The 70,958-nt window shown below is 41.4% G+C and overlaps 2 protein-coding genes across 2 annotated transcripts; both read left to right on the top strand.

Annotated features, from left to right (window-relative positions):
- The first annotated feature begins 14,445 nt into the window (after window positions 1–14,445).
- LOC310880919 (nuclear pore complex protein Nup153-like) lies at window positions 14,446–45,230 on the top strand. Its single transcript, XM_083797459.1, has 18 exons — window positions 14,446–14,674; window positions 17,148–17,358; window positions 19,484–19,732; window positions 20,936–21,075; window positions 21,158–21,283; window positions 23,452–23,562; window positions 23,700–23,738; window positions 23,839–23,892; window positions 26,696–26,854; window positions 27,958–28,010; window positions 30,694–30,820; window positions 32,445–32,891; window positions 34,133–34,225; window positions 34,464–34,551; window positions 36,530–38,737; window positions 43,251–43,446; window positions 43,973–44,018; window positions 44,837–45,230. Exons 1-15 carry the CDS (start codon window positions 14,453–14,455, stop codon window positions 36,958–36,960), a joined length of 2,550 nt encoding a protein of 849 aa, XP_083653585.1. The 5' UTR covers window positions 14,446–14,452; the 3' UTR covers window positions 36,961–38,737; window positions 43,251–43,446; window positions 43,973–44,018; window positions 44,837–45,230.
- A 13,899-nt stretch (window positions 45,231–59,129) lies between these two features.
- On the top strand, window positions 59,130–67,398 carry LOC310880922 (nuclear pore complex protein Nup153-like). Its single transcript, XM_083797461.1, has 6 exons — window positions 59,130–59,373; window positions 59,511–59,549; window positions 59,650–59,703; window positions 62,507–62,665; window positions 63,768–63,820; window positions 66,504–67,398. The coding sequence occupies exons 1-6, from the start codon at window positions 59,248–59,250 to the stop codon at window positions 66,643–66,645; spliced, it is 573 nt and encodes a 190-aa protein (XP_083653587.1). The 5' UTR covers window positions 59,130–59,247; the 3' UTR covers window positions 66,646–67,398.
- The last annotated feature ends 3,560 nt before the right edge of the window (window positions 67,399–70,958 follow it).

Raw genomic sequence — 70,958 nt, forward strand, 5'->3', positions numbered from 1 at the left:
TAGTTACATGTAGTGAGGTGCTGCGCTAACAGGAAGACTTTTTTTTCTTGCTTCCTAGACTTTGGATTGTTGAAAACACGCTCTTCTACGTCTGCACAACCTACAACAAGCACAGTGGTTTATACTAGGCCTGCAATAACAACTTTTTCTGCAGGTAAAGAGACTTCTAAACAAGCATCGCACTGGCAATCTGATACATGTGACCCTTTTCTGCAAAACAAAGACATAAAGGACAAATGTGTAACTTGTCAAGCTACTAAAGCGTCAACAGTTGAGAGTATGAAACAGACAGTAAGTTCAAGTCAATGCGACACCTCAAAGCCAGCAGCGCCCCCAGCAGGGATGCTGGGCTTTGGAGACAAATTCAAAACAGTACCTGGAACGTGGGATTGTGATACATGTCTTGTCCAAAACAAACCGGAAGCTACAAAATGTATAGCATGTGAGACACCAAAACCTGGAACGGGAGTAATGCCTGCTCTGACATGACCAGTGGTCACAGACAGCTCGGTGACAGTGACATCCTCCTCGAGCAGCACTGACACAACAGCCACTCTGGGCTTTGGAGGCAAATTTAAGAAGGCGAAAGGCTCTTGGGACTGTGGAATATGCCTTGTACCAAATAAGACGGAAGATAACAAATGTGTAGCCTGTCAGTCTGAGAAACCAGGTATGGTCCTTTTTTTCCTGTTGTTTCCATCCTAGCCTCTGTGAATCTTGTACAGAATAAAAGTACGTTGCATATATGGAATATTTTAAGCAACACGATTCCCAGGTACGGTTGATGGATTAGCGGCTGTCTGCAGGATTGGTTTACAGGCACTTCAGAGGTCTCAGCCCAGGTTCCAGCCTGTCGCATAAATTGAACTGATTGTGAAATGTATTAGTACGGAGCTGGATCAATGCAGATACCCCCGGCTTTGCAGCTGGTGAGGGAAGATGGCTGAAGTGGGTGACTTAATTTAAAAACAACATAGTGATTTTTCACTGGCGAAAATAACAACTCCATAGAAAGAGTTAAAAATTAGTGTTTTTCGCTTTCAAAAAATAAGTAAAAAAAATTACAGAATGTGTCCAAAATGCCTCTACTCACCGTTTGTATGTAATTGAGGGGAGATGTGAAGCCAGATTTCAAGACAGTGTAGTCTTAACTAGTCTTAAGCTAAAGCAGAGAGATGCCTATGAAGGTCAGTGGTAGGCTTCAAGAAAGCGAGTGACCCGCTGGGTAACTTCTTCAGGGCAGTACTGGGTTGTTTCCCATTGTGTGTGACCGTAATTGATTTTGAGCGTGGTTGTATTGTTTTTAAAATACGATTCTAATTTTAACTTTGACTCTAAATGTCATTTAACATGCCATTACATCGAAAAACACCTGTGCGAATATATCGTGGAAGAAACAAATTAAGATGGACTAGACCGGGCTTTTGTAATCATCCTGTGCGGTAAGACTGAAATTTCATGAGGTAAGATAATGGATTTCAGACAGAGTTGATTCTCTTGGACTTCCAACCTCTGAGCGGTCAGTCGGCATCTTTGTCTGAGGCTCTTGCCATTGCAAGGAGGAATTTTGGAAATGAGGGGTTTACTGTGACCATGGTGCAGTGAATTGCACGGTTACGTTGCACTTGTCAAGAGGAAGAGCGATGCAAGTAATACTAGGATAAAAGTTTTCTGCGTGTGCTGTGGAAGGGAAGAGCCATTCTTGTCTTTCCGGTTTTGAATTTGAAGCGTTATCTTCTGCTTCTCTCTTAAAAGGCACCTTTTTTTTAAAAGGCACCTGTCAGGCCTCTTTATGGAGGTTACACTGTCGTCAACAGCAGCAGAAGCTTGTGTGCTGAACAGAGTTGTGTGTTGTTTGGAAGCTTTGAGTTCCACTCTGGTTTTTTTGTTTGTTTCTTTGTTTCTTTGTGGGTTTTTTGGTGGCTTTTATTTTCTTCAGGGGCGGGGGGGGGGGGAGTTGCGGAGTAGTTTTGAACATTTCTGTGGGATTTGACAAATCAAATTTAAAAGTTAATGTTCATTTTATAGTTCATGTTCAAACAGGATGGTTAACTGTCTTGTTTGTCTCACAGAGGGTCCAACACCTGTGACCAGTAGCAGTGCATCTGCATTTTCTGCTCCTTCTGGAGAATTTCTGGATTTAGACAAATTTAAGAAGCCTGAAGGAAGCTGGGATTGGGAGACCTGCTTGGTTCAAAACAAAGCAGAGGCCACGAAGTGTGTAGCCTGTGAAAGTGCAAAGCCAAGCACCAAAGCAGAGCTCAAAGGTAATACTTAATGATTAAAACGAGGATGCATATTCTGTGATTTATTTTTTGGTTTGCTCTGATTTTTTTTATTTTCTTACCTGTTAAGCACAATTATTTTTTCCTTTGAGGTGTGGCAAAATTATTCGTTTTTCCTGTAGGAATATTGCCTAGATAACATCTGTTTCCACACTTTTCCCCAAGAATAAGTTTATCCTTTTTAGAGAAAAGCTTTCATTAATGACGTGCTTGTTCTTTACATGCCCTACACGTTGTTCATTTGGAGTTCAGACTAAAAACATGATCTTTCAAAGAAGTTCGTATACTTTTTAAAGCCAGGTGGTGGGCAGAAAACACAATTGTGAAAAGTTTTATGTAGAGAGGAAGCATGGGGTTTTCTTGTTTGTTTTACTGTTTGGTTGGTTGTTTGTTAAACAGTTTTGACTGGAAAGATCAGGACTAGAATGTAGTTCAAACCTTCACGTACTGCAGATACACCGTGGGTTACGGACTTGACATTCACTTATTTCTGCAGGTTTTGGTACTGCGACTGCGTCCACAAAATGCTGCCTTGCCATCATTTACATTCGGTGTTCACTCAGAGTGTTCAGGTGCAGAGTCTGCAGCTGCCTCACAGTTTATTTTGGGAAGGACAGAAGAGAAGCAGGATTCTGTCACTACTGCTGCTCCGTTAGTGTTTGGAAAGAAAGCTGACACTGAAGAGTCAAAGACACAGCCTAGCTTTTCAGTTGGGAAGTCCGAGCGTACAAAAGAAGAGAGCACAGCAAAACCTATGTTCAACTTCAGTTTCGTTAAACCATCAGAGAAGGAACCTGAGCAAGCAAAGCCAGCTTTTTCATTTGGGGTCCAAACCAGTACTTCAGGTAAACAGAATATCTTTTGTCTTCACTTGTGCGCTTATGTCCATCAAGTAAGACCTCTGAAACCATACTAGAAAAAATCTGCGGGATTTGATATGTTCATGTACTAGAGCTTTAGAAAAAGTTTAATTCCTATATGCAGCATGTCTTCTGTCCTGGTTATTGATACGTACGCAATTAGTAGCAATCCCTTTTTTGATCTCAACACTAGGTTTAGACAAAAAATTGCGACACCTTAAGGAACCTGTCCTGCATCTCATACAAGCACAGAAGTTGCAGTGTCTCAATGCTAGCAGTACAGTTGGTGGTAAAATCTTTAGTAGGGTGAAATAGAGGCCTCACACTTTTCAGAGAAAAAAAGAGATGAGAGAGAGTATCTTATTCCCACGTACTTGCAACTATGCTGCAGAGTGTACTGCTGTTACTCTAGTGCTACAAAGGTCCAAAAATCACTGAACAGTTATTAGCCAGTTTTGTATTCCTTTAATTTGTTGAAAGACTGCAGTAGAGGATTGAAGTTTTTATTGAGGATCACTGTGTGGAAAAATTCTGATTGTTAAATGTCATTTGTATGACTTAAGAACCACGTTTTGGAGTACAGAATTCAGTATTAATTCCAGAAGGGGTAAGGGGAAGGACATTAGCTAGTAATCCCGAACAAAAGCAGTGTATAGAGCTATACTGATTTTAATCGCAGTATTCTTACAGTTGGTCTGTTACTGAACAGATATGTTTTGGGGAGATATGGTGGCCAGGGAGGCGTGTGTGTTTGTGTGCTTCCTCTTCTAGTTAAGGTTCTGGGGTTTGGTTTAGTCAGGAAAATTCGATGAGGCACCTTGTGTAAAAGGAAATGTTAACCAGCATTTTTCAACACGGTGTAGTCCCTTAAAAGTGTCATAGATGAAAAGAGGCCATAAACGCTGGGGGAAAAAGTTAGTGGGAAACTGAGAGCAGGATCACATTCAGTAGTGAGAGAGCAGCAGCCTAGGGAAAGCTGATGAATGACTGTAACAGATAGTTCTATTTTAAGTGTAAAACAACACTCAGTACTTTATAATGGTGGTCTTACCAGAGGGTTCTTCTCCATGGCTCCTAAAAGCACGTCTTGAAGGCATTCGAGTGCAGTGAACTTAAGCTGTAAGAGTTGGGCTGGTAAGCTTGGCCTGATTTGAAGCTGTAGGCACGGGGCTATAATTTCTGAACAGGCTACAAAAGAAACTGTACCACTGTGCTTTTCAGTGCTCCGTTTAGCAAAGCCATCAAATTGTTGCAGGCAATTGATGTTGTTCTTCTAAGAGCACCTGAAAGATATTTTTGTTTGAAGAGTTCAGAGGTACCGGTTAATACTGGTTCAGATAATTACAGCCAGCTCTTGGTGTTTGTGACCAATAAAGTTTGTGGCTCCAAAAGGAGTGGGTTAGTGCTAACTGATTAACTGCTGTATATGCAGAAATATGGAATCTGATTACTTACGCAGAGAGCACTTAAAATGTATTGTTTTGCTGGCTCTCAGTGAGTTGCATCTTAATGCTACCAAGGAATAAGCTTTTTGCTTCTGGCCCAAGTTTTTTAATTTGGTGAAAGCCTTTTCTGTGCACGTGCACATGCCAGAGAGGTTGCTTAAGTAATAGAAGCTATAGTAGCTGCTATCTTCTGTTTTTTGTAGAAGACAGAAACTGAATTCGTTAGCTTTGTAACTGTTATGCATACCAGAATTGGTTTTCTCCCTTTTGAAAATAGTAGAGGGTATGCCTATGACAGATTTGGTGAGCAAGGTGATCAGATGAGGGCACTGCAAGACTGCCAGAACGCACCAGGTCTGGGGGGAAAAGGAATCCGGCTGAGCATAGGAATTTCTAAAAGGTAACCAAGGAGTTGTGCATTGATACAGTTATTCTAAATAATCAGATTCTTGTAGCTCTGCCTTTGGAAAGTCTGTGGCCCTTGCTGTAGTGGCTGTACACAGGATGCAGTCTACAAAACCAGAAATGCAGAAGTCCTATGTTTTGACTCCCTGGATTCATCAACCTGCTTCAGGATGGCTGGGGGAATCCAACTGTTAAGTCTAGCCAGACAGCGCAACTTGGGCTTAGCTGCCATTGTAACCAGCCTTGTTTCTCAACAGTAGCAAAGCTGAATGCATTGGTAAATATTTTCAGGTTTGGGCCTGCATAAGGTAGAAGGGACAACAAGTGGTTTTATATGCTAGGGAGTTCTTGTTCTTAGAGCTTTCCCTCTAGTTTGAGAGAAGCACATAACTAGTTTTATAGTGGGTTGACAGGAAAGAAGTGGGGGGGAAAAATGGGAACGCAGGGAGATAGCCAAAGGCGTTATTACTAGAACAGGTTTAGAATGCTATTCTTTGCTTTTCATGAGCTTAGGGCAATGGGGAGTTTAAAGCTTAGCACTTCCTGAGAGGGTTTCTTACTCTACCGGCTCAGTTCTATCACTTATTTAAGGCAATTCAGGTCTCTGAACGGTTAAAGAATTGATACCAAATTTGATGAACTCTGATCCAGGATACTGACAAAACAGGACTTCATATAAACAATTTCAGTATGTTCATGAGGTTAGCTTGTGTGTTCTGTTAAATAGTAAAAAATGACACTTCTGTTTCTGTTTACCTAGCATAATTCTGCAAATGTTGCCTCCTTCTGCTTTAGAATGGAAATGCTCTTCTCCAAGAGAGCACTGTCCAAACTTCTTTGCCAAAATTTTTTGATTAAATTAATATTGTTTTATTTTGAAAACAAGAATAAGCCACAAACATGTTTTCTTGCTTCGGCTATCCAGAAGAACGTCAACAGTATTTTCAGATTTTCCTTCCCTACACAACTGTATGTAGGAAGAGTGCAGTTGGAAGCAGAAGACCTAAGATGATGTATCTTCTGTTTGTTTACTACAGTAACAAGACAATGGATTACCTCTTTATTAGAACTTGTGTAGCTTTGCAGTATTGAAACAAATGTAGGTATTAAAATACACATCAGTAATACGTTTCTGAATGGCTGAGTACCGTGCTCTCTTAGCATTGAAATACCCAGCCATTGGATTAGTTTGTCCCTCATGTTTGCTTAGTTTGGAAGCTATTTCAGAATGCCTTCAGCTTGTATTCTTCCCCAAAAGCATAGAACTCACTTCTCTGCATCCCCAATTCAAGTCAGAGAAACTGGGCACTGCAGACACAGGAGGTCTGCCTGTACAGAATCAGTGAAGACAAGTCTAAACAGCGGATTTTTTTGAATATGCAGCTGGGTTATCTGAATGTTCTTTATGCAGTGTACCTCAGTTTTAGTACAGATAGCACTTGTCTTGGTTCTTGTCATTAGTCTGAAGCTGCCCCTGAGAAAATCTTGAAAGGGAAAGTAGTGAAAGCTAATCAGCTGGCCCTTTCTTCTTAAGAACCAGTGTATTTTGTAATTCTCCCACTAATAATAAGGCGTCACGCTGGAGAATCGCGATTGTGTTGTTAAGCAAGACTGACTTCACCTGAGCGGTATAGTTGGCAGCTGTTGAATGTTTAATGGACTTTAAACAAACAAAAAAACTGAGCAGGTGGAGGTAGACATGGCAAACTGACAGGCAGTGTCAGATGCTTCTTTGAAATGGATAATCTGACTCCATTCACTTCTTTCTGGAAATAAGATCTAGTAATTAACCAAACAAAAGATAGAAGGGTTAAGACTGCATCTTTAAAGCAGCTGTGCTTGATAAATGTCTCTGGTCTTAAATCAATCTTTAGCAAAGCACAGAGACTTAGCAGCAGCTTGCTTATGCCAACGCTAAAAATACTTGATGTGTACAGGTAACCATGTCAAGGCTCTGGAGTTAATCCATGAGAACAATTCCTTCTGGTATTGGCAAAGGTGAGGATGCTTGCTTCTATAGAAATGAGGTTTTGAGCTGTGACTTAAGCTGTCACTTAGGTGACTGTTTAGGAAAGCTTCCTTTTAAGTTTTGAAGTATGTAAGCTGACAAATTGTTTAAGTTCAGAACTGGGTTTACAGTTTCTGTTCTCTGACTGTATGCAACTTCTCATGTTTCAGACTGAAAGCAGAATTGCAGCGGTACCAGTCATACAACTATAATGCTTATTGCCAAGATTACCAGAACTACCACTCGCAGAGGAGTTACGATGCTTACGCTGACTACAACTACAGCTCCTATGCTCCCTATGACAGCATGCAAGCTGTTGGAGACTGCTCTTTAGGAGATTCTTTAATGGCTCCAGCTGTTTTTGAGGTAAAGATAGTGCACGCTTGCTGTAAAGAAAATATTTCACAGATAATATGTTGTACAGATTTGTGTGAATCAGCAAAAAGAATCCGAAGTTGAAAACATGCTTTCTGCTTAGTGTGAAGTTAAAAGAGCAGATTCCATTCAGAGGTGTTTGTATTTAAGTGCTTAAATAGTAAATCCATAGAATTAGTGATTTATACACCATTATTTGTTCACGCATACCAAAGAATGGTTTTGACAGCATAATTGCGTACGCTTCTTCTGTTCCTGTTCTTCTGATTTGCTTTGCTTAAAGCAAATTAAACAGTTGTTGTAAGTGGTCTTATTGTGGTCAATGTATTAGTTGTGACCTCCGGAGGTCCCTTCCAACCTGTACTGTAATATTGTCTTTCTTCTAAAAATAAGTAGATAAAATGCCATCTATCCTTGTAGTTGTAGGAAGAAGGAATGGGTTGAGACTGCAGCACTTTGAATCTGTGATGCTTTCTGAAATGAGTTATGATTAAACTTAGCCTTTTCTGTCTTTCAGGAATCTTCAGTTATGACTGCAATCGGTGATGACCTAATTACTGACGGTAATAAGGGTTCTGTCATTGTCACTTGAGTTTAGCCATACTTGTGCCTTTTAACAATACAAGCCAACCTCTACTGGATGAAGAACATCTTGAAAATTCAGCTGAGGTCAAACCTCTGTGGGGTTGATCTGCAATCAGCTGGGGTTTTAAAGCTGATACAGCATACACTGACCGCATCAAGTAAAACGGGACACTGTCAATGCTTCGCAGCAGGTTTCTTGTACCTGTGCCTTCATTCCCATTTGAAAATGGTCTAATACAGAATTTTGTTCTTTGTATTGGTTCCGCTAAACAGATTTTATATTAGAAACTCAGTAATATGCAAAAGCTTTGTTCTCCACCCTGAGGTAAAAGCTTATGTTGCAGATTCCAAAAGGAGGATTCAGCTTGCACTTACAAATACGGTACAAAACATATTTGTGTCCTGGAAGGTTTGCAAAGTTCCTCACGTGGAGGCATTTTGTGTTAGTGTTTAGAAACTATCCTATGTAACGTGTATTGCCGTAGAAGTGAATTAAATGACTCTTGGGAGGGTTTCATGGCTGATTATCCGTAAACGTTATCTTTACTATCTTAAACATTGTCTTTATCTTGAAAGACAGTTCTAGTCCCAGCCTTCTAATATAAAAATTCCCAAAAGTTGGAGCTGTGAGGCTCAAAATTTTAGAGGACTAAATACCTCACTAAAATTAGTAGATCTAATAGCTTATTACACTTAGCTTAAAATACATTTTATTAGCCATTTCACGTGAAGTTTTTTTGTGCGCATGCCTCAGATTTGATACTTGGACTTACCAGGCTTTTATTTTCAGATCCACAGCTCTACTTGGATGTTGATGAAATGAACAGACAATTCACGGAGACAAGCGAAGAACTCTACGATTCACTCATGAATTGTCACTGGCAACCTCTGGATACGGTCACTTCTGAAATCCCCTCTGCTATTTAAGCGTCTTCTAGGGCATGACCATTATGACCAAAGTGCTAAAACTACATTTCTTCTACATTATTCTAGCTCATAAGTTTTAAAGCACAATGATAGGTTGGGTTTTTTTTGCTATGCTTTTGACAGTTTCTGTAATCTTTTTGTTCATCACTCCCTTCTTGGAGCATCATGAAGTCATGTAAATATTCGAGAAATGTAAAGAGGTAAATGGGGTCTAAAGATAGACTTGCCTGTGTAAATAAAAAATTTGTTTCTGCAAACCTGCCAGCAAGGGATTTTACTTGTACCTGTGTGCAGCATGTTCTCTTCCGGCTTATGGAATTTAACAAGGTAGTAAGGGTATTTCATCTGTCTTTATTTTTATATGGGCATTAGGACACAAGCAAAATCTAGCTTCCCCTTGTTTTCCTGGTTCCTTAGGTAAGCGACAAGCCAAGCCTTTCATGTGCTTGCTTAGACTGGAAGTATGTATGGGAGACACTCACAGGCCTTGCTATGGAAACACCTGTGCCCACTTTTTCCTGCAGGCTGCTGGCTCTAACTGTACTACTGATACATGCTAGGTCAGCTAAAATTGGCTTATAAATAGGGTATGTTAAGCATATGGAAGTGTAGACTTCAACTGCCATAGCTACAAACATCCCGTGGAATGAGGATGATGTCTGCTGGCACTCTCTGCATCAGCATTCAGTTTTCCCTTGCCCTTCTTACTGTTAGACTTCTCAGCTGACGCTTTACAGCGAAGAAATTGCTACAACATAATCCGTGTTCTTAAACCTAAAAAAAAAAAATCTTGGAGAAAACAACTTGCTGGTTTTCCCTCCTTGCTGGCAAGGAGAAAAATAGTCCACCAGGAACAACAAAAAAATCCTAGTAACAGCTCCTTAAGTTATACCCTCTGCTACCCTCTCTGATTGCTCTGGTCTTCCTTCATTCGTGGTAATGAAGTTTTTAAAGCTCTGGGAGAAGGATGACAGCACTCAAGTCAAAGGAGATGAGAGCAATGAGGAAAGCTTTGCTTTAAGCTAGAGCAGTCTTGCGAGTTGCTGCCTTTATGCTGTTCTTATCTTGAAGGGTACAGAGTCTTTTCCAGTCATAGGGACTCCATAACCCTATGAGTATGGAGAAATAGTTGCTAATTAACAGTGTGTATAATAAGTAAGTGAGGCTGGAAACAAAAGAATATTCCTCCAAGAAAAAAAAGGAAGCAGAAATTACTGTACTTAATAGCTGGGGAAGCTGTTAAAGCTAGTTGACACAGTTCTGGTACTGCCGTGTGTGTTTTGGGGGCAACATAAACCATAATTGCTGTGATGGCAGGTAAGAATCCAATTCTTTTTTATGGCTTAGTGTAGTCAGTGAAAGCAGTGGTCCTAAGCTGCATGCTGTTCTTAAATGTAATGCAAATTCTCTTTTGTGACTCCTCAGTACTTCCAGGTTACTTGTAGCTGATCACCAGCAACTGCTTCTGTTAGCTATTAGCTGTTGGGTTTTTGCTAGGAATACTTTCAGTCCTGAATTGAAATGATGACATCCTGAAACAGAAGAGGCTCTTGGAGTATTGTAGGAAGCACATTCTTCCTGGTTCTAGTGCAGGTGTACACGTAGGAGGAGACAGAAGGCAAAGAACCTCACATAGGTGGAGGGGGTGAGGTGGCATCACAGTTAGAGCTGTTGCAGTTAACTCTTCCCAAAGCATGAAAGCAACGTGGCTGGGAACGAGGATTTGTTGGGTTGCTTCTTTGTGTGAGCCAGGGAGTCTTTTGAGGGGCAGATTAATAAGAATATGACACAAGGTAGAGGTGGAATAGATGAAGCAAAGAATTTGGGTGGGAAAAGGGTTGCTTGTACGTGTCTATGGAATTGTTTCAGGGGACTGAGCTGGGGCAAATTCAAGATAATAGATGCAGCCTCCTTGAATTTGGATGGCAGTGCTGAAGCTTCAAAACCTTACAAGGTTTGATGCCACTTCAATTGTAGTGCATAGCTGTGGTACTTGAGCTCAGAAGTGCAAACTGCACAGGATTTTTTTATCTATTTTCTTCAACGTGAGCAGCAAAACATCTTCCAGGAATGTGCCTGGGTGCTACGCTGCTTTGACACGGCTTGCTTTGCATCACCAAACACAGTAGTTAGGTTGCATCGAGTACTTTGTGGAAACATTCATTGTGTTGTCACCCAGAAATGGGATGCTACAGATATGTGTTGGCCCGGCAGTATCAGTGCTGGTTTTTGGCCTTTGAGAGGTTGGTCCATAACATGTGACCTGTGTAACGAGAGGCCCACATAGATTGGTGACTTCATTAAGTCTGATGCTGTGGTGGTGTGTGACCCAAGGCCCTGAACGTCAGAAAATCAGGCTGTGGCCACCTATTTTATGCAGACTTTGCCTATTAACAAGGTCTCTACACTGTACGTTAGAGACGTGCGCCTCCTTTTCCGGACTAGATAGCGAAAATACCAGTTTTGTAGTTCAGTGAATGAGATTGGTTGGGCTGTTTGTTCTCCAGAGCTGAAAAATGTTGGGAGTGTATTCTCTTGGAGTCCACAGAAATGAAAATGATGAGAGGAAGAGAACGTTGGTTGCAGCCCGCGTGCTGCTGTTATAAAGTAGTTCTCTGATGTCTTTTTCCCTCTGCTGAGACTTATCAGCCTATCGTCCTTTCCTGTTAGGAGCGCATACCTGGCTTGGGATGGTGTGCGCAGGGCAGATTCTTTACCGTAAGAGCACAGTGAATGCCAGACTTCTTCCTGTACTGCCGTGTTAACCGTGAGTCACAAATTCAGGAAGCAGTGATTGCATCGGAACTGCTAGAATGCTTTGCGGAGTCTTTTTACTGGGTAAACTTCACAGCTGCAGTTACAACTTCCAGCCTGTGTTAGCTGAACACATCGTACTGGTGCCCGCCATCAGTTTGACAAAGATGGGATTGCAGTAGGAACTTGCTTTTTTCCTTCTTTTTAATTAAACAAGTCTTTGAAGCAACTTTTCCAACACCGCCATACTTCACTTCTTCCAGTTATTTTCTGTTTTACTTAGCTGAAATGTTTTTTTTCTTCCAAGCTTGAGGAAGTTTTCTACAAGAATGTCCCGTAATGATTTCATAAACTCTTTTCATTGTACCTAGCTGCAACAGAGAGTGCTTTTATTCAAAAACCTGCTGGTTTTCTCTTCCAAGAAGCAGTGGGGTTTTTCCTATCTCTTCACTGATGGGAAAGGCTGTAGGACAGTAGCTTGAGGGGCTGCTAATGCTGTCATCAGTGAGCCGGGAAGAGGCAGGAGTCCGAAACGGGTAAAAAGTACTTAAAAGGATACCAAAAGAGTAAACGGTACTTAAGCCGTGGATGTTTCTTTTTGCAGGGATGCTCTGGACCAACCGCTTCTTTCTAGCGCTACCTCAAAGTAACTTGCAGATAGAACTCACAGGGAAGATTGATCAAATGGTGATGATCGCTGTCATTCTGCTGGACACGCAGATACTTGCCTTTCGTTTTGGCTCATTTTTAATACCAATTAACTTCAGTGCCTCGCGTTAATAGACACCGTTTGACTGCATCGGCAAATGTTTCTGAGTCGTGAGTGTCATTAAAGGCCTGTCACCCTATGGAAATCCTTCTAAATAAGAAAAATGGCATTCAAATAAATAAATAAAGCAGCGTTTGAACTTATGAGCAAACCTAGCGTAGCTGCCTTTGACGCTGATCTGGAGGAGAAAAATCACGTTATCACACTACTATGGTTGCCTTAATAGGTTTGGTGTACATGAGGGAGGGAAGTATTATGTGATGTTTGCCTAGCTATTACATGGCCGATGCAGGAGGGGTTTTAGTCAGTTCCCTGAGCACGTATTGTTGCAGAAGTCGGTGATTTCACTGCCCAATGTCTGTTATTAAGGGCACGATTCATGTCCCGTTATCGTTTTTATTCTTTATTTATGTGTTTATTTTCTGGGGCGGCGATCTGTCACGATGCCCATCGTTCCCCTGCCGTGGGGTAGAATTTAGCGTGACGACTGCCTCCCGGACCAACGGGGCCACGAATCCGGCCTAAAACACTGCTTGTGCGTTGGTTGTCGGCGTGGGGGCTGTTGGTTGTCGGTGCGGGGGTATCGGTTGTCGGTGCGGGGCTTTTCTGACGAGCACTGTGGGCTCGGGGCGCCGTCCCACGCCCGGCGCGGTGCTGCGGCACACCAGCGGTCGGCGCCACGGCGCGGGGAGGCTCTGGAGGTGACTCCTAGCCCCGTGCTTACGGTGGCCGGGCCGGGGTTCATTATGGCGGCCGGGTCCTGAGGGCGGGAGCGGGAGGGCGGCGGGACCGGGACGGGACCGGGGCGGGGCGAGGAACGGGAGCGGCAGCGGGAGGGGGGGGCGCGCGTTCCCGTGAGGGGAGGGGGCGCGCGAGGGAGGGAGGGGGAGGGTGTGAGAAACACTCCGTAGCCAATAACTTGGGCTCAGGCGAGGAGCTCGGCGAAGCAGGAATTTATTCGCGATCGCAGTGGCGGGCGTCCCGTCCGTGCGAGGACTACCGCACACCAAATTTCCCTGGTGTATTGCCAAGCACTTCCCCGTGCAAGGGCTTACCATACACCACATTTCCCGAGACTCTTCCTTTCTCTCCCTTATCTCACGCTTCGTCCGTCTCCGGCCGCGCCCCTCGCGGAGCTGCGGAACCGCGGATCAGGACTCCACACTCGCTCCGTACAAAAGTACGTCTCAATCACACGGCACACAGAGTCTCACCCGACCCCCAAGGCAATACTTCCTATTTCTTACCTTGGTCTGTGCACAGAGTTACCGGATCAATTCTCAAAGCCGGAGTGCCTGCCTTCTTCCCTTCCCCACTCCTTCACGGATCCTGCCTCTTTCATCAGTCTCGGGCCCTCTGTCAGCTCTCCGCAGAACCGCCGCCGTCGATGCACAGGACCGCTGAAATCAGCGGGGCATGCCTTCCTGCTGCTGCGGCGGTGGGGCTCCCCAGTAGGCGACTGGCTCCCGGACGAGCCCCCAAATTGTGAGAAACACTCCGTAGCCAATAACTTGGGCTCAGGCGAGGAGCTCAGCGAAGCAGGAATTTATTCGCGATCGCAGTGGCGGGCGTCCCACGAGCAGGAGCGCCCCTGCTGGTTCCAAAACCCAGTTTATATACTTTTTGATGACGGGACCCTCCCCTGTTTCCCCACTGAGGGGGTGATCCAGGCTCACAATCTGTCTGATGCTTCCCAGACAATGCATGGCCTTCAGTTGCCGGCCTGTTAAATTTCGAATTTCTTTCGACTTTTTTACTGGTTGAAGCGGTAATGGTTCTTCACTTACCTGACTTGACTCAACACCGTGATTTTCCCCGAATTGTTCTACGGAGTCTGGTTGTCTGCATTTTACAAGGTCGCCTGCTAAGCGTTCTTATCGCTGCAAGCACACCTCGATACCCCATTCCTTACCTTTAAACAACGTAACTCTGCAAAAACAACATTTTTATTCCCACGAGGGGCAGGGCAGGCCCCGCGGCGCGTGGCGGCGGGGGGCGGGGGGGCCCCGTGACGGCACCGAACGCGGGGGGGGGGCGGTATGGCCTCGGGCGGCGCGACCGGTAGCGGCGCGACCGGCAGCGGCATGGCCGGCGGTGGCAGGGCCGGTGGCGGCGGGGCGCCGGGCGGCAGCCCAGGAGCCCGATCAGGAGGAGGAGGAGCAGGAGGAGGAGGAGGAGGAGGAGGAGCGGCCGGCGGCAAGGTGAAGAGGCGGCGCCACCGTTTGGGCGCCGCGAAGCCCCCCTGTGCCAGGAGCAAGCGGGTGAGGAGCGGCCCCCCCACAGCGGGCCCTTCCCCCTCAGCCCGCCAGTTACCCCCTTACTTACCCCCTTACCTTACCCGCCCCTTTATCCCCTTAGTTACCCCCTACCCACCTCCTTACCCCCTTAGTTACCCCCTCGACCGCTTAGTTACCCCCTTAGTTACCCCCTCAACGGCTTAGTTACCCCCTTAGTTACCCCCTCAGCCCCTTCCTAACCCCCTCAGTTACCCCCTCAGCCCCTTCCTAACCCCCTCAGTTACCCCCTCAGCCCCTTACTTACCCCCTTACCCCTCTACCCAGCCCATTACCCCCCTCCTCCCCCTCCCCTTCACCCCCAGCCCGCTGCCCTCAGGACCCCCAGTGCCACCCCCAGGGCTTTCCCCGCTCCCTGCACCCCTCCTCAGCCCATCATCAATTCTCTGAACGTTACCTGCCAGGCTTTGCTTCTCGTTTGTGCTGTAGGGTACAGCAGGTTGATGGTGAAAGCGGTCCGTCAATTCGGGGTGTGAAAATCCCCGTGCTGGAGGGGGGACGCGCCGAGATCCCTCCCAGCAGCTCTTTGCTAAGAAATGTCAGGACGCCCAGGGAGATGCTCTGGAGATGCCCTCTGCACATGTTTGTTCAGCCAAAACCTCTCCGCTATTAAATGAGCAACGTAGCTGAGGGGACTGATTATCATATGCAAAACCAAGGGAGCGCTACGCATGGATAGCTGCTCAATTAGGTTTTTATCACTTGCAGAAATGCCAAGTCCCTTATACCACATATTGACAATCAATCTTGTCCATCTAAAGCTGGCCTGGAAGGGCAATGCAAACATTCCCCACGCTTACAGAGCAACCGTTGAAACCTCTGGCTTGAACAGTGCATTAATGTTGAAAGTGCCATAGCTTGCGTGTGCCGACACTGTGTAGCTAACTGATAAACCTTACACGTGGATTGAAAATAATCAGTGGAGATGGTTTTCTAACTTTTCCATTGTCTGTTATCTCTGCGTGTTTTCCAGTAGGTTTATTTAAAGAGTGTGCCAGAGCAAACACGTGCGTGGGGATATCTGGGGGATTCTGCACAGAGAATGGCTGCTGCACATCCAGCGCAGATCAAATTAACAGTAACTTATCGGGGAAGAGTTTTAATGATTTGATAAATAGACAAACTGATAGGTGTTACATGTGTGCATTTATTATAGCAGTTAGCTTTGTAACCAGACGAATCGTGCAAATGTTCATAACGTAAAAGGACGAGCTTTGAGCAGATAGCTTGCTTAGAGCATTTGTCAATTAATTTCAGTTTATTTTCAATATCATGTCCACTCTGCAGAAGGTTCTGTGGCTTAATGTTAATTGTCTCTCAGTGATGCAGTTGGGGAGGCACGAAAGCGACCGATGCGATTTTGTGAGGTTATACCTCTGGTTCTGATCCCTACCCCGCTGTTTTTCTCATCCTTCCCCCTACAACTTTAGTCGATAAGTCGATTCTTAGAAATACTTAAATAGATGTGTTTTGTGTGCTTGTGATCGTAATTACAGCCCACCAAACCCTCTGTCTCTTACCATTAAGCTCTGAAGGTGCCTGGGCACTGTAGGCAGTATAGTTAGCAGCTTCAAAGTTCCTGGGAACTAGTCCTGGATCTAATTTACCTTTTTTTTTTTCCCCCTGCCTGCAGGAGGGATGATTAGCAGGATGCCTAGCTCATGATTGTCAGCTTTCTGGATATTAATTTTTATTATTAATTTTTATTATTAATTATATTCATTTATATTAATTTATCTTTTATTTAACCGTAGTTCCTGGGGCTTTCGGTCAGGTGGGAATTCTCCGATCGTACCCGATGTATGCCGCAGAGTCAGTCTTCTACAAAATACAGCAACAGCTTTAGAAGGCTCTTGCAAGAGGAGGTGCTGGTGCTATAGCTATAGCTGTGTTTCTTCCAGGACATCTTCTGGGTTAGCCTGACTGTTGAGAGCAGAACTGGTTTTTGTGCGTATAGTCACTGCAATTCAGCATTACTAAAATTGAAAATATTTAGATTCACTGATTTTAATGGGTAGTATGGTCCTGACTGTCGCAGTAGATAATTGCTGAACTTCTGGTTTAGTTGGTTTTCACGGGAGGGTGCGAAGAGGAAGAGTCCTGGAACAAGTCTGTAGGTCAGGAGCTGTTCAGGCGTAGAGTTTCCTGATAGCCTTGCAGATTGACGACCTGCTGGTGAATTTTGGCAGAGGTTTCAAAACTTTGAACCTTGCCAAGGTCACTTGGAAGTGCAGAAAGTGATAGGTAGTTGTAAATCAATCTTAGGTGAATTTTAGGTTTACCAGAAGTGTAGCGATCCTATGCCAGGGATCAACCTCGTCGTCGTCTTCTGAATATTTGCTGTATAATATCTGTCTTCAAGGTCCGTGGAAGGTGGTATCGCAGCATATGCTGTTGACTGCGTTTCTGTAATTAAACAAGTGTTTTTTCTTTCAAGCAGGGAATAATTAGCAGAATGACAGAAACGGTGAAAAATATTGTACCGGCCTGGCTGCAGAAGTATTTCAATAAGCGTGAGGAGGAGTGTGTAGACAGAAATGAATCTGCAAACCAGGAGGAGACTCCGGTAAACTATCACCACGATTATTCAGATGAAGATACCATAATCGATGAGAGATTCACGCCTGAACCAGCAGGAATTAGTAGACGAGGTATGTGAAAAATCATTTGGAATTCTGGCCATCTGTATTTATTCACAGATTTCTAGTTTTGAATCTGAATTTCAAAAGGAAATTGGAATGAGGGTTTTGACAGAATGAAAAAAACCCAAAAAAAGTCAAAACAACTGTTTGTGAAACCGTCTTAGCTTTAAACTGTATACACAGTTACGAAGCATACATCTTATGCTCTTGGAAGGCATCAGTTAACTTTAGGTACTCTATTAGCCAGGTGCTAAATGCTGAAAATAAGTCATTTGCAAGTGTGCTGGGTTGCATTTTCCATCTTTTAAAAGATATGGAATGAAAATCTGTCTAATTGCCTAAGGCAATTAAAAAAATTAATTTGTTTTGCAGTCTTCGAAACAAAAGACTAGATGCTAGAATGGCAGAGGAAAATTCCGTCTCGTGTCCTGAGTTTGTTTGTTTTGTTTTGTTTTTTTTTTTGTTTTGGGCTTTGATCAATTTAGTAAAGTTCCTCGTTAACTTGATGGTGAACTGGGGAACTTGTGCACGGATGTGGTTTATGAGATTATTATCCTTAAAATATTCAATAACTTTAAGGTCTACGCGGGGGGAGGGGGTGTCTTTGAAAAGGTATTTGGACCGTTGGCAATGAGGTTTGCAACTCCTTTACCTCATGAAAGATTAATTTGTCTTATATCCAGTGCCTCTCACTGTTCCTGTAGTCCTGTTGTATAAATTTGCATCTATTCTTATTTGAGTTTCTCTTAAATTAGCTGTTTTGGGGAAGTCAGCTTTTAATAAGTGAAGAAGTTTTGTCTGAGCGTGCGTAGGTAACCATAGATAATGTGGAAAGTCAGTTGCTTCTGTTGTTGGCAGAATCAAAAAATAAGGAGGAAATATCTTTGCCTCCAATCTCATCTAATTGTAAACAAGGAGATTGATGGCTTTCTGTGTAGCTGTAGCTTGGGAATGAGTTTGGAGAAAAGAATAGAGAAGGTCTTCGTGACTGAGGAACACATGTTGGCTTTCCTATGTAACTGCGTGAAAGGAGCTTTCAGTAAGAACAGCTGCACTGCAAGCTTGCTAACTCCAGGAGATCAGGAGCAGGTGGACACCCTGGAACCTTTTGCAGCTTATGTTGCTGTCCGTGGGTGTTGCTTACTATGCTTAAGAATAAGATTATTTTTTTTAATTATTACTACATTTTGAAACCAATGTGTTTCTTCAGTTCTGAGGTATCAGTGTGCTGGAGCCTATATTGGGTGGCCTTCCGCCTGAATACCTTTCTGTATCTCAAACGGTGCTGTCCTAAAAATCTGCTCATGGTTTGGAGAGCTAATTAGTGGTACTGCAGTGGTTATGAAGATTGAACTAACTAGTTTAAGCTTCAGTTCAAGTATCAAGAGGATAGTGGCTCAAAGTCATTTGAATTGCCCAGATTCCTGGGAGAGACAGTAGGCTTTCATCAGGCAAAATACCCATGAATAGTTCCATTCATTTAGCAAGATAGACTTCAAGGCCACCTATTCCAGGCCACTGGCATTGTTTGCAGACCCTTTGCTTCAAGAGGGAAAAATGCTCATCTGGTTACTTGGGTCAACATCCTTGTCCCTTGGGTCAAAATCCCAATAGTTAATGGGTAGGAGATGATGTTTTGCCTCTAACGTGAGCTGATATGGAAGAACTTGGGAAAAAAGTACTGCAAACGTTCATTTTCATGTTGTGTATTCAGATTAATGTAACCTTTGTTCCAATATTATGGAAGCTGCAGTGTTATCTGTAATTTACCGTGTAATCTCAAATTTTGTAAAGCTTATTGCAAGCTGTACATGGGAGAAGGAGTATATATGTTTGATTTAGTGAACGGCCAAGTCAGCGTTAGAGCATTTGAGCACGGGGTCAGAATGTGGTGTTGTAAAACCTCATAGTTAACTACTTCTGGATGCAACATTAATACTGTGTATCGCAAGCAGTGTTGTTGTTGTAGCCAGACAGTTAGATGCAACCGTATCTGGGTGAGGAAGAAGTTAAATTTGGCTTCTCTCTTTTTGCGCTTAGAACTTGGCAATAGCATGGCTGTCGATAGGAAACAGGTTTTGGCTTCTGTGAGCTTGTCTATAGCAAAGCTAATTATCTCCCTGTTCTTGTCTAGAACCATCCACAAGTAGATCAGCACTGAACTTCCCAGTTGTGTTAACAAGGCCCTCTCTTCATCGGAGCCGTCTGAATTATACCATGCTGGATTCTCCTGTCCCACCTTGTCAGCCCTCGACATCTTCTATATTTGGCATTGGCAGTCCTAGGCTGTCCTTCATAAAAGAAATAGAAGATTCTACCTCTCAACAAGACGATGATAACATCTCAACAACCAGTGATTCCTCCTCTAGAGCATCTGATGAAGGTGATTTTTGTGTTCTCTGTTTAATTGACTTTTTTTTTAATGTGAAGTACCTTGCGTTCTTTAATATTCCACATCACCTTAGTAAATAAAATAGGTGAATGTCAACTTTGGATGCGAGAATTAAATTGAATTTTTAGTGTTTTAGAAGTATATAATCCTATCACCTTTTTAATAGAAGCGTGCTTTGGAATACGTTTATGATACCCTGATATTAGAAAGAGTCAATGCTGAAATATACACGTTCAGCTAGGTTATATGTAAATTTTGAACTGGGACGGTAGGAAATCAGGCTGACTTGCCGTAGCTTGACAACTAGGCTGATTGTCTAGAAGGAAGAGTGACTCAGAATATCTAACAGACAGCTGGTTAAATGTGAATAAGTGCAGGTGACAAATAGGAACACGAGATGTTTTCCTGTGTTTCAGCAAGAGAAGATAAAGAAACTACTCTGACATAAGCTATAGGCTGTTTTTTGACCTTTCTTGGTAGAAGGCTTCAGCTGTCAATACTTTCATGTCTTTTGCCAAATTCATTGAGGAAAGCACACCATTTTAAAATAAAAAATAAGCATCGTGTCGATGTAGGTTGGTACGTAGGTCTTCTCGCTGAAAGGGCGAACAGCAGGTTTGCAGCTTTTTCTAGTCCCCCATATAGACAGGGACTGACGTGTGCTCAGCAGGTTTTGCAGAGAACTTTTGTACAGCTGAGAGTAGAGTTGCTGGGCTTTAGCAATATAACCTGAGTGCACTAGAACTTTCTGGTGTGTCTTCGTAAAACATACATGGGCAGAAGATCGTTAACTCTTAGAGCAGCCTTTGGGGAATCTTCCAGGTTTAAAACCTGTGCGATTATGATCTGTGCTGGCCTCCAGCCTTTTACCAACACAGAAAAAAGCTTTGTCCGTACAAATGCACTGATGTTTATGCGGTCCTCTTTTATCTTAGCCTGAAGGAAAAAAATACCTGCATTGGAAGCACAGTATTAACTTGGTAAGATTGGTGAAAACTACTTGCAGCTCTGTGAACAGTTTTCAAGTTTGTAGGTGATACTTGGTTTTCAGTCTGTACGTGAAGTTGATCTATTTAAAGAAGCTGAAGTCATGCTTATTTTTCTGTATTGAAGAACTTGAATTAGTGTGATCTTTATTGTTAAAGTTCTGTACGTACGAGAGGCATTTACATCTAGCATACGTCATTTTGGCAGATGTTGCAGTTTTAAAAAATACTTCATCGTCACTGCTCTGGCCCACAGAAGCTGAAAGAACTCATTCCCTCTCGCAGCATTCTGCAGCTAGCTCTAAGAAACCTGCATTCAGTTTATTTGTTTTTGGAGGACTGTGTCCTGTAAGTACTGCACAGTATTTCTTTTAATCAGTTTGAATGTGTACCTGTTTTTCTATCCACTTCTCATACTGTGTTTCCGTAGGTACGTGGAAGCACGTCTGTTTTTAAGCAAAACCAGCTTGGGTTTTCTCCATTTTACCCCGGAAAGACGGCCTATGCCGGTGGTGCAGCTGTAAGATCAAGGCAGCCAAAGACGGAACCTTATCAGGTATGAGAAAAGTAGTGTAGTGGGAAATAGTGATGGAAATAATAAAAGGAGCACTGCCGAAGGGGAAAAGTTTTGCCAAACAGTTGCTCTTCTGCCCTCTTGGTCTACAAAAATAGACGAGATTGATTTCTGTTTAAATTCTTTAATGACAGTTTTTACCACAGGTAATACTTGTCAGAAAGAACAAGAATGACAGTTTGGGCTAGTTGTTGGTAGTTGGGGTTTCCTCTGTTGTTAGGTCTTTCAAAAAATTCCATTTAAGTGCCATTGTCTGCCTCTGACTACATTACGTTAAAATAACTTGATGCAATTTTTTGCACCAATGACAGCATAACTTTGAAAACTTGTGTTTATGGTAGCAAAAGCTACAGTAGTCAAACCTGGCTAATATTTATCTGTGGATCTTCTTTTCCAAGCATGCCTACATTCATGCTATGGATATGTTGTATAAACCTGCAGTCTTTGAAAATATCTAAAATCAACTTTGCTGATCCTTTGTTCTTCTGTTACACAGAGGCATGCAGGACTAAATGCAGTCCCAAGATAAGCAGTAACATGCTTTCTGTTTTGAACGATTCATATAGTTCTTGGAGAGAGTTATTTGCCCCCAAGAGTTCTTGGAAATAGCAAATAAAAACTGCTGACAACTCTGATTAGCTAGAGCTGAATCGAAAAGGAAAGTCAAATCAGGTTTGGTAGGAATGTATTTAAATGAAAGTGACTTTTATCGATAAATCAAAAGGAATTTGAAGAAAATGAAAACGCGGGTTTGCTGGCTCTGTTCTGACAGTCCATTTGTGCAACGGAAAAAGGGCAGTACAAGTACCTCACTTACGGGAAACCTTGAAACCTTGTGGTGCAAAGCTGGGAACCCTCTTTGGTCGGCTATTTTTGTTTTTTACAATATTACTGCATTATGGTAAAAAGAGGAACCAAAATACTAGGCTTTTAAAGGAGAGAGTAGCTTGCTTCTTGCTGCTTGCTGTGAATGACAGCAAGGTACTAGAGAGTCCAGCGAAGGGCCACCAAGAAGATCAAGGGACTGGGAGCACCTCTCCTCTGAGGAGAGGCAGGGACTGCTGGGCCTGTTTAGTATGGAGGAGATGAGGTTCAGGGGGGATCTTATTGGTGTATATAAATACCTGAATGGATGGTGCAAAGAGCATAGAGAGCCATTGTGTTTTCAGCGGTGCCCAGTGCCAGGTCAAGAGGCAACAGGCACAAACTGAAACGTGAGGCTCTGTCTGAGCATCAGGAAATGCTTTTGCACTGTGCGGCTGATGGAGCCCTGGCACGGGTTGCCCGGAGAGGCTGTGGAGTCTCCCTCTTTGGAGGTCTTCAAGAGCTGACTTGACATGGTCCTGGGCAACCTGCTCGGGGTGGCCCTGCTTGAGCAGGGGGGTAGACCAGGCGATCTCTAGAGGTCACTTCCAACCTTAACCATTCTGTGGTTCTGTGAGTCTCACTTGTGTTTTTACATGCTGCGTGGTCTGCTTCCTGTCTTCACATCGTGTGATAAGCACAGTGTGGTTATATGAGGGGTTTAACCTGGGAAGAAAAAAAGTCACACCAAAGGAAGTTTTTGACTGATATTTGAAGTTGGGTGGTGCAAATAAACAGTTTACTTTTTCAGTGTAATGTTTAGATCTGTTACAGTTTAAATCAGATCTTTATCTTTTAAGACAAAGATTTGCAGCCAACTTTAATCTTGGGGGAAGGGAGGAAGCAAGAGAGAAGTAAAACTAGTTCCTGGTTATGATTGTATACACTGATTTTAAGATGGTACACTTAGACCATCGTGAAACTCTGAGGTCTGTGTTGTTACTGAAAATGCTTTCTGTACCACAAGCCTTTTCTTGAGTTCTGTTTCCCTGATTACTGCTTCGGAGGCCTTAGCAGTCCTGGCATCATCCATCTTGACCTTTTACAAGTACGGAGTTCTTTTATTGCTCGTGCAACAAGCACGTGCAAGATGCACTGAGGCCCAAGGTAAACTTCATTAAACTCCGAATGTATTCTCTTCTTTATGGCTTGAACTCCCAGTGACTGCATGTTTCTCTGTCATCAGAATATATTGATTGTATCATCAGTGTAGCCTTGGGACATAAAATACATGCCTCCTTAGCTGAGAATTGACCATTGTAACACTTAAAATGCTAATTTTTCAGGCACAAAAGAGAGCGAAAGCTAGACAAGAAACTGTGTGGTCCCACGCTACCTTGAGTACCTCAGCGTGGTGCATCTTGGAGGCAGTGGAGAAGCTGTCAACCGCTTTGTTGGTAAATAGCACTTCTTTTAATCTGTTTTTGCTTCATGTGTTTATAAAACTTAGTAAATGTGCCATCAAAGGATAAAGATAAAACTATTCTTCCTTACGCTGTGGCCGGTTTAATTTATTGCGCTATTTTTTCAACAGGATGCTAAAAGAATGACATCTCTTTTGCCGCTGTGTTGTGTAAGTTGACCATGAACCCCCACATTTTTGTTGCAGGGAACCCTCTCTCTCAGGAAAAAAAAATTGCCCTCTAATAGTTATGCTTTGTTTTTTCCCTTAGCCTCCGGACATAGATAAACCGGATATTACTGACTTCCAGTCCAAACGAAGAAAGGTAAGAACCAATAATGTCTTAAGCTGAGGTAGATAACTTTTTCAATGCTTTATCACTATTAGAAAAATTTTCTCAAACCTCAGTGACAACATAGACATCAAATCAAGTTAATAGTGGCATGTATCCACAGTAGATGATGGGCTGTGAAGATTACTCAGGTTAAGAATTATGTTATCTTTGTAAGTTGAGAGCAACAACTCTAGAACACACCAAGTCGTTTTATCTTGTCCCCCAACTTGGGGTGAAGCTGCATATTAAAATTCCTGTTGAGGCAAGTTTGCTCTTGAAGAAATGATCACAAATAGAAAAATACTGATTGAGTGGTCATATAGACTTTGTACAGACTTCCGTGTTCATTCGGGCACAGAAAACTAGTTTTTGTGCTTTTTATCACCATTCAAAGTAAAGAGGAGGAAAATTGTTAATTTCCGACGCTATAAATCTTACGCTCCTAAATTCCTATTTGGAGGTAGCACAGAACTGGTGAGAATGCTGTGGTAAAGCATGATTTCCTTTCATTTTGTTTAAAAAATGAAAACTAGTCATCTTTTTTTGATGACTTTAGTTAGGGGTATCATTAAATTGCAAAACTGTACCAGGCACAATAGCTCTTGGTGTATTAAATGCCTAACTGGGGGAATTAATATTTTTCATTTTTACCTTTAAAACCAGCGATGAACCATCGTTGGAGTCTGATAAATTTTCCATAAAATTAAATGGGCATCTCTTTCTGCGAAAACATCTGTGTTTCCAGTATCAGTCTGAGTGTACAAATGACCACTTGTTAAGTGTATGGGCTTCTTAGGCTGGAAATCAAAGTGGACAGTAATACTGGTTGCTTATTGCTTTTAACTCTTTCAATCTCTGTATTGTTTAGCCAGCACAATCTCCATTTGGTAAAGTTCTAAAATGAATGTAGCAGCAACTGCTTAGTTTTTAGGGGGGTAGAGGTTTTTTTTTTTCTTTTTCTTTTCTGACGCTATAAATCTTAACGCTCCTAAATTCCTATTTGGAGGTAGCACAGAACTGGTGATAATGCTGTGGTAAAGCATGATTTCCTTTCATTTTCTTTAAAAAATGAAAACTAGTCATCTTTTTTTGATGACTTTAGTTAGGGGTATTCTTGGGCTTATTAAATTGCAAAACCCTTAAATGACCACTTGAAGATCAGGTGACTGAAGGAAATAACAAGATGTGCAAACTTTTCATCTTCTGTTCTAATGAGAAAAGGGACAGTGTCTCAAGAAGTTTCTGTGCCAATTCCTTGATTGGATGGATGTATAATTAAGTTTACAATCACTTCAGAGTTTACAAACATCTCAGATTTCCTGGACCATCTTTTCACCATCTGCCAAATTACAAGGGCATGGAGAAGTGAAGTATATCATAAATATTATCCAAATAACTAAAACCAAATCTGGTGTGAATTCTCAGTTATATTATAGCAATACACCTGTGATAAGGCATTAAGAAAGATCTGCCAGATTTGCAACAGAGAGCCTGAAATTGTCAGCCACTAAATGAATGTTGCACGCAGCTGTCAGTGGGTGAAAGGAGATAGATTGTCTATTCATAATACTAGAATTCATAATGGTGGCGGGAGAAGGGTAGCCCGTGATGAGAAGCAATTATTTGCTGAGGAGACGATCGTGTGTTTTCCTGCTAAAGTGAACATGCGGTTGACGGAACACTTGTGCACTCGGGCTAAACTTCTGCAGTGGGTAGCAGTGATGTGGTATTTTTCTTATTTCAAGGAACTGTACCAGGCAGAATAGCTCTTGGTGTATTGAATGCCTAACTGGGGGAATTAATATTTTTCTTTTTTACCTTTAAAACCAGCAATGAACCATCGTTCACTCGAAGTAGATTTGTGAACTTACATAAAACATGTCTTATTCAAGGTTTCAAACTGAATGTAATATTTTTTAGAAAGATGTATTTTTATATACTTTAGAGAGAGTGTGAATCCTATTACTAAGAGCTGGGAGATACTGTGAAATTAAAGCTGCAGCGTAAACAAAAATTTCCTGTTGGTATTGATTTGAACAATAGCATGCTTCCTAAGACTGTATTTTCTGATCCTTAAGACCGCAGGCGGAGCCATCGGTAAATCTTGTAGCCTTTAGGGTTTGTTTTCTGTCTGACAGTTCAGTTAAGTCAGTTTTGCAGAACACGCAGTGGTCTGTGTTAAAAATTAACTCTGGTCTGTGAAAATGCTTTGAAAAGGGAAGTCAAACCCACTACTTGAAGTGCATCTAATGCACATGTAAAGCATTGGATCATATTTTAATGAATGAGATTATTGTAAGACTGACAAGTTGGTTTTTTTGAGTGTGTTCTATTGTTTGTGTAACTTTGAAGAGGGAAAATGTAGGGAATGTGAAGCCCAGAAGCCTGTATAATTAGTTGCTTAACACTTCGAATGTTAAATTAATGAATTAAGCTACTGAAAAAAAAAAATCACAGTGTGGGCAGAGGAAAAGATAGGAGCATATTCTAGGAACATGGGTTATTTTAATTATGGTAGCATGAATTATTTTGTCTATGAAGCTAACTGCCAAATTTTGAAATGGAATTCAGTCAGACTTTGGCTACTTATATATAGCTTTATGGATTTCGTTACTGGTTTTCTGGTGATTTCCCTCTACAAGTTGAACGGTCTTCAGAATTTTCAAATCGTATTCACTGAGTGCCAAGACCGATGGGGGGAGGTTTATAGTTCTGTAATTTGTTTTCATCAATAAATATTGGAATTAATTTGGGTGGACGTAAGGATAAATTGATTGCTGTTTCCCTTTCAAAGCTGGAATCCCAGAATGCATTCCAGCCTCCACCTGTTAAGAGACTTGTGACACCAATGGTAAACCGTCAACCGATGCGTTATACGCGGTATTCTGAACCATCACCGACTTCAACTACTCAGTCCAGCAAAATTTGCCAGAGAGTAGACACAAAGTACCAAGTGAGTACATTTTTGAGTCCTTATGTGCCTGTTTTTTTTTTCCAGTCTTGGAATGTTTCTCAAACCAATTGTTATCCTATCTTTGCAAAAAGTACTGATAGTATGTTTGAGGCGAGCTTTAAGGCAGTGGGAACCATTGTGAAATAGATTGAGCTTTTATGGATTTAATTCTGTTTTTGAAACACTCAGTGTCTTGTGGTTGTTTTCACGATGTCATGATGTGCTATTGAGTCATCCTGTTGTCAGTGAAAGAATATTAAAAGACAGAAATGTTTTCCTTTTATATTCTCATGTACACAAAGCTGTCACTGATGAAACATGCTTGTGTTCTGTGTAAACTATTCCAGGTGAGCTATGTGCTCCAAGTGAGAGTTCTGACAATGTGCTGAGTTATCGGTTTTGATTGCTTTGGAGTAGATGGAGTCTAATAAATTTTCCATAAAATTAAATGGCCATCTCTTTCTGCGAAAACATCTGTGTTTCCAGTATCAGTCTGAGTGTACAAATGACCACGTGTTAAGTGTATGGGCTTTTTAGGCTGGAAATCAAAGTGGACAGTAATACTGGTTGCTTATTGCTTTTAACTCTTTCAATCTCTGTGTTGTTTAGCCAGCACAATCTCCATTTGGTAAAGTTCTAAAATGAATGTAGCAGCAACTGCTTAGTTTTTAGGGGGGTAGAGTTTTTTTTTTTTCTTGTTTGTTGATAAATGATAGAAAACAGAAAAGTATGTCCCTTTTACGGGGTTGGCAAACACAAGTTTTGATGAAAACTCTCCCCCCCACACACACAATTTTTGTCATTTTGTTTAAAATAATTACTTTCTTTGTTAGAGGATTTGACAAATTTGATTTAGTGTTCTATCAGTTTGTCCTCAATGCTGAGTGAAGCAGTGATGCTTACTTTAGCCCCAAAATTTAACTGAACTGTACCCACAATGCTGAATTAGGGAACAACGTTAAGTAGGTGAGGTGTATTCAGGGCTATAAAATTAAAAATAAATAAATAAAATAAAAACCACAAAAAAACACATGAAGTGGTTGTTGGTACTTTGTGTATTCTGTACATATTCAGCTAAGTCTTGAACTAAACTTAACTTGCAGGGGATGAGAGAGAAGACTTTGCCTGCAGAACAGCGAGCAGAACCATCTGAAAGGTATGACATCTATTAATTTAAAACTTACTTGAAGAAAGAAAGAAATCTCCTTTTTCAGTACGGTCTGCACCTGAAAGGTGGTGACAGTTCTCAGTAAAAGGAATGGGAAATCCAATGAAAATTTTGTATTTTGAGGCAGCTGCAAAGTCTGGATTGTGTTTGAAGATCAATATAACTTTGAGAAAATTGTTGTTTTTATGAAAGGAAGGAAGATGAGCAAGAATAAAAGTACTGATACACCGCTTTTTATCCCAAGTTTATCTTCTGAGAAGGATACGAAGATGGGAAACGAAGCACGTTATAATGCTGTATCCACAGAAAGGATCTTTGCTATTGGAGGCCTTATTTTTTCCTTCTACAGGAAATATGGCTCATTTTGTAGTTTAACTAAATCTGTAGCGTTACAAATTTTGCTTTGACAGATATTTCATGGTTTATAACTCAGTTTACTTATAACAAAATAATTTGTCCCTCTTAATGTTCCCTAGGGGAAAAGCTATTAGTTTTAGCTATTTAATTGCTTGCAGTTTGAAAGCTCTGTCCTAATGGGATGATTCTTTCTGAAGCATTCTTTAGAAGGTGAAGTAGGCGAAGTGAGTTACAGTTCAGGAGGATGTTTATTGATGTGTTTTTTTCTTTATTTTTTAAGCAAAAACATGGAGGAAGATTTATGATTTATTATTCTTTTTTTTAATACTCCTTTCATGATGAAGTTAATTGTCTGCTTTGAGTTCACATGAAGACCATGTGTTCTTTAGAATCATTTGAGGCCAAATGCTAACTCATCTCTAAAATAAAAAAAATCCAGCAGAATTAATTGAATTTCTTCTTGAGGAGACTGCTTTGTGTTATACTGCTTTCTTGGTTTAGGTCAAATGAGTTATCCTCCAGATAATATTGATGGCTTTTCCTTCTGGGCAAATGGTGTTTTGGGTAATAATGCTTGAGTTAAGGGACTTTGCACTCGGTTTTTAGGGAGTCGCTCTTTTCAAAGAACAGTAGCAGGGAATTTTGTTGACTCTATGCTCATCTGCCAAGCAATTCTTAGGTGACCATGGGCATTCTTTGGCTTGCAGAAAGAACTCAACACTTTGTTTTGGCATCTAAAAGTTGGACTTCACAACAACCACCTTTTTAGGGGTGGAAGCGACTGGCTTTAAGGTTCTGGTACAGGTGCAATCAGGTGCTGGGTTTTAATTATGTTTTTTTCAAACTGTTCTAAATTGTCTTTGTTAGAACTCCTTTCTACTTCTCCATTTAGGAAGGAGATACAGAAAACTCACACTGCTTTTGATTTCGTTCACAAAGTTTATTGCAGTGCCCTACCTTTTGTTTGTAGAGTAGGTAGTGGTGGTAGTGTTTTTTGTGATGCTGGTCTCTGTTGGGTGCCATGTTCTGGAGCAGGAGCACCACACTGATCTGCTGGCAAGAGTCCCTTTGGACAGTTGAGTTGGAATACTCAGTAAATCTCTGGCCCACCAATGCTATATATCTATGCGTGTGTGTGTATATATATATATATTTTATATCCTGAGTCCAATTGTAGATTAGACTTGCTTGAAGGCTGACAACTGTCTTTGCCCCCTTGAAGCTCACAGGTGTTAACAGAAAGAGGAATATGGGCTGTTATGGGCAAGCGATAGTTGTCTGAATGAAGATCTATTTTGATGTAAGACTTTTTTCAGAATTCTAATGGATTGACAGTTTGGATTAGAGAAAAGTCTGAGCATCTGCCTTAGGGATCTGTCTTCCTCTATGCAGTTACAGTGCTAAGCAGGCTGTTGTCAAGTATTTGACAAGTTTAGACCAGTTCTCCTCCTCAGTATTGTGGGAGTTTGACCTGGTGTCTTCCAGTGCGATCTAATGCACTTTTGTACTGACTGACTGATTGGCTGCAAGATAAGCTTTGAGGTCACGGTTTTTCCAGGCATACTTCATTTTCTTGCCATAGTACTTTTGTTAGAGTTATTCCCTATTCCACTTCTGGTTTGGGTTATTTTTTCCCCATTTGCTCTTGGATTAGGATATCTTTCTGGTTTTGAGCTAGGCTTTTTTAAGTACCAGAAAAACGCCTTTGTATGCCTTACAAAAGGGATCTGTATTCATGTCTGAAAAGACTTCTGGAATGTTGGCATACCCAAACACCTCTGCTGTTCCTGCTGATGGCCACATGAAAGCCAGAGCTGCTTCTGAAGCTTAGGCCATATTACCTTGCCACACAAGTCTAAGGCGTCCCTATTCTATCAGAGCTGTTGGCAGTGTTTCCCATGTGTATGTGTGCATATGTGCACTCTTTCTGTATTTTTGTGAGCTGTTCTTTTATATCCCTGCAAAAGATACACGTGCATCGCAGAATCAGAGAACCAGTCCTATTTAAAGGAAGCACTGGAAAATAACAATCTAAATCAGCTCTTCTATTTCAGGTCTTCTGGCTTAGTCATTGTTCCCATGTGAACGGTGCACTTATGTATGTCCTTTTCATTGCTGCTGTTAATAAAGTTTTTCCTATTTAGAACATCAAGTATTTACCAGCGTTTAGCAACTTGTGAGACAGCTTTAGTTTTTTTCTGATCAGCAGGTTTCAATTCTAGGACTAATAACAGCTCTAATATCTTGAAAAAAAATTTGGCTGGTGATTTTTTTTTCTCTTGTTTCCCCCAACTTCTGTACTGTCGTGTGCTAGCAATGTGACCAGCTACAAATTCAGTACTGCTGCGTCCAATGGTCTGTCTTCAGGAGTGAGTAGCGGAGGCGGCAAAATGAGAAGGGAAAGAGGAATACACTATTTATCAAGAGCTGTACAAGAACAGGTAAGTGACTCTTAAATTAATTGCTGTCACTGAGCTTACTGAAGTAACTAGCTAAGTGTGTCAGTTTTATTGCATCATAGTAAATTATAACAATACCGCTTTATTTTTGCATTGTTTTTGTTTTCTTGTGGGTTTCAGAGCAGGCTCCAATTGATTTCCTGTCTTTGAATACCTGAACTTTGCTTATGTAATTTTGAAATTTTTAATTCTCTTACCTTGGAGATTCTTCAAACTATAACATTTCTCGTTAGCAATTGAATGAATGAGTCCTAAGAAGAGAAATAATGTTTTGGTGAAGGTTTGTATAGTTTTTCTACAGGAATGATACTTGAAACGAGTGCCAAGTATAAAAAGAAAAAAAAAAGCTTAATTTTTGGTTTCATATTTAAGTCATACAGAAAGATACAGGCCAAGAGTTTGAAAGAGTAGTAGAAGACAGCATTCTGCATGTCTGCTAACGATGACTCAGTTTTTGATACTCACCAAACTCATTGTGAGAGAGTTTTTTTCTCATTTTAATAGGAAAAATCTATTCCATAAAACTATGACCATGAATATTCAGATTAATTTTTCTTTTATTGGATGTTATATAAGCTGCCTGTAAGTTAATTTAAGTATTTACGTTAATATTAAGTATTTAATTAATATTAAGTTAATATTAAGTATTTAAGTTAATTTAAGTTTCAAATCATTAAATGGGACTTCAGGATGATGCAATATAAAGAAATCGTAAACACTGTTGTTTATTCCTGTAACACAAATAAAATAATGGTCCAAATATCAAAAGTTCCATAAACTTTTCAAATCAAAACTGTGAAACAGATGTAAGCTACAGGATGCACTGAATATCAGTAGTACCAACTTACATCCCTGCCTAGTCATTTCTAAGTAGATCATGATAGTACTGTACAAATTTTGGTCAGATTTCCTATGCCATTTAAAACATAACTCATCCAATCTTAGTAATCAAATAAAGTAAGTGGCAGGGATGAAAATTGAAGTTGTTAAGAGGCTGTTTTCTGATTTTTATATTTGCATCCTGATACATGGTATAGACTGTATTTACCAGAACACAATCTTCAGTGCTGCTAGTCTGACTTTCTTTGGTGCTTTTTGTGTTTAGTTTGGTTGTTGAACCTACCTGCTTCTTTAAACATTACCTTTTTCCACGTTCACTGCTGTAGTGACTTTAGAAACTTTGGCAGCTATCCTGCCTAATTTTGCAAGAGGAACACTTTCTCACTTGTCTTGAGAGTGTACTCTTAATTGAAGCCATGCGAGGGTAGTTAGAAAGGATGATGCTTCTCTAGAGCTTTGATGACTAAAGTACAGAGAAGAAAGAAAAAAAATGTGATCTGTGCATCTCTGTTCCGCACAGGTTTTGAGTTAACTTTCAGTGTTCTTGCTGTACAGTTGTTGAATAGAGTATAATGTGGAAGCAGGCCTGCCATAAATTAAAATGACGTGGTAGACAGAGGTGGGGAGATCGGGATTTCTTCTGGAAACTTGCTTTCTCTTAATTTGTATGGATTTTTGTTCTATTTAATTTTGTTAATAAATTGGGTGGGATGGGGTGAGAAAGTAGTATGTCTTGTATAAGAAAAATTAAAATTTGCAACTTTAGGAAGTGGAGGAACCAGTGCTACCGAAAATACCCCTACCCATCAGTGCTGCATCGCTGCCTCAGTTCAATTCCAGTTTCGTTGGTAGTAGCGCTGTCTCAGCGTCACCGAGCGCTGTTTCAACAGCAGCAATGAGCACGGCAACTCCAGCAGCTGCGACGGGCATGGCAAATCCATCAGAGGTGGAGGGCATGACAGATCCATCGGAGGTGGAGGACTTGACAGATCTATCAGAGGAGGAGGTGGAGGACATGATATATACAACGGCGACGTCAGGCATAACGTGTTCAACAGTGCCCTCAGGCTTGACATATCCAATAATGGCGGCGGGCATGCCATACCTGCTGATGACAAAGGACATATCAAGGTCAACAGCGGCAACGACAAGCGTGGCAAATTCAACGGAGGCGGCAGGCATGGCAGATGCAGCAGCGACGGCGGCGGGCAAGGTAAATCTTTATGCTATAAATAATGTTTACAATGAGTATACTGCTTTATTGCGAGTTGACTTTTTCTGTGGTGCTCATGAAACTAACAAATATTAGTTTCTACGCAGCTGAATGAATTGGGGTTGTATGCCAGTTTGGGGAAAAAGGCATAAATGTTTTGATTCTGCTTCTCTCAGTCTTAGAGCCTGCCAACTCCCATTTAACGTGATTGTATAACTGCTTCAAATGCTGTGGAAGTCTGCGGGGGAAGGGGGGTGTGGACTTTATGCCACGTTATTTATAGTGGTTTTGGCAGGGGTAGAGTTAATTTTCTTCGTAGTAGATGATGCTGTGTTGCAGATTTGTGAGCAAAACAGTGTTGGTAAGGCACTGGTGTTTTAGCTGTTGCTGAGCAGTGCTTACACAGTGACAAGTCCTTTTCTGTTTCTCACGCTGCCCTGCCAGCGAGGAGGTCGGGGATGCACAAGAGGCTGGGAGGGCACTCAGCCAGGACAGCGGGGCCCAGAGGACCGAAGGGATATTCCACACCATTTAGCATCGTGCTCAGCAATAAATGCTGGGGGAAAGAAGGGGAAGGAGTGGGGAGTATGTACAGGGTTATGGCATTTGTCTTTCCAGGTAGCCATTACATGCGATGAGTCATTAATGCTACCTCAAATTTAACAACTTTACTTCTTTACTTCCGGTTCTTTTCCCTGTTCCACTTGGAGGGAGTGAGCGAGTGGCTGTGTGGTGCTTAGTTGCCTGCAATGGTTAAACCACAACTTTATTTAAGTTATTAAATTAGAGGTAACGTGGTCATATGAGCCTCACATAGAATGAGCCTAGGGTGCAATAATTGGCATATTATTGCAATAAAATAAACATTAATCTGTTCCAGAGTACTTGAAATATTTTTTGTACGGTTTGAAGTAGACAGCTGCTTTAACATGTTGAGGTGTTTGCTGAAGTTCTTGGAGTATCATTGGGCTGAGTTTGCCGTTCTTCAGCTTCCTGGCTTGCTTTTCCGTGCATTTAGACCTAAGTAGCATCTCCAGCTTTTCCTCTCAGTTTCTGGAATTTGGTTTTGAAGATATTGTCCTATACCCACTTGGAAACTTCCCTATGTTTTATTATTACTTTTATCTGCAAAATAACTCAAACATCAGGTTTTTCGACGTCACTGCGGGACTTCTGTTGGGTAGTGAATTCAGGTAGTTGTTGCTCTTAAATATAAACCTTTAATTCTTTTGAAAATACAGATACAACCAACAAGTACTGTTAGCAGTCCTGAGTTTGCGTTTTCATCTCCAGTTGTGAAATCTACTGAGGCAGAAGTGCTACCTACGTCTTCTGTAAGTAAAATAATAAAGGAGCTTGACTTTTTTTCTTAGGCATTTAGTAGGCTGTTGCAGAACACTAAAGCAGAATCTGCCTTGATGGAGAAAAGTATGTAGGCTTCTGGCTTATAATTTGTCATTCAGCATGCGTGCTACAAATGTGAAGAGCAGCTTTCAGATTTGGTTTTGTGTGTGCATTCGATTGGAGTTCCTGTGGCTTGAGAATCTGAAAAACCTCTCTTGTTCATAGCAGATTGGGTTTACATTTAGTGTTCCCGTTGTAAAATCGGCAGAACTTTCTGGACCCAGTGGTACTCCAGTGACGCCCTTTCTTACCCTAGGTAACTGAAACTTTAGCACTTCAGATCTGAAGTGCTGATTTTCCTTTTTTTCTTTATTAAATCTTCAATCTGTCCTGTCTGCGCATGCTAGCAATTCCAGGCAGTGTTGGACTTCTGCAGTATTTTTCCAGTGACAGATCTGCTTTTATAATTTTTGTTTTGTTTTGTTGCTTTTTGTTTTGCTTGTAATCATAAAGCATTGCAAAGTAAGTAGAATTTGTGAAGATTCTTATGTGAGAAGCATGAAAGCTGGAAATTCTTGTTTCTAACAAAAGTGAGTATAATCTGCTCTAACTAGGTCACATTGTGAAAGCTGTTTTTGTTTTCTTTTGTTTCAAAAGACACCACCACCTCAACCAACATCAACACACAGAAAGAGGAGGTCAAAGATTTTGCTGGTGGTCCCTTCACCACTGCCCACGTATTAAAGGAAGGAAGCGTCTTAGACGTTCTAAAAAATCCTGGTGAGATAATGAACTCCTTTTAAAAAGATGCTGCAAAAAATACGCTAGCATTTTTTATTAAAAAAAAACCAACACACGACTTATGGTTAATAGAGTATCTGCTATAAATATGAATGTAGGAGAGCATTACATTAAGCGCTGCGTTTGTTAGGGTGCATCTGCCCCCTTCTATTCTAAGTGGTGTTTATTGCTGGAAGTAAAACTGCAAGATGAAAAGCAGATGGGTTGCATCTCCTTTACGTGTTAGGATGTAATTGTAAATGAGGTACTAAGAGAATTAGCCAGATAATCGGTGTTTCATTTTAAGTAAATACAATTTGTGGAATTGAAAAGGAAATGTTTGTAAAGCTCAACACTCCTGTCCCACCTTCAGCCCAGGTGAAGAAAGAATAGGAAAGAGCTTCAGTTCCAAATACATGGCGAAAGCTGCGAATCTTTGGGCCTTAGCTTACAATGGCTCCTGTGGATTAAAATTTAAACTGCAAACAGAAGTGGAGTGTTTTACGTTAAAAACCCTTTTCTGAATTTTGTTTTTAAGCAATTGCAATTGTTTTCAACAGTTTCATAAAGTGTGTCTGTGGAAAAGATATCTTTTAAGAAAAAGGGCTTTATTGAATTTGATCTTTTCCCAAAAGTCTTCTTCTAACTTACATACTTGTTAAGAAGGCAGCACATTTCTCTGTTGGAAAGAGCTAAGTGAGAGAAAATACATTGTGCATTTTGTTTAAGGAAAGACCTCTGAGTGAAGTGACATTCACTTTCTTTATCGGTTTAAAAGAAGCAGAATCTAAATCCACATTGTTCAAAGACTTCATTTTTGATTAAAAAAAACCAACAAACAAACCACAAAACAACTATGTTCAAGGTAGATTTACAAGCAACTTGAGCTGCTGTTTAAGATGCATTTCCTTTAGTCTTTCTGTATTAGTAGCTTGTCTTTTCTGTTAAAATTGCCACCTTTTAAATAAGGAGTTGTCCTAATTATAGAAAATTAGACAGTTGTTCAATTGTCTTGAGTTTTTATTATTTAATTAATATTCAGCATCTGTGGGAAAATACCGTATGGATTGCTGCTCCGAGTACAAACTTCTGTACAGTTACTGGAGTAGATTTGAGTCATCTGCTACGGAAGGAGGAGCTTTAGAAATCTGATTCGATTGGGCATCGCGTCTTAATCAAATTGTATTATTTCCATTCCACGTTGGACTGTCAGATTTCAGTCAGCTACTGTCTGTTTGTACTTGTATCGACCAGTGAAAATGTTGATTTAAAGCTTGCTTGGAAACAAAGAGTTAAATGAAGCTTTAACGAAATGTTCTGTTGTGACCCAGTGCAGCAGATGAAATTTCATCCGTTTAGATAAGATTTCTGGGGACTTCCTGTTGCGCTCGGTCTGAATGTCTAGTTGTAACCATTGGCACCTGGGTTGAAATTTTTGCCCTCTAGTAAAGTCACTTAGTTACATGTAGTGAGGTGCTGCGCTAACAGGAAGACTTTTTTTTCTTGCTTCCTAGACTTTGGATTGTTGAAAACACGCTCTTCTACGTCTGCGCAACCTACAACAAGCACAGTGGTTTATACTAGGCCTGCAATAACAACTTTTTCTGCAGGTAAAGAGACTTCTAAACAAGCATCGTACTGGCAATCTGATACATGTGACCCTTTTCTGCAAAACAAAGACATGAAGGACAAATGTGTAACTTGTCAAGCTACTAAAGCGTCAACAGTTGAGAGTATGAAACAGACAGTAAGTTCAAGTCAATGCGACACCTCAAAGCCAGCAGCGCCCCCAGCAGGGATGCTGGGCTTTGGAGACAAATTCAAAACAGTACCTGGAACGTGGGATTGTGATACATGTCTTGTCCAAAACAAACCGGAAGCTACAAAATGTATAGCATGTGAGACACCAAAACCTGGAACGGGAGTAATGCCTGCTCTGACATGACCAGTGGTCACAGACAGCTCGGTGACAGTGACATCCTCCTCGAGCAGCACTGACACAACAGCCACTCTGGGCTTTGAAGACAAATTTAAGAAGGCGAAAGGCTCTTGGGACTGTGGAATATGCCTTGTACCAAATAAGACGGAAGATAACAAATGTGTAGCCTGTCAGTCTGAGAAACCAGGTATGGTCCTTTTTTTCCTGTTGTTTCCATCCTAGCCTCTGTGAATCTTGTACAGAATAAAAGTACGTTGCATATATGGAATATTTTAAGCAACACGATTCCCAGGTACGGTTGATGGGTTAGCGGCTGTCTGCAGGATTGGTTTACAGGCACTTCAGAGGTCTCAGCCCAGGTTCCAGCCTGTTGCATAAATTGAACTGATTGTGAAATGTATTAGTACGGAGCTGGATCAATGCAGATACCCCCGGCTTTGCAACTGGTGAGGGAAGATGGCTGAAGTGGGTGACTTAATTTAAAAACAACATAGTGATTTTTCACTGGCGAAAATGAGAACTCCATAGAAAGAGTTAAAAATTAGTGTTTTTCTCTTTCAAAAAATAAGTAAAAAAAATTACAGAATGTGTCCAAAATGCCTCTACTCACCGTTTGTATGTAATTGAGGGGAGATGTGAAGCCAGATTTCAAGACAGTGTAGTCTTAACTAGTCTTAAGCTAAAGCAGAGAGATGCCTATGAAGGTCAGTGGTAGGCTTCAAGAAAGCGAGTGACCCGCTGGGTAACTTCTTCAGGGCAGTACTGGGTTGTTTCCCATTGTGTGTGACCGTAATTGATTTTGAGCGTGGTTGTATTGTTTTTAAAATACGATTCTAATTCTAACTTTGACTCTAAATGTCATTTAACATGCCATTACATCGAAAAACACCTGTGCAAATATATCGTGGAAGAAACAAATTAAGATGGACTAGACCGGGCTTTTGTAATCATCCTGTGCGGTAAGACTGAAATTTCATGAGGTAAGATAATGGATTTCAGACAGAGTTGATTCTCTTGGACTTCCAACCTCTGAGCGGTCAGTCGGCATCTTTGTCTGAGGCTCTTGCCATTGCAAGGAGGAATTTTGGAAATGAGGGGTTTACTGTGACCATGGTGCAGTGAATTGCACGGTTACGTTGCACTTGTCAAGAGGAAGAGCGATGCAAGTAATACTAGGATAAAAGTTTTCTGCGTGTGCTGTGGAAGGGAAGAGCCATTCTTGTCTTTCCGGTTTTGAATTTGAAGCGTTATCTTCTGCTTCTCTCTTAAAAGGCACCTTTTTTTTAAAAGGCACCTGTCAGGCCTCTTTATGGAGGTTACACTGTGGTCAACAGCAGCAGAAGCTTGTGTGCTGAACAGAGTTGTGTGTTGTTTGGAAGCTTTGAGTTCCACTCTGGTTTTTTTGTTTGTTTGTTTGTTTCTTTGTGGGTTTTTGGTGGCTTTTATTTTTTTCAGGGGCGGGGGGGGGGGGAGTTGCGGAGTAGTTTTGAACATTTCTGTGGGATTTGACAAATCAAATTTAAAAGTTAATGTTCATTTTATAGTTCATGTTCAAACAGGATGGTTAACTGTCTTGTTTGTCTCACAGAGGGTCCAACACCTGTGACCAGTAGCAGTGCATCTGCATTTTCTGCTCCTTCTGGAGAATTTCTGGATTTAGACAAATTCAAGAAGCCTGAAGGAAGCTGGGATTGGGAGACCTGCTTGGTTCAAAACAAAGCAGAGGCCACGAAGTGTGTAGCCTGTGAAAGTGCAAAGCCAAGCACCAAAGCAGAGCTCAAAGGTAATCCTTAATGATTAAAACGAGGATGCATATTCTGTGATTTATTTTTTGGTTTGCTCTGATTTTTTTTATTTTCTTACCTGTTAAGCACAATTATTTTTTCCTTTGAGGTGTGGCAAAATTATTCGTTTTTCCTGTAGGAATATTGCCTAGATAACATCTGTTTCCACACTTTTCCCCAAGAATAAGTTTATCCTTTTTAGAGAAAAGCTTTCATTAATGACGTGCTTGTTCTTTACATGCCCTACACGTTGTTCATTTGGAGTTCAGACTAAAAACATGATCTTTCAAAGAAGTTCGTATACTTTTTAAAGCCAGGTGGTGGGCAGAAAACACAATTGTGAAAAGTTTTATGTAGAGAGGAAGCATGGGGTTTTCTTGTTTGTTTTACTGTTGGTGGGTTGTTTTTTAAACAGTTTTGACTGGAAAGATCAGGACTAGAATGTAGTTCAAACCTTCATGTACTTCAGGTAAACAGAATATCTTTTGTCTTCACTTGTGCGCTTATGTCCATCAAGTAAGACCTCTGAAACCATACTAGAAAAAATCTGCGGGATTTGATATGTTCATGTACTAGAGCTTTAGAAAAAGTTTAATTCCTATATGCAGCATGTCTTCTGTCCTGGTTATTGATACGTACGCAATTAGTAGCAATCCCTTTTTTGATCTCAACACTAGGTTTAGACAAAAAATTGCGACACCTTAAGGAACCTGTCCTGCATCTCATACAAGCACAGAAGTTGCAGTGTCTCAATGCTAGCAGTACAGTTGGTGGTAAAATCTTTAGTAGGGTGAAATAGAGGCCTCACACTTTTCAGAGAAAAAAAGAGATGAGAGAGAGTATCTTATTCCCACGTACTTGCAACTATGCTGCAGAGTGTACTGCTGTTACTCTAGTGCTACAAAGGTCCAAAAATCACTGAACAGTTATTAGCCAGTTTTGTATTCCTTTAATTTGTTGAAAGACTGCAGTAGAGGATTGAAGTTTTTATTGAGGATCACTGTGTGGAAAAATTCTGATTGTTAAATGTCATTTGTATGACTTAAGAACCGCGTTTTGGAGTACAGAATTCAGTATTAATTCCAGAAGGGGTAAGGGGAAGGACATTAGCTAGTAATCCCAAACAAAAGCAGTGTATAGAGCTATACTGATTTTAATCGCAGTATTCTTACAGTTGGTCTGTTACTGAACAGATATGTTTTGGGGAGATATGGTGGCCAGGGAGGCGTGTGTGTTTGTGTGCTTCCTCTTCTAGTTAAGGTTCTGGGGTTTGGTTTTGTCAGGAAAATTCGATGAGGCACCTTGTGTAAAAGGAAATGTTAACCAGCATTTTTCAACACGGTGTAGTCCCTTAAAAGTGTCATAGATGAAAAGAGGCCATAACCGCTGGGGGAAAAAGTTAGTGGGAAACTGAGAGCAGGATCACATTCAGTAGTGAGAGAGCAGCAGCCTAGGGAAAGCTGATGAATGACTGTAACAGATAGTTCTATTTTAAGTGTAAAACAACACTCAGTACTTTATAATGGTGGTCTTACCAGAGGGTTCTTCTCCATGGCTCCTAAAAGCACGTCTTGAAGGCATTCAAGTGCAGTGAACTTAAGCTGTAAGAGTTGGGCTGGTAAGCTTGGCCTGATTTGAAGCTGTAGGCACGGGGCTATAATTTCTGAACAGGCTACAAAAGAAACTGTACCACTGTGCTTTTCAGTGCTCCGTTTAGCAAAGCCATCAAATTGTTGCAGGCAATTGATGTTGTTCTTCTAAGAGCACCTGAAAGATATTTTTGTTTGAAGAGTTCAGAGGTACCGGTTAATACTGGTTCAGATAATTACAGCCAGCTCTTGGTGTTTGTGACCAATAAAGTTTGTGGCTCCAAAAGGAGTGGGTTAGTGCTAACTGATTAACTGCTGTATATGCAGAAATATGGAATCTGATTACTTACGCAGAGAGCACTTAAAATGTATTGTTTTGCTGGCTCTCAGTGAGTTGCATCTTAATGCTACCAAGGAATAAGCTTTTTGCTCCTGGCCCAAGTTTTTTAATTTGGTGAAAGCCTTTTCTGTGCACGTGCACATGCCAGAGAGGTTGCTTAAGTAATAGAAGCTATAGTAGCTGCTATCTTCTGTTTTTTGTAGAAGACAGAAACTGAATTCGTTAGCTTTGTAACTGTTATGCATACCAGAATTGGTTTTCTCCCTTTTGAAAATAGTAGAGGGTATGCCTATGTCAGATTTGGTGAGCAAGGTGATCAGATGAGGGCACTGCAAGACTGCCAGAACGCACCAGGTCTGGGGGGAAAAGGAATCCGGCTGAGCATAGGAATTTCTAAAAGGTAGCCAAGGAGTTGTGCATTGATACAGTTATTCTAAATAATCAGATTCTTGTAGCTCTGCCTTTGGAAAGTCTGTGGCCCTTGCTGTAGTGGCTGCACACAGGATGCAGTCTACAAAACCAGAAATGCAGAAGTCCTATGTTTTGACTCCCTGGATTCATCAACCTGCTTCAGGATGGCTGGGGGAATCCAACTGTTAAGTCTAGCCAGACAGCGCAACTTGGGCTTAGCTGCCATTGTAACCAGCCTTGTTTCTCAACAGTAGCAAAGCTGAATGCATTGGTAAATATTTTCAGGTTTGGGCCTGCATAAGGTAGAAGGGACAACAAGTGGTTTTATATGCTAGGGAGTTCTTGTTCTTAGAGCTTTCCCTCTAGTTTGAGAGAAGCACATAACTAGTTTTACAGTGGGTTGACAGGAAAGAAGTGGGGGGGAAAAATGGGAACGCAGGGAGAAAGCCAAAGGCGTTATTACTAGAACAGGTTTAGAATGCTATTCTTTGCTTTTCATGAGCTTAGGGCAATGGGGAGTTTAAAGCTTAGCACTTCCTGAGAGGGTTTCTTACTCTACCGGCTCAGTTCTATCACTTATTTAAGGCAATTCAGGTCTCTGAACGGTTAAAGAATTGATACCAAATTTGATGAACTTTGATCCAGGATACTGACAAAACAGGACTTCATATAAACAATTTCAGTATGTTCATGAGGTTAGCTTGTGCGTTCTGTTAAATAGTAAAAAATGACACTTCTGTTTCTGTTTACCTAGCATAATTCTGCAAATGTTGCCTCCTTCTGCTTTAGAATGGAAATGCTCTTCTCCAAGAGAGCACTGTCCAAACTTCTTTGCCAAAATTTTTTGATTAAATTAATATTGTTTTATTTTGAAAACAAGAATAAGCCACAAACATGTTTTCTTGCTTCGGCTATCCAGAAGAACGTCAACAGTATTTTCAGATTTTCCTTCCCTACACAACTGTATGTAGGAAGAGTGCAGTTGGAAGCAGAAGACGTAAGATGATGTATCTTCTGTTTGTTTACTACAGTAACAAGACAATGGATTACCTCTTTATTAGAACTTGTGTAGCTTTGCAGTATTGAAACAAATGTAGGTATTAAAATACACATCAGTAATACGTTTCTGAATGGCTGAGTACCGTGCTCTCTTAGCATTGAAATACCCAGCCATTGGATTAGTTTGTCCCTCATGTTTGCTTAGTTTGGAAGCTATTTCAGAATGCCTTCAGCTTGTATTCTTCCCCAAAAGCATAGAACTCACTTCTCTGCATCCCCAATTCAAGTCAGAGAAACTGGGCACTGCAACCACAGGAGGTCTGCCTGTACAGAATCAGTGAAGACAAGTCTAAACAGCGGATTTTTTTGAATATGCAGCTGGGTTATCTGAATGTTCTTTATGCAGTGTACCTCAGTTTTAGTACAGATAGCACTTGTCTTGGTTCTTGTCATTAGTCTGAAGCTGCCCCTGAGAAAATCTTGAAAGGGAAAGTAGTGAAAGCTAATCAGCTGGCCCTTTCTTCTTAAGAACCAGTGTATTTTGTAATTCTCCCACTAATAATAAGGCGTCACGCTGGAGAATCGCGATTGTGTTGTTAAGCAAGACTGACTTCACCTGAGCGGTATAGTTGGCAGCTGTTGAATGTTTAATGGACTTTAAACAAACAAAAAAACTGAGCAGGTGGAGGTAGACATGGCAAACTGACAGGCAGCGTCAGATGCTTCTTTGAAATGGATAATCTGACTCCATTCACTTCTTTCTGGAAATAAGATCTAGTAATTAACCAAACAAAAGATAGAAGGGTTAAGACTGCATCTTTAAAGCAGCTGTGCTTGATAAATGTCTCTGGTCTTAAATCAATCTTTAGCAAAGCACAGAGACTTAGCAGCAGCTTGCTTATGCCAACGCTAAAAATACTTGATGTGTACAGGTAACCATGTCAAGGCTCTGGAGTTAATCCATGAGAACAATTCCTTCTGGTATTGGCAAAGGTGAGGATGCTTGCTTCTATAGAAATGAGGTTTTGAGCTGTGACTTAAGCTGTCACTTAGGTGACTGTTTAGGAAAGCTTCCTTTTAAGTTTTGAAGTATGTAAGCTGACAAATTGTTTAAGTTCAGAACTGGGTTTACAGTTTCTGTTCTCTGACTGTATGCAACTTCTCATGTTTCAGACTGAAAGCAGAATTGCAGCGGTACCAGTCATACAACTATAATGCTTATTGCCAAGATTACCAGAACTACCACTCGCAGAGGAGTTACGATGCTTACGCTGACTACAACTACAGCTCCTATGCTCCCTATGACAGCATGCAAGCTGTTGGAGACTGCTCTTTAGGAGATTCTTTAATGGCTCCAGCTGTTTTTGAGGTAAAGATAGTGCACGCTTGCTGTAAAGAAAATATTTCACAGATAATATGTTGTACAGATTTGTGTGAATCAGCAAAAAGAATCCGAAGTTGAAAACATGCTTTCTGCTTAGTGTGAAGTTAAAAGAGCAGATTCCATTCAGAGGTGTTTGTATTTAAGTGCTTAAATAGTAAATCCATAGAATTAGTGATTTATACACCATTATTTGTTCACGCATACCAAAGAATGGTTTTGACAGCATAATTGCGTACGCTTCTTCTGTTCCTGTTCTTCTGATTTGCTTTGCTTAAAGCAAATTAAACAGTTGTTGTAAGTGGTCTTATCGTGGTCAATGTATTAGTTGTGACCTCCGGAGGTCCCTTCCAACCTGTACTGTAATATTGGCTTTCTTCTAAAAATAAGTAGATAAAATGCCATCTATCCTTGTAGTTGTAGGAAGAAGGAATGGGTTGAGACTGCAGCACTTTGAATCTGTGATGCTTTCTGAAATGAGTTATGATTAAACTTAGCCTTTTCTGTCTTTCAGGAATCTTCAGTTATGACTGCAATCGGTGATGACCTAATTACTGACGGTAATAAGGGTTCTGTCATTGTCACTTGAGTTTAGCCATACTTGTGCCTTTTAACAATACAAGCCAACCTCTACTGGATGAAGAACATCTTGAAAATTCAGCTGAGGTCAAACCTCTGTGGGGTTGATCTGCAATCAGCTGGGGTTTTAAAGCTGATACAGCATACACTGACCGCATCAAGTAAAACGGGACACTGTCAATGCTTCGCAGCAGGTTTCTTGTACCTGTGCCTTCATTCCCATTTGAAAATGGTCTAAGACAGAATTTTGTTCTTTGTATTGGTTCCGCTAAACAGATTTTATATTAGAAACTCAGTAATATGCAAAAGCTTTGTTCTCCACCCTGAGGTAAAAGCTTATGTTGCAGATTCCAAAAGGAGGATTCAGCTTGCACTTACAAATACGGTACAAAACATATTTGTGTCCTGGAAGGTTTGCAAAGTTCCTCACGTGGAGGCATTTTGTGTTAGTGTTTAGAAACTATCCTATGTAACGTGTATTGCCGTAGAAGTGAATTAAATGACTCTTGGGAGGGTTTCATGGCTGATTATCCGTAAACGTTATCTTTACTATCTTAAACATTGTCTTTGTCTTTATCTTGAAAGACAGTTCTAGTCCCAGCCTTCTAATATACAAATTCCCAAAAGTTGGAGCTGTGAGGCTCAAAATTTTAGAGGACTAAATACCTCACTAAAATTAGTAGATCTAATAGCTTATTACACTTAGCTTAAAATACATTTTGTTAGCCATTTCACGTGAAGTTTTTTTGTGCGCATGCCTCAGATTTGATACTTGGACTTACCAGGCTTTTATTTTCAGATCCACAGCTCTACTTGGATGTTGATGAAATGAACAGACAATTCACGGAGACAAGCGAAGAACTCTACGATTCACTCATGAATTGTCACTGGCAACCTCTGGATACGGTCACTTCTGAAATCCCCTCTGCTATTTAAGCGTCTTCTAGAGCATGACCGTTAGGACCAAAGTGCTAAAACTACATTTCTTCTACATTATTCTAGCTCATAAGTTTTAAAGCACAATGATAGGTTGGGTTTTTTTTGCTATGCTTTTGACAGTTTCTGTAATCTTTTTGTTCATCACTCCCTTCTTGGAGCATCATGAAGTCATGTAAATATTCGAGAAATGTAAAGAGGTAAATGGGGTCTAAAGATAGACTTGCCTGTGTAAATAAAAAATTTGTTTCTGCAAACCTGCCAGCAAGGGATTTTACTTGTACCTGTGTGCAGCATGTTCTCTTCCGGCTTATGGAATTTAACAAGGTAGTAAGGGTATTTCATCTGTCTTTATTTTTATATGGGCATTAGGACACAAGCAAAATCTAGCTTCCCCTTGTTTTCCTGGTTCCTTAGGTAAGCGACAAGCCAAGCCTTTCATGTGCTTGCTTAGACTGGAAGTATGTATGGGAGACACTCACAGGCCTTGCTATGGAAACACCTGTGCCCACTTTTTCCTGCAGGCTGCTGGCTCTAACTGTACTACTGATACATGCTAGGTCAGCTAAAATTGGCTTATAAATAGGGTATGTTAAGCATATGGAAGTGTAGACTTCAACTGCCATAGCTACAAACATCCCGTGGAATGAGGATGATGTCTGCTGGCACTCTCTGCATCAGCATTCAGTTTTCCCTTGCCCTTCTTACTGTTAGACTTCTCAGCTGACGCTTTACAGCGAAGAAATTGCTACAACATAATCCGTGTTCTTAAACCTAAAAAAAAAAAATCTTGGAGAAAACAACTTGCTGGTTTTCCCTCCTTGCTGGCAAGGAGAAAAATAGTCCACCAGGAACAACAAAAAAATCCTAGTAACAGCTCCTTAAGTTATACCCTCTGCTACCCTCTCTGATTGCTCTGGTCTTCCTTCATTCGTGGTAATGAAGTTTTTAAAGCTCTGGTAGAAGGATGACAGCACTCAAGTCAAAGGAGATGAGAGCAATGAGGAAAGCTTTGCTTTAAGCTAGAGCAGTCTTGCGAGTTGCTGCCTTTATGCTGTTCTTATCTTGAAGGGTACAGAGTCTTTTCCAGTCATAGGGACTCCATAACCCTATGAGTATGGAGAAATAGTTGCTAATTAACAGTGTGTATAATAAGTAAGTGAGGCTGGAAACAAAAGAATATTCCTCCAAGAAAAAAAAGGAAGCAGAAATTACTGTACTTAATAGCTGGGGAAGCTGTTAAAGCTAGTTGACACAGTTCTGGTACTGCCGTGTGTGTTTTGGGGGCAACATAAACCATAATTGCTGTGATGGCAGGTAAGAATCCAATTCTTTTTTATGGCTTAGTGTAGTCAGTGAAAGCAGTGGTCCTAAGCTGCATGCTGTTCTTAAATGTAATGCAAATTCTCTTTTGTGACTCCTCAGTACTTCCAGGTTACTTGTAGCTGATCACCAGCAACTGCTTCTGTTAGCTATTAGCTGTTGGGTTTTTGCTAGGAATACTTTCAGTCCTGAATTGAAATGATGACATCCTGAAACAGAAGAGGCTCTTGGAGTATTGTAGGAAGCACATTCTTCCTGGTTCTAGTGCAGGTGTACACGTAGGAGGAGACAGAAGGCAAAGAACCTCACATAGGTGGAGGGGGTGAGGTGGCATCACAGTTAGAGCTGTTGCAGTTAACTCTTCCCAAAGCATGAAAGCAACGTGGCTGGGAACAGGGATTTGTTGGGTTGCTTCTTTGTGTGAGCCAGGGAGTCTTTTGAGGGGCAGATTAATAAGAATATGACACAAGGTAGAGGTGGAATAGATGAAGCAAAGAATTTGGGTGGGAAAAGGGTTGCTTGTACGTGTCTATGGAATTGTTTCAGGGGACTGAGCTGGGGCAAATTCAAGATAATAGATGCAGCCTCCTTGAATTTGGATGGCAGTGCTGAAGCTTCAAAACCTTACAAGGTTTGATGCCACTGCAATTGTAGTGCATAGCTGTGGTACTTGAGCTCAGAAGTGCAAACTGCACAGGATTTTTTTATCTATTTTCTTCAACGTGAGCAGCAAAACATCTTCCAGGAATGTGCCTGGGTGCTACGCTGCTTTGACACGGCTTGCTTTGCATCACCAAACACAGTAGTTAGGTTGCATCGAGTACTTTGTGGAAACATTCATTGTGTTGTCACCCAGAAATGGGATGCTACAGATATGTGTTGGCCCGGCAGTATCAGTGCTGGTTTTTGGCCTTTGAGAGGTTGGTCCATAACATGTGACCTGTGTAACGAGAGGCCCACATAGATTGGTGACTTCATTAAGTCTGATGCTGTGGTGGTGTGTGACCCAAGGCCCTGAACGTCAGAAAATCAGGCTGTGGCCACCTATTTTATGCAGACTTTGCCTATTAACAAGGTCTCTACACTGTACGTTAGAGACGTGCGCCTCCTTTTCCGGACTAGATAGCGAAAATACCAGTTTTGTAGTTCAGTGAATGAGATTGGTTGGGCTGTTTGTTCTCCAGAGCTGAAAAATGTTGGGAGTGTATTCTCTTGGAGTCCACAGAAATGAAAATGATGAGAGGAAGAGAACGTTGGTTGCAGCCCGCGTGCTGCTGTTATAAAGTAGTTCTCTGATGTCTTTTTTCCCTCTGCTGAGACTTATCAGCCTATCGTCCTTTCCTGTTAGGAGCGCATACCTGGCTTGGGATGGTGTGCGCAGGGCAGATTCTTTACCGTAAGAGCACAGTGAATGCCAGACTTCTTCCTGTACTGCCGTGTTAACCGTGAGTCACAAATTCAGGAAGCAGTGATTGCATCGGAACTGCTAGAATGCTTTGCGGAGTCTTTTTACTGGGTAAACTTCACAGCTGCAGTTACAACTTCCAGCCTGTGTTAGCTGAACACATCGTACTGGTGCCCGCCATCAGTTTGACAAAGATGGGATTGCAGTAGGAACTTGCTTTCTTCCTTCTTTTTAATTAAACAAGTCTTTGAAGCAACTTTTCCAACACCGCCATACTTCACTTCTTCCAGTTATTTTCTGTTTTACTTAGCTGAAATGTTTTTTTTTCTTCCAAGCTTGAGGAAGTTTTCTACAAGAATGTCCCGTAATGATTTCATAAACTCTTTTCGTTGTACCTAGCTGCAACAGAGAGTGGGGGGAAGATTGATCAAATGGTGATGATCGCTGTCATTCTGCTGGACACGCAGATACTTGCCTTTCGTTTTGGCTCATTTCTAATACCAATTAACTTCAGTGCCTCGCGTTAATAGACACCGTTTGACTGCATCGGCAAATGTTTCTGAGTCGTGAGTGTCATTAAAGGCCTGTCACCCTATGGAAATCCTTCTAAATAAGAAAAATGGCATTCAAATAAATAAATAAAGCAGCGTTTGAACTTATGAGCAAACCTAGCGTAGCTGCCTTTGACGCTGATCTGGAGGAGAAAAATCACGTTATCACACTACTATGGTTGCCTTAATAGGTTTGGTGTACATGAGGGAGGGAAGTATTATGTGATGTTTGCCTAGCTATTACATGGCCGATGCAGGAGGGGTTTTAGTCAGTTCCCTGAGCACGTATTGTTGCAGAAGTCGGTGATTTCACTGCCCAATGTCTGTTATTAAGGGCACGATTCATGTCCCGTTATCGTTTTTATTCTTTATTTATGTGTTTATTTTCTGGGGCGGCGATCTGTCACGATGCCCATCGTTCCCCTGCCGTGGGGTAGAATTTAGCGTGACGACTGCCTCCCGGACCAACGGGGCCACGAATCCGGCCTAAAACACTGCTTGTGCGTTGGTTGTCGGCGTGGGGGCTGTTGGTTGTCGGTGCGGGGGTATCGGTTGTCGGTGCGGGGCTTTTCTGACGAGCACTGTGGGCTCGGGGCGCCGTCCCACGCCCGGCGCGGTGCTGCGGCACACCAGCGGTCGGCGCCACGGCGCGGGGAGGCTCTGGAGGTGACTCCTAGCCCCGTGCTTACGGTGGCCGGGCCGGGGTTCATTATGGCGGCCGGGTCCTGAGGGCGGGAGCGGGAGGGCGGCGGGACCGGGACGGGACCGGGGCGGGGCGAGGAACGGGAGCGGCAGCGGGAGGGGGGGGCGCGCGTTCCCGTGAGGGGAGGGGGCGCGCGAGGGAGGGAGGGGGAGGGTGTGAGAAACACTCCGTAGCCAATAACTTGGGCTCAGGCGAGGAGCTCGGCGAAGCAGGAATTTATTCGCGATCGCAGTGGCGGGCGTCCCGTCCGTGCGAGGACTACCGCACACCAAATTTCCCTGGTGTATTGCCAAGCACTTCCCCGTGCAAGGGCTTACCATACACCACATTTCCCGAGACTCTTCCTTTCTCTCCCTTATCTCACGCTTCGTCCGTCTCCGGCCGCGCCCCTCGCGGAGCTGCGGAACCGCGGATCAGGACTCCACACTCGCTCCGTACAAAAGTACGTCTCAATCACACGGCACACAGAGTCTCACCCGACCCCCAAGGCAATACTTCCTATTTCTTACCTTGGTCTGTGCACAGAGTTACCGGATCAATTCTCAAAGCCGGAGTGCCTGCCTTCTTCCCTTCCCCACTCCTTCACGGATCCTGCCTCTTTCATCAGTCTCGGGCCCTCTGTCAGCTCTCCGCAGAACCGCCGCCGTCGATGCACAGGACCGCTGAAATCAGCGGGGCATGCCTTCCTGCTGCTGCGGCGGTGGGGCTCCCCAGTAGGCGACTGGCTCCCGGACGAGCCCCCAAATTGTGAGAAACACTCCGTAGCCAATAACTTGGGCTCAGGCGAGGAGCTCAGCGAAGCAGGAATTTATTCGCGATCGCAGTGGCGGGCGTCCCACGAGCAGGAGCGCCCCTGCTGGTTCCAAAACCCAGTTTATATACTTTTTGATGACGGGACCCTCCCCTGTTTCCCCACTGAGGGGGTGATCCAGGCTCACAATCTGTCTGATGCTTCCCAGACAATGCATGGCCTTCAGTTGCCGGCCTGTTAAATTTCGAATTTCTTTCGACTTTTTTACTGGTTGAAGCGGTAATGGTTCTTCACTTACCTGACTTGACTCAACACCGTGATTTTCCCCGAATTGTTCTACGGAGTCTGGTTGTCTGCATTTTACAAGGTCGCCTGCTAAGCGTTCTTATCGCTGCAAGCACACCTCGATACCCCATTCCTTACCTTTAAACAACGTAACTCTGCAAAAACAACATTTTTATTCCCACGAGGGGCAGGGCAGGCCCCGCGGCGCGTGGCGGCGGGGGGCGGGGGGGCCCCGTGACGGCACCGAACGCGGGGGGGGGGCGGTATGGCCTCGGGCGGCGCGACCGGTAGCGGCGCGACCGGCAGCGGCATGGCCGGCGGTGGCAGGGCCGGTGGCGGCGGGGCGCCGGGCGGCAGCCCAGGAGCCCGATCAGGAGGAGGAGGAGCAGGAGGAGGAGGAGGAGGAGGAGGAGCGGCCGGCGGCAAGGTGAAGAGGCGGCGCCACCGTTTGGGCGCCGCGAAGCCCCCCTGTGCCAGGAGCAAGCGGGTGAGGAGCGGCCCCCCCACAGCGGGCCCTTCCCCCTCAGCCCGCCAGTTACCCCCTTACTTACCCCCTTACCTTACCCGCCCCTTTATCCCCTTAGTTACCCCCTACCCACCTCCTTACCCCCTTAGTTACCCCCTCGACCGCTTAGTTACCCCCTTAGTTACCCCCTCAACGGCTTAGTTACCCCCTTAGTTACCCCCTCAACCGTTTAGTTACCCCCTTAGTTACCCCCTCAGCCCCTTCCTAACCCCCTCAGTTACCCCCTCAGCCCCTTACTTACCCCCTTACCCCTCTACCCAGCCCATTACCCCCCTCCTCCCCCTCCCCTTCACCCCCAGCCCGCTGCCCTCAGGACCCCCAGTGCCACCCCCAGGGCTTTCCCCGCTCCCTGCACCCCTCCTCAGCCCATCATCAATTCTCTGAACGTTACCTGCCAGGCTTTGCTTCTCGTTTGTGCTGTAGGGTACAGCAGGTTGATGGTGAAAGCGGTCCGTCAATTCGGGGTGTGAAAATCCCCGTGCTGGAGGGGGGACGCGCCGAGATCCCTCCCAGCAGCTCTTTGCTAAGAAATGTCAGGACGCCCAGAGAGATGCTCTGGAGATGCCCTCTGCACATGTTTGTTCAGCCAAAACCTCTCCGCTATTAAATGAGCAACGTAGCTGAGGGGATTGATTATCATATGCAAAACCAAGGGAGCGCTACGCATGGATAGCTGCTCAATTAGGTTTTTATCACTTGCAGAAATGCCAAGTCCCTTATACCACATATTGACAATCAATCTTGTCCATCTAAAGCTGGCCTGGAAGGGCAATGCAAACATTCCCCACGCTTACAGAGCAACCGTTGAAACCTCTGGCTTGAACAGTGCATTAATGTTGAAAGTGCCATAGCTTGCGTGTGCCGACACTGTGTAGCTAACTGATAAACCTTACACGTGGATTGAAAATAATCAGTGGAGATGGTTTTCTAACTTTTCCATTGTCTGTTATCTCTGCGTGTTTTCCAGTAGGTTTATTTAAAGAGTGTGCCAGAGCAAACACGTGCGTGGGGATATCTGGGGGATTCTGCACAGAGAATGGCTGCTGCACATCCAGCGCAGATCAAATTAACAGTAACTTATCGGGGAAGAGTTTTAATGATTTGATAAATAGACAAACTGATAGGTGTTACATGTGTGCATTTATTATAGCAGTTAGCTTTGTAACCAGACGAATCGTGCAAATGTTCATAACGTAAAAGGACGAGCTTTGAGCAGATAGCTTGCTTAGAGCATTTGTCAATTAATTTCAGTTTATTTTCAATATCATGTCCACTCTGCAGAAGGTTCTGTGGCTTAATGTTAATTGTCTCTCAGTGATGCAGTTGGGGAGGCACGAAAGCGACCGATGCGATTTTGTGAGGTTATACCTCTGGTTCTGATCCCTACCCCGCTGTTTTTCTCATCCTTCCCCCTACAACTTTAGTCGATAAGTCGATTCTTAGAAATACTTAAATAGATGTGTTTTGTGTGCTTGTGATCGTAATTACAGCCCACCAAACCCTCTGTCTCTTACCATTAAGCTCCGAAGGTGCCTGGGCACTGTAGACAGTATAGTTAGCAGCTTCAAAGTTCCTGGGAACTAGTCCTGGATCTAATTTACCTTTTTTTTTTCCCCCTGCCTGCAGGAGGGATGATTAGCAGGATGCCTAGCTCATGATTGTCAGCTTTCTGGATATTAATTTTTATTATTAATTTTTATTATTAATTATATTCATTTATATTAATTTATCTTTTATTTAACCGTAGTTCCTGGGGCTTTCGGTCAGGTGGGAATTCTCCGATCGTACCCGATGTATGCCGCAGAGTCAGTCTTCTACAAAATACAGCAACAGCTTTAGAAGGCTCTTGCAAGAGGAGGTGCTGGTGCTATAGCTATAGCTGTGTTTCTTCCAGGACATCTTCTGGGTTAGCCTGACTGTTGAGAGCAGAACTGGTTTTTGTGCGTATAGTCACTGCAATTCAGCATTACTAAAATTGAAAATATTTAGATTCACTGATTTTAATGGGTAGTATGGTCCTGACTGTCGCAGTAGATAATTGCTGAACTTCTGGTTTAGTTGGTTTTCACGGGAGGGTGCGAAGAGGAAGAGTCCTGGAACAAGTCTGTAGGTCAGGAGCTGTTCAGGCGTAGAGTTTCCTGATAGCCTTGCAGATTGACGACCTGCTGGTGAATTTTGGCAGAGGTTTCAAAACTTTGAACCTTGCCAAGGTCACTTGGAAGTGCAGACAGTGATAGGTAGTTGTAAATCAATCTTAGGTGAATTTAGGTTTACCAGAAGTGTAGCGATCCTATGCCAGGGATCAACCTCGTCGTCGTCTTCTGAATATTTGCTGTATAATATCTGTCTTCAAGGTCCGTGGAAGGTGGTATCCCAGCATATGCTGTTGACTGCGTTTCTGTAATTAAACAAGTGTTTTTTCTTTCAAGCAGGGATTAATTAGCAGAATGACAGAAACTGTGAAAAATATTGTACCGGCCTGGCTGCAGAAGTATTTCAATAAGCGTGAGGAGGAGTGTGTAGACAGAAATGAATCTGCAAACCAGGAGGAGACTCCGGTAAACTATCACCACGATTATTCAGATGAAGATACCATAATCGATGAGAGATTCACGCCTGAACCAGCAGGAATTAGTAGACGAGGTATGTGAAAAATCATTTGGAATTCTGGCCATCTGTATTTATTCACAGATTTCTAGTTTTGAATCTGAATTTCAAAAGGAAATTGGAATGAGGGTTTTGACAGAATGAAAAAAACCCAAAAAAAGTCAAAACAACTGTTTGTGAAACCGTCTTAGCTTTAAACTGTATACACAGTTACGAAGCATACATCTTATGCTCTTGGAAGGCATCAGTTAACTTTAGGTACTCTATTAGCCAGGTGCTAAATGCTGAAAATAAGTCATTTGCAAGTGTGCTGGGTTGCATTTTCCATCTTTTAAAAGATATGGAATGAAAATCTGTCTAATTGCCTAAGGCAATTAAAAAAATTAATTTGTTTTGCAGTCTTCGAAACAAAAGACTAGATGCTAGAATGGCAGAGGAAAATTCCGTCTCGTGTCCCGACTTTGTTTGTTTTGTTTTGTTTTTTTTTTGTTTTGGGCTTTGATCAATTTAGTAAAGTTCCTCGTTAACTTGATGGTGAACTGGGGAACTTGTGCACGGATGTGGTTTATGAGATTATTATCCTTAAAATATTCAATAACTTTAAGGTCTACGCGGGGGGAGGGGGTGTCTTTGAAAAGGTATTTGGACCGTTGGCAACGAGGTTTGCAACTCCTTTACCTCATGAAAGATTAATTTGTCTTATATCCAGTGCCTCTCACTGTTCCTGTAGTCCTGTTGTATAAATTTGCATCTATTCTTATTTGAGTTTCTCTTAAATTAGCTGTTTTGGGGAAGTCAGCTTTTAATAAGTGAAGAAGTTTTGTCTGAGCGTGCGTAGGTAACCATAGATAATGTGGAAAGTCAGTTGCTTCTGTTGTTGGCAGAATCAAAAAATAAGGAGGAAATATCTTTGCCTCCAATCTCATCTAATTGTAAACAAGGAGATTGATGGCTTTCTGTGTAGCTGTAGCTTGGGAATGAGTTTGGAGAAAAGAATAGAGAAGGTCTTCGTGACTGAGGAACACATGTTGGCTTTCCTATGTAACTGCGTGAAAGGAGCTTTCAGTAAGAACAGCTGCACTGCAAGCTTGCTAACTCCAGGAGATCAGGAGCAGGTGGACACCCTGGAACCTTTTGCAGCTTATGTTGCTGTCCGTGGGTGTTGCTTACTATGCTTAAGAATAAGATTATTTTTTTTAATTATTACTACATTTTGAAACCAATGTGTTTCTTCAGTTCTGAGGTATCAGTGTGCTGGAGCCTATATTGGGTGGCCTTCCGCCTGAATACCTTTCTGTATCTCAAACGGTGCTGTCCTAAAAATCTGCTCATGGTTTGGAGAGCTAATTAGTGGTACTGCAGTGGTTATGAAGATTGAACTAACTAGTTTAAGCTTCAGTTCAAGTATCAAGAGGATAGTGGCTCAAAGTCATTTGAATTGCCCAGATTCCTGGGAGAGACAGTAGGCTTTCATCAGGCAAAATACCCATGAATAGTTCCATTCATTTAGCAAGATAGACTTCAAGGCCACCTATTCCAGGCCACTGGCATTGTTTGCAGACCCTTTGCTTCAAGAGGGAAAAATGCTCATCTGGTTACTTGGGTCAACATCCTTGTCCCTTGGGTCAAAATCCCAATAGTTAATGGGTAGGAGATGATGTTTTGCCTCTAACGTGAGCTGATATGGAAGAACTTGGGAAAAAAGTACTGCAAACGTTCATTTTCATGTTGTGTATTCAGATTAATGTAACCTTTGTTCCAATATTATGGAAGCTGCAGTGTTATCTGTAATTTACCGTGTAATCTCAAATTTTGTAAAGCTTATTGCAAGCTGTACATGGGAGAAGGAGTATATATGTTTGATTTAGTGAACGGCCAAGTCAGCGTTAGAGCATTTGAGCACGGGGTCAGAATGTGGTGTTGTAAAACCTCATAGTTAACTACTTCTGGATGCAACATTAATACTGTGTATCGCAAGCAGTGTTGTTGTTGTAGCCAGACAGTTAGATGCAACCGTATCTGGGTGAGGAAGAAGTTAAATTTGGCTTCTCTCTTTTTGCGCTTAGAACTTGGCAATAGCATGGCTGTCGATAGGAAACAGGTTTTGGCTTCTGTGAGCTTGTCTATAGCAAAGCTAATTATCTCCCTGTTCTTGTCTAGAACCATCCACAAGTAGATCAGCACTGAACTTCCCAGTTGTGTTAACAAGGCCCTCTCTTCATCGGAGCCGTCTGAATTATACCATGCTGGATTCTCCTGTCCCACCTTGTCAGCCCTCGACATCTTCTATATTTGGCATTGGCAGTCCTAGGCTGTCCTTGATAAAAGAAATAGAAGATTCTACCTCTCAACAAGACGATGATAACATCTCAACAACCAGTGATTCCTCCTCTAGAGCATCTGATGAAGGTGATTTTTGTGTTCTCTGTTTAATTGACTTTTTTTTTAATGTGAAGTACCTTGCGTTCTTTAATATTCCACATCACCTTAGTAAATAAAATAGGTGAATGTCAACTTTGGATGCGAGAATTAAATTGAATTTTTAGTGTTTTAGAAGTATATAATCCTATCACCTTTTTAATAGAAGCGTGCTTTGGAATACGTTTATGATACCCTGATGTTAGAAAGAGTCAATGCTGAAATATACACATTCAGCTAGGTTATATGTAAATTTTGAACTGGGACGGTAGGAAATCAGGCTGACTTGCCGTAACTTGACAACTAGGCTGATTGTCTAGAAGGAAGAGTGACTCAGAATATCTAACAGACAGCTGGTTAAATGTGAATAAGTGCAGGTGACAAATAGGAACACGAGATGTTTTCCTGTGTTTCAGCAAGAGAAGATAAAGAAACTACTCTGACATAAGCTATAGGCTGTTTTTTGACCTTTCTTGGTAGAAGGCTTCAGCTGTCAATACTTTCATGTCTTTTGCCAAATTCATTGAGGAAAGCACACCATTTTAAAATAAAAAATAAGCATCGTGTCGATGTAGGTTGGTACGTAGGTCTTCTCGCTGAAAGGGCGAACAGCAGGTTTGCAGCTTTTTCTAGTCCCCCATATAGACAGGGACTGACGTGTGCTCAGCAGGTTTTGCAGAGAACTTTTGTACAGCTGAGAGTAGAGTTGCTGGGCTTTAGCAATATAACCTGAGTGCACTAGAACTTTCTGGTGTGTCTTCGTAAAACATACATGGGCAGAAGATCGTTAACTCTTAGAGCAGCCTTTGGGGAATCTTCCAGGTTTAAAACCTGTGCGATTATGATCTGTGCTGGCCTCCAGCCTTTTACCAACACAGAAAAAAGCTTTGTCCGTACAAATGCACTGATGTTTATGCGGTCCTCTTTTATCTTAGCCTGAAGGAAAAAAATACCTGCATTGGAAGCACAGTATTAACTTGGTAAGATTGGTGAAAACTACTTGCAGCTCTGTGAACAGTTTTCAAGTTTGTAGGTGATACTTGGTTTTCAGTCTGTACGTGAAGTTGATCTATTTAAAGAAGCTGAAGTCATGCTTATTTTTCTGTATTGAAGAACTTGAATTAGTGTGATCTTTATTGTTAAAGTTCTGTACGTACGAGAGGCATTTACATCTAGCATACGTCATTTTGGCAGATGTTGCAGTTTTAAAAAATACTTCATCGTCACTGCTCTGGCCCACAGAAGCTGAAAGAACTCATTCCCTCTCGCAGCATTCTGCAGCTAGCTCTAAGAAACCTGCATTCAGTTTATTTGTTTTTGGAGGACTGTGTCCTGTAAGTACTGCACAGTATTTCTTTTAATCAGTTTGAATGTGTACCTGTTTTTCTATCCACTTCTCATACTGTGTTTCCGTAGGTACGTGGAAGCACGTCTGTTTTTAAGCAAAACCAGCTTGGGTTTTCTCCATTTTACCCCGGAAAGACGGCCTATGCCGGTGGTGCAGCTGTAAGATCAAGGCAGCCAAAGACGGAACCTTATCAGGTATGAGAAAAGTAGTGTAGTGGGAAATAGTGATGGAAATAAAAAAAGCAGCACTGCCAAAGGAGCTTTGAGCAGGGAGCTGAATATGTGGTAACAGTTGCTCTTCTGCCCTCTTGGTCTACAAAAATAGACGAGATTGATTTCTGTTTAAATTCTTTAATGACAGTTTTTACCACAGGTAATACTTGTCAGAAAGAACAAGAATGACAGTTTGGGCTAGTTGTTGGTAGTTGGGGTTTCCTCTGTTGTTAGGTCTTTCAAAAAATTCCATTCAAGTGCCATTGTCTGCCTCTGACTACATTACGTTAAAATAACTTGATGCAAAAAAACCAATGACAGCATAACTTTGAAAACTTGTGTTTATGGTAGCAAAAGCTACAGTAGTCAAACCTGGCTAATATTTATCTGTGGATCTTCTTTTCCAAGCATGCCTACATTCATGCTATGGATATGTTGTATAAACCTGCAGTCTTTGAAAATATCTAAAATCAACTTTGCTGATCCTTTGTTCTTCTGGTACACAGAGGCATGCAGGACTAAATGCAGTCCCAAGATAAGCAGTAACATGCTTTCTGTTTTGAATGATTCATATAGTTCTTGGAGAGAGTTATTTGCCCCCAAGAGTTCTTGGAAATAGCAAATAAAAACTGCTGACAACTCTGATTAGCTAGAGCTGAATCGAAAAGGAAAGTCAAATCAGGTTTGGTAGGAATGTATTTAAATGAAAGTGACTTTTATCGATAAATCAAAAGGAATTTGAAGAAAATGAAAACGCGGGTTTGCTGGCTCTGTTCTGACAGTCCATTTGTGCAACGGAAAAAGGGCAGTACAAGTACCTCACTTACGGGAAACCTTGAAACCTTGTGGTGCAAAGCTGGGAACCCTCTTTGGTCGGCTATTTTTGTTTTTTACAATATTACTGCATTATGGTAAAAAGAGGAACCAAAATACTAGGCTTTTAAAGGAGAGAGTAGCTTGCTTCTTGCTGCTTGCTGTGAATGACAGCAAGGTACTAGAGAGTCCAGCGAAGGGCCACCAAGAAGATCAAGGGACTGGGAGCACCTCTCCTCTGAGGAGAGGCAGGGACTGCTGGGCCTGTTTAGTATGGAGGAGATGAGGTTCAGGGGGGATCTTATTGGTGTATATAAATACCTGAATGGATGGTGCAAAGAGCATAGAGAGCCATTGTGTTTTCAGCGGTGCCCAGTGCCAGGTCAAGAGGCAACAGGCACAAACTGAAACGTGAGGCTCTGTCTGAGCATCAGGAAATGCTTTTGCACTGTGCGGCTGATGGAGCCCTGGCACGGGTTGCCCGGAGAGGCTGTGGAGTCTCCCTCTTTGGAGGTCTTCAAGAGCTGACTTGACATGGTCCTGGGCAACCTGCTCGGGGTGGCCCTGCTTGAGCGGGGGGGTAGACCAGGCGATCTCTAGAGGTCACTTCCAACCTTAACCATTCTGTGGTTCTGTGAGTCTCACTTGTGTTTTTACATGCTGCGTGGTCTGCTTCCTGTCTTCACATCGTGTGATAAGCACAGTGTGGTTATATGAGGGGTTTAACCTGGGAAGAAAAAAAGTCACACCAAAGGAAGTTTTTGACTGATATTTGAAGTTGGGTGGTGCAAATAAACAGTTTACTTTTTCAGTGTAATGTTTAGATCTGTTACAGTTTAAATCAGATCTTTATCTTTTAAGACAAAGATTTGCAGCCAACTTTAATCTTGGGGGAAGGGAGGAAGCAAGAGAGAAGTAAAACTAGTTCCTGGTTATGATTGTATACACTGATTTTAAGATGGTACACTTAGACCATCGTGAAACTCTGAGGTCTGTGTTGTTACTGAAAATGCTTTCTGTACCACAAGCCTTTTCTTGAGTTCTGTTTCCCTGATTACTGCTTCGGAGGCCTTAGCAGTCCTGGCATCATCCGTCTTGACCTTTTACAAGTACGGAGTTCTTTTATTGCTCGTGCAACAAGCACGTGCAAGATGCACTGAGGCCCAAGGTAAACTTCATTAAACTCCGAATGTATTCTCTTCTTTATGGCTTGAACTCCCAGTGACTGCATGTTTCTCTGTCATCAGAATATATTGATTGTATCATCAGTGTAGCCTTGGGACATAAAATACATGCCTCCTTAGCTGAGAATTGACCATTGTAACACTTAAAATGCTAATTTTTCAGGCACAAAAGAGAGCGAAAGCTAGACAAGAAACTGTGTGGTCCCACGCTACCTTGAGTACCTCAGCGTGGTGCATCTTGGAGGCAGTGGAGAAGCTGTCAACCGCTTTGTTGGTAAATAGCACTTCTTTTAATCTGTTTTTGCTTCATGTGTTTATAAAACTTAGTAAATGTGCCATCAAAGGATAAAGATAAAACTATTCTTCCTTACGCTGTGGCCGGTTTAATTTATTGCGCTATTTTTTCAACAGGATGCTAAAAGAATGACATCTCTTTTGCCGCTGTGTTGTGTAAGTTGACCATGAACCCCCACATTTTTGTTGCAGGGAACCCTCTCTCTCAGGAAAAAAAAATTGCCCTCTAATAGTTATGCTTTGTTTTTTCCCTTAGCCTCCGGACATAGATAAACCGGATATTACTGACTTCCAGTCCAAACGAAGAAAGGTAAGAACCAATAATGTCTTAAGCTGAGGTAGATAACTTTTTCAATGCTTTATCACTATTAGAAAAATTTTCTCAAACCTCAGTGACAACATAGACATCAAATCAAGTTAATATTGGCATGTATCCACAGTAGATGATGGGCTGTGAAGATTACTCAGGTTAAGAATTATGTTATCTTTGTAAGTTGAGAGCAACAACTCTAGAACACACCAAGTCGTTTTATCTTGTCCCCCAACTTGGGGTGAAGCTGCATATTAAAATTCCTGTTGAGGCAAGTTTGCTCTTGAAGAAATGATCACAAATAGAAAAATACTGATTGAGTGGTCATATAGACTTTGTACAGACTTCCGTGTTCATTCGGGCACAGAAAACTAGTTTTTGTGCTTTTTATCACCATTCAAAGTAAAGAGGAGGAAAATTGTTAATTTCCGACGCTATAAATCTTACGCTCCTAAATTCCTATTTGGAGGTAGCACAGAACTGGTGAGAATGCTGTGGTAAAGCATGATTTCCTTTCATTTTGTTTAAAAAATGAAAACTAGTCATCTTTTTTTGATGACTTTAGTTAGGGGTATCATTAAATTGCAAAACTGTACCAGGCACAATAGCTCTTGGTGTATTAAATGCCTAACTGGGGGAATTAATATTTTTCATTTTTACCTTTAAAACCAGCGATGAACCATCGTTGGAGTCTGATAAATTTTCCATAAAATTAAATGGGCATCTCTTTCTGCGAAAACATCTGTGTTTCCAGTATCAGTCTGAGTGTACAAATGACCACTTGTTAAGTGTATGGGCTTCTTAGGCTGGAAATCAAAGTGGACAGTAATACTGGTTGCTTATTGCTTTTAACTCTTTCAATCTCTGTATTGTTTAGCCAGCACAATCTCCATTTGGTAAAGTTCTAAAATGAATGTAGCAGCAACTGCTTAGTTTTTAGGGGGGTAGAGGTTTTTTTTTTTCTTTTTCTTTTCTGACGCTATAAATCTTAACGCTCCTAAATTCCTATTTGGAGGTAGCACAGAACTGGTGATAATGCTGTGGTAAAGCATGATTTCCTTTCATTTTCTTTAAAAAATGAAAACTAGTCATCTTTTTTTGACGACTTTAGTTAGGGGTATCCTTGGGCTTATTAAATTGCAAAACCCTTAAATGACCACTTGAAGATCAGGTGACTGAAGGAAATAACAAGATGTGCAAACTTTTCATCTTCTGTTCTAATGAGAAAAGGGACAGTGTCTCAAGAAGTTTCTGTGCCAATTCCTTGATTGGATGGATGTATAATTAAGTTTACAATCACTTCAGAGTTTACAAACATCTCAGATTTCCTGGACCATCTTTTCACCATCTGCCAAATTACAAGGGCATGGAGAAGTGAAGTATATCATAAATATTATCCAAATAACTAAAACCAAATCTGGTGTGAATTCTCAGTTATATTATAGCAATACACCTGTGATAAGGCATTAAGAAAGATCTGCCAGATTTGCAACAGAGAGCCTGAAATTGTCAGCCACTAAATGAATGTTGCACGCAGCTGTCAGTGGGTGAAAGGAGATAGATTGTCTATTCATAATACTAGAATTCATAATGGTGGCGGGAGAAGGGTAGCCCGTGATGAGAAGCAATTATTTGCTGAGGAGACGATCGTGTGTTTTCCTGCTAAAGTGAACATGCGGTTGACGGAACACTTGTGCACTCGGGCTAAACTTCTGCAGTGGGTAGCAGTGATGTGGTATTTTTCTTATTTCAAGGAACTGTACCAGGCAGAATAGCTCTTGGTGTATTGAATGCCTAACTGGGGGAATTAATATTTTTCTTTTTTACCTTTAAAACCAGCAATGAACCGTCGTTCACTCGAAGTAGATTTGTGAACTTACATAAAACATGTCTTATTCAAGGTTTCAAACTGAATGTAATATTTTTTAGAAAGATGTATTTTTATATACTTTAGAGAGAGTGTGAATCCTATTACTAAGAGCTGGGAGATACTGTGAAATTAAAGCTGCAGCGTAAACAAAAATTTCCTGTTGGTATTGATTTGAACAATAGCATGCTTCCTAAGACTGTATTTTCTGATCCTTAAGACCGCAGGCGGAGCCATCGGTAAATCTTGTAGCCTTTAGGGTTTGTTTTCTGTCTGACAGTTCAGTTAAGTCAGTTTTGCAGAACACGCAGTGGTCTGTGTTAAAAATTAACTCTGGTCTGTGAAAATGCTTTGAAAAGGGAAGTCAAACCCACTACTTGAAGTGCATCTAATGCACATGTAAAGCATTGGATCATATTTTAATGAATGAGATTATTGTAAGATTGACAAGTTGTTTTTTTTGAGTGTGTTCTATTGTTTGTGTAACTTTGAAGGGGGAAAATGTAGGGGATGTGAAGCCCAGAAGCCTGTATAATTAGTTGCTTATCACTTCAAATGTTAAATTAATGAATTAAGCTACTAAAAAAAAAAAATCACAGTGTGGGCAGAGGAAAAGATAGGAGCATATTCTAGGAACATGGGTTATTTTAATTATGGTAGCATGAATTATTTTGTCTATGAAGCTAACTGCCAAATTTTGAAACGGAATTCAGTCAGACTTTGGCTACTTATATATAGCTTTATGGATTTTGTTACTGGTTTTCTGGTGATTTCCCTCTACAAGTTGAACGGTCTTCAGAATTTTCAAATCGTATTCACTGAGTGCCAAGACCGATGGGGGGAGGTTTATAGTTCTGTAATTTGTTTTCATCAATAAATATTGGAATTAATTTGGGTGGACGTAAGGATAAATTGATTGCTGTTTCCCTTTCAAAGCTGGAATCCCAGAATGCATTCCAGCCTCCACCTGTTAAGAGACTTGTGACACCAACGGTAAACCGTCAACCGATGCGTTATACGCGGTATTCTGAACCATCACCGACTTCAACTACTCAGTCCAGCAAAATTTGCCAGAGAGGAGACACAAAGTACCAAGTGAGTACATTTTTGAGTCCTTATGTGCCTGTTTTTTTTTTCCAGTCTTGGAATGTTTCTCAAACCAATTGTTATCCTATCTTTGCAAAAAGTACTGATAGTATGTTTGAGGCGAGCTTTAAGGCAGTGGGAACCATTGTGAAATAGATTGAGCTTTTATGGATTTAATTCTGTTTTTGAAACACTCAGTGTCTTGTGGTTGTTTTCACGATGTCATGATGTGCTATTGAGTCATCCTGTTCTCAGTGAAAGAATATTAAAAGACAGAAATGTTTTCCTTTTATATTCTCATGTACACAAAGCTGTCACTGATGAAACATGCTCGTGTTCTGTGTAAACTATTCCAGGTGAGCTATGTGCTCCAAGTGAGAGTTCTGACAATGTGCTGAGTTATCGGTTTTGATTGCTTTGGAGTAGATGGAGTCTGATAAATTTTCCATAAAATTAAATGGGCATCTCTTTCTGCGAAAACATCTGTGTTTCCAGTATCAGTCTGAGTGTACAAATGACCACGTGTTAAGTGTATGGGCTTTTTAGGCTGGAAATCAAAGTGGACAGTAATACTGGTTGCTTATTGCTTTTAACTCTTTCAATCTCTGTGTTGTTTAGCCAGCACAATCTCCATTTGGTAAAGTTCTAAAATGAATGTAGCAGCAACTGCTTAGTTTTTAGGGGGGTAGAGTTTTTTTTTTTCTTGTTTGTTGATAAATGATAGAAAACAGAAAAGTATGTCCCTTTTACGGGGTTGGCAAACACAAGTTTTGATGAAAACTCTCCCCCCCACACACACAATTTTTGTCATTTTGTTTAAAATAATTACTTTCTTTGTTAGAGGATTTGACAAATTTGATTTAGTGTTCTATCAGTTTGTCCTCAATGCTGAGTGAAGCAGTGATGCTTACTTTAGCCCCAAAATTTAACTGAACTGTACCCACAATGCTGAATTAGGGAACAACGTTAAGTAGGTGAGGTGTATTCAGGGCTATAAAATTAAAAATAAATAAATAAAATAAAAACCACAAAAAAACACATGAAGTGGTTGTTGGTACTTTGTGTATTCTGTACATATTCAGCTAAGTCTTGAACTAAACTTAACTTGCAGGGGATGAGAGAGAAGACTTTGCCTGCAGAACAGCGAGCAGAACCATCTGAAAGGTATGACATCTATTAATTTAAAACTTACTTGAAGAAAGAAAGAAATCTCCTTTTTCAGTACGGTCTGCACCTGAAAGGTGGTGACAGTTCTCAGTAAAAGGAATGGGAAATCCAATGAAAATTTTGTATTTTGAGGCAGCTGCAAAGTCTGGATTGTGTTTGAAGATCAATATAACTTTGAGAAAATTGTTGTTTTTATGAAAGGAAGGAAGATGAGCAAGAATAAAAGTACTGATACACCGCTTTTTATCCCAAGTTTATCTTCTGAGAAGGATACGAAGATGGGAAACGAAGCACGTTATAATGCTGTATCCACAGAAAGGATCTTTGCTATTGGAGGCCTTATTTTTTCCTTCTACAGGAAATATGGCTCATTTTGTAGTTTAACTAAATCTGTAGCGTTACAAATTTTGCTTTGACAGATATTTCATGGTTTATAACTCAGTTTACTTATAACAAAATAATTTGTCCCTCTTAATGTTCCCTAGGGGAAAAGCTATTAGTTTTAGCTATTTAATTGCTTGCAGTTTGAAAGCTCTGTCCTAATGGGATGATTCTTTCTGAAGCATTCTTTAGAAGGTGAAGTAGGCGAAGTGAGTTACAGTTCAGGAGGATGTTTATTGATGTGTTTTTTTCTTTATTTTTTAAGCAAAAACATGGAGGAAGATTTATGATTTATTATTCATTTTTTTAATACTCCTTTCATGATGAAGTTAATTGTCTGCTTTGAGTTCACATGAAGACCATGTGTTCTTTAGAATCATTTGAGGCCAAATGCTAACTCATCTCTAAAATAAAAAAAATCCAGCAGAATTAATTGAATTTCTTCTTGAGGAGACTGCTTTGTGTTATACTGCTTTCTTGGTTTAGGTCAAATGAGTTATCCTCCAGATAATATTGATGGCTTTTCCTTCTGGGCAAATGGTGTTTTGGGTAATAATGCTTGAGTTAAGGGACTTTGCACTCGGTTTTTAGGGAGTCGCTCTTTTCAAAGAACAGTAGCAGGGAATTTTGTTGACTCTATGCTCATCTGCCAAGCAATTCTTAGGTGACCATGGGCATTCTTTGGCTTGCAGAAAGAACTCAACACTTTGTTTTGGCATCTAAAAGTTGGACTTCACAACAACCACCTTTTTAGGGGTGGAAGCGACTGGCTTTAAGGTTCTGGTACAGGTGCAATCAGGTGCTGGGTTTTAATTATGTTTTTTTCAAACTGTTCTAAATTGTCTCTGTTAGAACTCCTTTCTACTTCTCCATTTAGGAAGGAGATACAGAAAACTCACACTGCTTTTGATTTCGTTCACAAAGTTTATTGCAGTGCCCTACCTTTTGTTTGTAGAGTAGGTAGTGGTGGTAGTGTTTTTTGTGATGCTGGTCTCTGTTGGGTGCCATGTTCTGGAGCAGGAGCACCACACTGATCTGCTGGCAAGAGTCCCTTTGGACAGTTGAGTTGGAATACTCAGTAAATCTCTGGCCCACCAATGCTATATATCTATGCGTGTGTGTGTATATATATATATATTTTATATCCTGAGTCCAATTGTAGATTAGACTTGCTTGAAGGCTGACAACTGTCTTTGCCCCCTTGAAGCTCACAGGTGTTAACAGAAAGAGGAATATGGGCTGTTATGGGCAAGCGATAGTTGTCTGAATGAAGATCTATTTTGATGTAAGACTTTTTTCAGAATTCTAATGGATTGACAGTTTGGATTAGAGAAAAGTCTGAGCATCTGCCTTAGGGATCTGTCTTCCTCTATGCAGTTACAGTGCTAAGCAGGCTGTTGTCAAGTATTTGACAAGTTTAGACCAGTTCTCCTCCTCAGTATTGTGGGAGTTTGACCTGGTGTCTTCCAGTGCGATCTAATGCACTTTTGTACTGACTGACTGATTGGCTGCAAGATAAGCTTTGAGGTCACGGTTTTTCCAGGCATACTTCATTTTCTTGCCATAGTACTTTTGTTAGAGTTATTCCCTATTCCACTTCTGGTTTGGGTTATTTTTTCCCCATTTGCTCTTGGATTAGGATATCTTTCTGGTTTTGAGCTAGGCTTTTTTAAGTACCAGAAAAACGCCTTTGTATGCCTTACAAAAGGGATCTGTATTCATGTCTGAAAAGACTTCTGGAATGTTGGCATACCCAAACACCTCTGCTGTTCCTGCTGATGGCCACATGAAAGCCAGAGCTGCTTCTGAAGCTTAGGCCATATTACCTTGCCACACAAGTCTAAGGCGTCCCTATTCTATCAGAGCTGTTGGCAGTGTTTCCCATGTGTATGTGTGCATATGTGCACTCTTTCTGTATTTTTGTGAGCTGTTCTTTTATATCCCTGCAAAAGATACACGTGCATCGCAGAATCAGAGAACCAGTCCTATTTAAAGGAAGCACTGGAAAATAACAATCTAAATCAGCTCTTCTATTTCAGGTCTTCTGGCTTAGTCATTGTTCCCATGTGAACGGTGCACTTATGTATGTCCTTTTCATTGCTGCTGTTAATAAAGTTTTTCCTATTTAGAACATCAAGTATTTACCAGCGTTTAGCAACTTGTGAGACAGCTTTAGTTTTTTTCTGATCAGCAGGTTTCAATTCTAGGACTAATAACAGCTCTAATATCTTGAAAAAAAATTTGGCTGGTGATTTTTTTTTCTCTTGTTTCCCCCAACTTCTGTACTGTCGTGTGCTAGCAATGTGACCAGCTACAAATTCAGTACTGCTGCGTCCAATGGTCTGTCTTCAGGAGTGAGTAGCGGAGGCGGCAAAATGAGAAGGGAAAGAGGAATACACTATTTATCAAGAGCTGTACAAGAACAGGTAAGTGACTCTTAAATTAATTGCTGTCACTGAGCTTACTGAAGTAACTAGCTAAGTGTGTCAGTTTTATTGCATCATAGTAAATTATAACAATACCGCTTTATTTTTGCATTGTTTTTGTTTTCTTGTGGGTTTCAGAGCAGGCTCCAATTGATTTCCTGTCTTTGAATACCTGAACTTTGCTTATGTAATTTTGAAATTTTTAATTCTCTTACCTTGGAGATTCTTCAAACTATAACATTTCTCGTTAGCAATTGAATGAATGAGTCCTAAGAAGAGAAGTAATGTTTTGGTGAAGGTTTGTATAGTTTTTCTACAGGAATGATACTTGAAACGAGTGCCAAGTATAAAAAGAAAAAAAAAAGCTTAATTTTTGGTTTCATATTTAAGTCATACAGAAAGATACAGGCCAAGAGTTTGAAAGAGTAGTAGAAGACAGCATTCTGCATGTCTGCTAACGATGACTCAGTTTTTGATACTCACCAAACTCATTGTGAGAGAGTTTTTTTCTCATTTTAATAGGAAAAATCTATTCCATAAAACTATGACCATGAATATTCAGATTAATTTTTCTTTTATTGGATGTTATATAAGCTGCCTGTAAGTTAATTTAAGTATTTACGTTAATATTAAGTATTTAATTAATATTAAGTTAATATTAAGTATTTAAGTTAATTTAAGTTTCAAATCATTAAATGGGACTTCAGGATGATGCAATATAAAGAAATCGTAAACACTGTTGTTTATTCCTGTAACACAAATAAAATAATGGTCCAAATATCAAAAGTTCCATAAACTTTTCAAATCAAAACTGTGAAACAGATGTAAGCTACAGGATGCACTGAATATCAGTAGTACCAACTTACATCCCTGCCTAGTCATTTCTAAGTAGATCATGATAGTACTGTACAAATTTTGGTCAGATTTCCTATGCCATTTAAAACATAACTCATCCAATCTTAGTAATCAAATAAAGTAAGTGGCAGGGATGAAAATTGAAGTTGTTAAGAGGCTGTTTTCTGATTTTTATATTTGCATCCTGATACATGGTATAGACTGTATTTACCAGAACACAATCTTCAGTGCTGCTAGTCTGACTTTCTTTGGTGCTTTTTGTGTTTAGTTTGGTTGTTGAACCTACCTGCTTCTTTAAACATTACCTTTTTCCACGTTCACTGCTGTAGTGACTTTAGAAACTTTGGCAGCTATCCTGCCTAATTTTGCAAGAGGAACACTTTCTCACTTGTCTTGAGAGTGTACTCTTAATTGAAGCCATGCGAGGGTAGTTAGAAAGGATGATGCTTCTCTAGAGCTTTGATGACTAAAGTACAGAGAAGAAAGAAAAAAAATGTGATCTGTGCATCTCTGTTCCGCACAGGTTTTGAGTTAACTTTCAGTGTTCTTGCTGTACAGTTGTTGAATAGAGTATAATGTGGAAGCAGGCCTGCCATAAATTAAAATGACGTGGTAGACAGAGGTGGGGAGATCGGGATTTCTTCTGGAAACTTGCTTTCTCTTAATTTGTATGGATTTTTGTTCTATTTAATTTTGTTAATAAATTGGGTGGGATGGGGTGAGAAAGTAGTATGTCTTGTATAAGAAAAATTAAAATTTGCAACTTTAGGAAGTGGAGGAACCAGTGCTACCGAAAATACCCCTACCCATCAGTGCTGCATCGCTGCCTCAGTTCAATTCCAGTTTCGTTGGTAGTAGCGCTGTCTCAGCGTCACCGAGCGCTGTTTCAACAGCAGCAATGAGCACGGCAACTCCAGCAGCTGCGACGGGCATGGCAAATCCATCAGAGGTGGAGGGCATGACAGATCCATCGGAGGTGGAGGACTTGACAGATCTATCAGAGGAGGAGGTGGAGGACATGATATATACAACGGCGACGTCAGGCATAACGTGTTCAACAGTGCCCTCAGGCTTGACATATCCAATAATGGCGGCGGGCATGCCATACCTGCTGATGACAAAGGACATATCAAGGTCAACAGCGGCAACGACAAGCGTGGCAAATTCAACGGAGGCGGCAGGCATGGCAGATGCAGCAGCGACGGCGGCGGGCAAGGTAAATCTTTATGCTATAAATAATGTTTACAATGAGTATACTGCTTTATTGCGAGTTGACTTTTTCTGTGGTGCTCATGAAACTAACAAATATTAGTTTCTACGCAGCTGAATGAATTGGGGTTGTATGCCAGTTTGGGGAAAAAGGCATAAATGTTTTGATTCTGCTTCTCTCAGTCTTAGAGCCTGCCAACTCCCATTTAACGTGATTGTATAACTGCTTCAAATGCTGTGGAAGTCTGCGGGGGAAGGGGGGTGTGGACTTTATGCCAAGTTATTTATAGTGGTTTTGGCAGGGGTAGAGTTAATTTTCTTCGTAGTAGATGATGCTGTGTTGCAGATTTGTGAGCAAAACAGTGTTGGTAAGGCACTGGTGTTTTAGCTGTTGCTGAGCAGTGCTTACACAGTGACAAGTCCTTTTCTGTTTCTCACGCTGCCCTGCCAGCGAGGAGGTCGGGGATGCACAAGAGGCTGGGAGGGCACTCAGCCAGGACAGCGGGGCCCAGAGGACCGAAGGGATATTCCACACCATTTAGCATCGTGCTCAGCAATAAATGCTGGGGGAAAGAAGGGGAAGGAGTGGGGAGTATGTACAGGGTTATGGCATTTGTCTTTCCAGGTAGCCATTACATGCGATGAGTCATTAATGCTACCTCAAATTTAACAACTTTACTTCTTTACTTCCGGTTCTTTTCCCTGTTCCACTTGGAGGGAGTGAGCGAGTGGCTGTGTGGTGCTTAGTTGCCTGCAATGGTTAAACCACAACTTTATTTAAGTTATTAAATTAGAGGTAACGTGGTCATATGAGCCTCACATAGAATGAGCCTAGGGTGCAATAATTGGCATATTATTGCAATAAAATAAACATTAATCTGTTCCAGAGTACTTGAAATATTTTTTGTACGGTTTGAAGTAGACAGCTGCTTTAACATGTTGAGGTGTTTGCTGAAGTTCTTGGAGTATCATTGGGCTGAGTTTGCCGTTCTTCAGCTTCCTGGCTTGCTTTTCCGTGCATTTAGACCTAAGTAGCATCTCCAGCTTTTCCTCTCAGTTTCTGGAATTTGGTTTTGAAGATATTGTCCTATACCCACTTGGAAACTTCCCTGTGTTTTATTATTACTTTTATCTGCAAAATAACTCAAACATCAGGTTTTTCGACGTCACTGCGGGACTTCTGTTGGGTAGTGAATTCAGGTAGTTGTTGCTCTTAAATATAAACCTTTAATTCTTTTGAAAATACAGATACAACCAACAAGTACTGTTAGCAGTCCTGAGTTTGCGTTTTCATCTCCAGTTGTGAAATCTACTGAGGCAGAAGTGCTACCTACGTCTTCTGTAAGTAAAATAATAAAGGAGCTTGACTTTTTTTCTTAGGCATTTAGTAGGCTGTTGCAGAACACTAAAGCAGAATCTGCCTTGATGGAGAAAAGTATGTAGGCTTCTGGCTTATAATTTGTCATTCAGCATGCGTGCTACAAATGTGAAGAGCAGCTTTCAGATTTGGTTTTGTGTGTGCATTCGATTGGAGTTCCTGTGGCTTGAGAATCTGAAAAACCTCTCTTGTTCATAGCAGATTGGGTTTACATTTAGTGTTCCCGTTGTAAAATCGGCAGAACTTTCTGGACCCAGTGGTACTCCAGTGACGCCCTTTCTTACCCTAGGTAACTGAAACTTTAGCACTTCAGATCTGAAGTGCTGATTTTCCTTTTTTTCTTTATTAAATCTTCAATCTGTCCTGTCTGCGCATGCTAGCAATTCCAGGCAGTGTTGGACTTCTGCAGTATTTTTCCAGTGACAGATCTGCTTTTATAATTTTTGTTTTGTTTTGTTGCTTTTTGTTTTGCTTGTAATCATAAAGCATTGCAAAGTAAGTAGAATTTGTGAAGATTCTTATGTGAGAAGCATGAAAGCTGGAAATTCTTGTTTCTAACAAAAGTGAGTATAATCTGCTCTAACTAGGTCACATTGTGAAAGCTGTTTTTGTTTTCTTTTGTTTCAAAAGACACCACCACCTCAACCAACATCAACACACAGAAAGAGGAGGTCAAAGATTTTGCTGGTGGTCCCTTCACCACTGCCCACGTATTAAAGGAAGGAAGCGTCTTAGACGTTCTAAAAAATCCTGGTGAGATAATGAACTCCTTTTAAAAAGATGCTGCAAAAAATACGCTAGCATTTTTTATTAAAAAAAAACCAACACACGACTTATGGTTAATAGAGTATCTGCTATAAATATGAATGTAGGAGAGCATTACATT

The sequence above is a fragment of the Anser anser genome (assembly GCF_964211835.1).
Source record: "Anser anser genome assembly, chromosome: 13".
NCBI lineage: Eukaryota > Metazoa > Chordata > Aves > Anseriformes > Anatidae > Anser > Anser anser.

Excerpts from the sequence above, each read along its gene's own strand:
- LOC310880919 (XM_083797459.1), top strand. The coding sequence starts at position 14,453 with ATGGCCTCGGGCGGCGCGACCGGTAGCGGCGCGACCGGCAGCGGCATG. Across the intron at positions 17,359-19,483 it reads AGCAGGAATTAGTAGACGAG|AACCATCCACAAGTAGATCA; the intron begins GTATGTGAAAAA and ends GTTCTTGTCTAG. Across the intron at positions 34,552-36,529 it reads GACGCCCTTTCTTACCCTAG|ACTTTGGATTGTTGAAAACA; the intron begins GTAACTGAAACT and ends CTTGCTTCCTAG.
- LOC310880922 (XM_083797461.1), top strand. The coding sequence starts at position 59,248 with ATGCTAATTTTTCAGGCACAAAAGAGAGCGAAAGCTAGACAAGAAACT. Across the intron at positions 59,704-62,506 it reads TCCAGTCCAAACGAAGAAAG|CTGGAATCCCAGAATGCATT; the intron begins GTAAGAACCAAT and ends TCCCTTTCAAAG. Across the intron at positions 63,821-66,503 it reads CGAGCAGAACCATCTGAAAG|CAATGTGACCAGCTACAAAT; the intron begins GTATGACATCTA and ends GTCGTGTGCTAG.